Here is a 72,089-nt window from a genome sequence, read left to right as displayed (position 1 = left end):
AAGTGAAATCATTACCCACCCCCTACGTGGGACATGACATCCAGGGGTGAAAGTCTCCCTGGCAACGCGGGAGATGACTCCCAGGGATGAATCTGGCCTGGGGACATGGGATAAACAATACTATCCTGACCAAAAGGGGGAAAAGAAGTATAACTAATAAAATAGCAGTGTCAGAGAGAGTTCAAATAGAGTCAAGAGGCTACTCTGGAGGTTTCTATTATGCAAACTTCAGTTAGACCTTGCTACCTCTCATAACCTGTCAACCCCCAACCAGGTCCATTCCAGCCAATCCTAAAGAACACCTAGGGCAATATATAAGATTCCACAAGGGTTCCATGGAGTAGAGTAACTTTCCAGAAACCTACAACCTCCAGATGTTTCCTGGTCCAGATAAGTCCTGAAACCTAGCCCAGCCTCTCCAGAACATCAGATAGGTTCATCTCCTTACCCCCTATTAATGACAGAACCTTCCAGTATGAAAAATTTAGAATGGCCATAGCCCAAACATCCCTAAAGAGAGGGATGGGAAGATCAAAGGTATGGTGGAATTGTACAGAGAAGATAGGATTTAACACGTGAATATTAATGCTGAATCATTAAATCATATTTCTTTTTATTCCCAGCTCATTCTTTCGTTTATTCATGATGGCATTTTAATGGGCCCTAGGAAGGAGGGAGAGGTTCACCCACCTAGAACAGAGGGCCAGTATGGCGTCAGGGTCCATCCCCTCTCATTCACACATACGCCTGCCTGCTTCCCCGGGCATCCACAGCAGCCATCTGGTCGACCACCTGTGTGGGAGGTTGTGGGAAGGATCTGTATCACTGCTAGGGTTCCAGTTTGCCCTCAGGTCAGTCTTCTTTTTTTATTTGAATTTAAAATTTTTTTTAAAACCTAGCAACATACAAACATGAACATTCTTGCCATATGATCATTCCATTCTTGTTATATAATCAAAAATTCACAACATCATCACATAGTTGTATATTAATCACCATGATCATTTCTTAGAACATTTGCATTGATTCAGAAAAAGAAATAAAAAGAAAAAAAAACCTCATACCTACAATGCTCCTTACCTCTCCCTCTCATTGATTGCTAGTATTTCCATCTACCCAATATATTTTAGCCTTTCTTTCCCCTATTTTTTCTATACCCCTTATCACTTCATTTCATTGATCACTAGCATTTCAGTTTACTAAATTTATTTTAACATTTGTTCCCCCTATTGTTTATTTACTTTTAATCCATATGTTTTACTTATCTGCCCATATCATGGATAAAAGAAGCATCAGACACAAGGTTTTCACAATCACACAGTGACATTGCCTAAGCTATATCATTATACAATCATCTTCAAGAAACATAGCTACTGGATCACATGTCTACATTTTCAGATGCTTCCCTCCAGCCTCTCCAATATACCTTAACTAAAAAGGTGCTATCTGCATAATGCATAAGAATAACCTCCAGGATAGCCTCTTGCCTCTGTTTGAAATCTCTCAGCTATTGACACTTTGTCTCATTTCTCTCTTCCCCCTTTTGTTCAGGAAGATTTTTTCAATCCCTGGATGCTGAGTCCCAGCTCATTCTAGGATTTCTGTCCCACGTTGCCAGGAAGGTTTACACCCCTGGGAGTCATGTCCCACGTAGAGAAGAGGAGGGCAGTGAGTTTGCTTGTCATGTTGGCTGAAAGAGAGAGGCCACATCTGAGCAACAAAAGAGTTTCTCTTGGAGGGGGACTCTTAGGTCTAGTTTTAACTAGGCTTAGCCTATCCTTTGCAGTGATAACTTTCATATGAACAAACCCAAGACTGAGGGCTAGGCCTATTGCTTTGGTTGTTCCCCACTGCTTGTGAGATTATCAGGAATTCTCCACATGGGGAAGTTGAATTTTACCCCTTTCTCATCATTCCTCCAAGGGGACTTTACAAATACTTTTTTATTCACTATTCGAATCACTGTGGGATTTACCCCGGCATCACTCTGGACAAACCTACAGAATTTCATGCCCTACTCAAGGTTCCATGTATTTATGATGTTCAATTAAACTGTCCACATAAGTTATCTTAGGAAATTCACTAGTCAAATTATAAATTTTGTACCAAATAAACATTTTTTTGCTTTAGTCTTGCGCATAAATTAACATTTTAAAATAAGAATTACCATCTATTTTCAGCTCCCTGCAATATTGACATTTCTTTGTTCTTCCTCATGCAAAAACATTTTTGAATTTGTACATTTAGTCACTGTCATTGTACACTCTAGGCATTCCTAGATTATACCATCTCATTCTTTATCATCTATCTTTCTTTCTGATTTCATTTGTGCCCCAACCCTCCTACCTCTATCATTCTCGCGTTGAGCTTCATTCAGTGTACTAACATTATTGTATTACAATTAGGTAGCATTGTGCTATCTATTTCTGAATTTTTATAATCAGTCCTGTTGTGTAATCTCTATCCCTTCATCTACAATTGCCCAATATCTACCCTATTTCTATCTCTAATGGTCTCTGTTACCAACTGAAATTCTCCGAGTTTATTCAATAATGTCAGATCATATCAGTGAGACCATACAGTATTTGTCCTTTTATTTCTGGCTAATCTCACTCAGTGTAATGTCCTCACGGTCCATCCATGTTGTTACATACTTCATAACTTTATCTTGTCTTACAGCTGCATAATATTCCATCATATGTATATATCACAGCTGGTTTAGCCACTTGTCTGTTGATGGACATTTGGGCTGTTTCCATCTCTTGGCAACTGTGAATAATGCTGCTATAAACATTGTTGTGCAAATGCCCATTTATGTCCTTGCCCTCATATGCTCTGAGTATATACTAGCAATGGTATTGCCAGATCATATAGCAATTCTATACTTAGCTTCCTGAGGACCCGCCAAACTGCCTTCCACCGCTGTTGTACCATTTGACATTCTCACCAACATTGGATAATTGTGCCTTTCTCCACATCCTCTCCAGCACTTGTCATTATCTGTTTTATTGATAATGGCCATTCAGGTGGGTGTGAGATGAGATCACATTGTGGTTTTCATTTGCATTTCCCTAATAGCCAGGGAAGTTAAGCATCTTTTTTAAAAATTTTATTAATAAAAACAATCAACATACAATATGAACATTTTTTCTTTTTTATCACATAGTTGTATATTCATCATCCTGATCATTTCTCAGAACATTTGCATCAATTCAGAAAAAGAAATAAAAAGAAAACAGAAAAAAATTCTTACATACCATACCCCTTACCCCCCCTTTCATTGATCACTAGCATTTTAATCTATTAAATTTATTTTAACATTTGTTCCCCCTATTATTTATTTATTTTTAATCCATATGTTTTGCTCATCTGTCCATAAGGTAGATAAATGAAGCATCTGACACAAGGTTTTCACAATCACACAGTCACATTGTGAAAACTATATCACTACACAATCATCTTCAAGAAACATGGCTACTGAAACACAGCTCTACATTTTCAGGCAGTTCCCTCCAGCCTTTCTATTATACCTTAACTAAAAAGGTAATATCTATTTAATGCATAAGAATAACCTCCAGGATAACCTCTCGACTCTGGAATCTCTCAGCCATTACATTTTATTTTGTCCTATTTCTCTCTTCAACCTTTCAGTCGAGAAAGTTTTCTCAACCCATTGGTGCTGAGTCCCAGCTCATTCTAGGATTTCTGTCCCATGTTGCCAGGAAGGTCCACACCCCTGGGAGTCATGTCCCATACAGAGAGGGCAGTGGGTTTGCTTGTGATGTTGGCTGAGAAAGAAAGGCCACATCTGAGCAACAAAGGAGGTTCTCTTGGGGATGACTGTTAGGTCTAATTTTAATTAGGCTTAGCCTATCCTTTGTGGGGTTAAGTTTTATATGAATAAACCCCAAGTTTGGGGACTCAGCCTATTGCTTTGCTTGTCCCCACCGCTTGTTGGAATATCAAGAATTCTCCACTTGGGGAAGTTGAATTTCCCCCCTTTCTCATCATTCCCCCAAGGGGACTTTGCAAATACTTTTTTATTAACTGTTTAATCTTTCTGGGATTTATCAAGGTATAACTCTGGACAAACCTACAAAATCTCATGCCCTAAGTTGAGCATCTTTTCATGTGTCTTTCGCCCATTTGTATTTTCTCTTCTGAGAAGTGTCTGTTCATGTCTTTTGCACACTTTGTAACTGGGTTGTTGATCTTTTTGTTGTTTTTGAACAATCTCTTTATATATTCTGTATCTTAGACCTTTATCTGATATATCATTTCCCAATATTGTCTCCCATTGTGTAGGCTGTCTTTTTTTTCATGACAAAGTTCTTTGATGCAGAAAAGTGTTTAATTTTGAGGAGTTCCCATTTCTTTCTTTCTTTCTTCAATGCTCTTGCTTTGGGGGTAAGATCTAGGAAACCACCTCCTATAATAAGATTTATAAGATATTTCCCCACATTTTCTTCTAAAAGTTTTGTGGTCTTAGATCTAATGTTTAGAATCTTTGATTCTTTTTGAGTTAATTTTTGTATAGGGTGTGAGATAAGGATCCTCTTTCATTCTTTTGCATGTGGATATCCAGTTCTCTAAGCACTATTTATTGAAGAGACAGTTTTGTCCCAGGTGAGTTGGCTTGACTGCCTTATCAAAGACCAATTGTCCATAGATAAAATGGTCTGCATCTGAACAATCTATTTGATTCCATTGTTCAGTATATATATCTTTATGCCAGTGCCATGCTATTTTGACCACTGTAGCTTCATAATATGCCTTTAAGTCAGGTAGTGTGAGACCACCGACTTCATTTTTCTTTCTCAGGATAGTTTTAGCTATTCAGGACACCCTGACCTTCCAGACAAATTTGGTTATCGGTTTTCTATTTCTGAAAAGTAAGTTTTTTGGATTTTAATTGGTATTGCATTGAATCTATAAATCAGTTACGTAGAATTAAGATCTTAACTATATTTAGTCTTCCAATCCATGAATGCAGTATGTCTTTCCATTTACTTAGGTCTTCTGTGATTTCTTTTAGAAATTTCTTGTGGTTTTGTTTGTATATGTCTTTGGTATACTTAGTTAAATTTGTTCCTAAATATTTTATTCTTCCTGTTGCAATTGTAAACAGGATTTTCTTCTTGATTTCCCCCTCACATTGTTCATTGCTAGTGTACAGAAACACTACAGATTTTTGGGTGTTGATCTTGTGACCTGCCACTTTCCTGTACTCATTTATTAGCTCTAGTAGTTTTGGTGTGGTTTTTTGGGGGTTTTCAATATAGAGTATCATATCATCTGCAAACAGTGAGAGTTTTACTTCTTCCTTTCCAATTTTGATGTCTTGTATTTCTTTTTCTTGTCTAATTGCTCTGGCTAGAACTTCCAACACAATGTTGAATAAAAGTGATAGTGGGCATCCTTGTCTTGTTCTTGATCTTAGGGGGAAAGTTTTCATTTTTTCCCCATTGAGGATGATATTAGCTGTGGGTTTTTCATATATCCCCTTTATCATTTTAAGGAAGTTCCCTTCTATTCCTATCCTTTGAAGTGTTTTCAAGAGGAACGGATGTTGAACTTTGTCAAGTGCCTTTTCTGCATCAATCGAGATGATCGTGTGGTTTTTCTGCTTTGATTTGTTGATATGGTATATTACATTCATTGATTTTCTTATGTTGAACCATCCTTGCATACCTGGGGTGAATCCTACTTGGTCATGGTCCATAATTCTTTTAATGGGTTGCTGGATTAGATTTGCTAGAATTTTGTTGAGGATTTTTGTATCTATATTCATCAGAGATTGGTCTGTAGTTTTCCTTTTTTGTAATATCTTTGTCTGTCTTTGGTATGAGGGTGATTTCAGCTTTATGGAATGAGTTAGGTAGCTTTCCCTCCTCTTCAATTTTTTTGAAGAATTTGAGCAGGATTGGTACTAATTCTTTCTTGAATGTTTGGTAGAGTTCACCTGTGAAGCCATCTGGTCCTGGGCTTTTCTTTTTGGAGAGCTTCTTAACGACTGATTCAATTTCTTTACTTGTGATTGGTTTGTTGATTGATTGTCTCATTTTCATTTGCATCAAGATATTTACTGATTTCTCTTGTAATTTCTTTCTTGATCCCACTGGTTGTTTAAGAATGTGTTGTTTAGCCTCCATATATTTGTGTGTTTTTCAGCCTTCTGTCTGTTTTTGATTTCCAATTTCAGTTCAGTATGATCCAAGAAAGTATTTTGTGTAATTTCAAGCTTTTAAAAATTCATGAGACTTTGTGACCCAGCTTATGATCTATCCTTGAGAATGATCCATGACACCTGAGAAAAATACCTATCTTGATTTTGTCGGGTATAATGTCCTGTAAATATCTGTTATGTCTAGTTCATTTTTTGTATTATTAAAAAATCTCTGTTTTTGTACTGATCCTCTGTCCAGATGGCTATCCATTGAGAAGCACAGTTTATGGAAGTCCCCAACTATTGTAGAGATGTCTAGTTCTTCCTTCAATGTTCTCAGTGTTTACTTTATGTATTCTGGGTCACTCTGGCTTGGTGCATGACTATTTATTATTGTTGGGTCTTCTTGGTGAATTATTCATTTTATTAATGCATAGTGTCCTTCTTTGTCTCTTTTAATTGTTTTACATATGAAGTCTAATTTGTTGGATATGAGTATATCTACCCCAACTCTTTTCTGGTTGTGGTTTACATGAAATAGCATTTTCCAACCTTTCACTTTCCTTCTGTTTTTTCCCTCAGCTTTAAAGTGAGTCTCTTATTGACAGTATACAGATGGGTTTTATCCATTCTGCCAGCCCATGTCTTCTGATTGGGGTCTTTAATCCATTGACATTTAATGTTATTACTATAAAGGCAGTACTTTTGCCTACCACATCATCTTTGGATTTTATACAGCACATTAAAAAATATTTTTTACCTTTATTGATAGTCTTCATTTCTACACTCTTAACCAGTCCTCTCTCCTCTGTCTTGCTATCTGCTTGTCATGCTCCCTTTTCCGTAGAGCCAGTCTCTTAGTCACCAACTTTCTCAATGGCTGTCTGAAAATATTTTAAACTCCCCCTCATTTTTGAAGAACAGTTTTTCTGAGTATAGAATTCTTGGTTGGCAGTTTTTCTCTTTGAGAATCTTAAATATGTCATACTACAGTTTTCTCACCTTCATGGTTTCTGCTGAGAAATCCACACATTATCTTATTGAGCTTCCCTTGTACGCGATGAGTTTCTTTTATCTTGCTACTTTCAGAACTCTCTCTTCACGTTTGACGTTTGACAATCTGAATAGTAAGTGTCTTGGAGTAGGTATATTTGGATCTATTATGTTTGGGTTATGCTTTGCTTTTTGGATCTGTAATTTTATGTCTTTCACAAGGGATGGGAAATTTTCAGTGATTATTTTCTCCATTAGTTTTTCTGCCTCTTTTCCCTTCTCTTCTTCTGGGACACCCATAACATGTATATTCATATGCTTTATGTTGTCATTCAATTCACTGAAACCTTTTTTTTCTCATTCTTTTCCCGATCAGTTCTTTTTTGTGTGTAAGATTTCAGATGTCCTTATCTCTACTTCACTAATCCTTTCTTCTGCCTCTTCAAATCTATTCTTCTAGGTCTCCATTGTTTTTTCATCTCTTATATTTTGCCTTTCATTTGCATAAGTTCTGCCATTTGTTTTTTTAAACTTTTGAGTTCTTCTTCATGTTCACCCAATGTCTTCTTTATATCCTTCATCTCTTTTACCATATCTTCTCTCATCTCCTGGATTTGATTTTTGATAATGTTTGCATGTCTATTTGAACATCCTTAATTAGTCGTTTCAAGTCCTGTACTTCATCTGAAATGTTGGTTTGTTGTTTTGACTGTTCTATATCTTACTTTTTCCTAGTATGATTTTTTTTTGTTAGTGTGTAGGCATCTGATTTCCTTGATTAATTTATTCTAGAGGTCTTTTCACTCTTTTACCTGGGGTTTTCTTGTTAGTTGTCTTTGTCTCTATCTGTTCTTTGGCATATGGTTCCACTTATTCTAGACCTCTCACATAGTGTCTATTTATCTGATCAGAATTTTTCAACTCTTGTTTTTCTGGTTTATGTCCTGACCATATGGAAACTTTTTTGGAGGTGGATCTCCTTGGATATGATCAACCCCAGTCAGATTTTCTCAGACCAAACAGGACCATATCTCAGGAGGAGAGTGTAACCAGTATCAGGATTCCCTGAGGGTGAGACTCAGTAGGTTGTCAGACTTTCCTCTGCAGCCTCTGGACTCTGTGCTTTACCTATCTTGCCCAGCAGGTGGTTCTTGTCAGCCCACAGCTTCCCACCAGTGTAAAGTGGTCCAGTGCCTTTAATCCTCAGCAGCCTCTCACTGCCATGGGCATTTTTGTGACAGAGACTGAGGTAGAAGGTGGCCTTATGTTGCTTCTGTTTTCCAGATCCTGCAGCCTGAATTCTCTGAGAGAGGGATGTCACTTGAGCTGGGTCACCCGTTTTCTTTGGAAAGATTAATCTTTTAGGGAATTATCTCCCCTACGTGAGACAATACCTACTCTCTCAGAGTTATTTTAACTCAACCCTTGCTTGGGTCCCACTGGCAATTGAGAATACCTGGGGATTTCTCTAATGAGCTACTTGTAATAGTATACAATACAATAATATAAGAAATCTTTTTTCTGAGTAAGTCCCCTGCCCCCAAGTTTCCAGTACTCTGAGCTTGGCTGACTTCAAAATCTTCCATCTTTATTCTATTTTGCTTTATTTTTTTTCTCTAACGGACTTAATTCCTCTCTTTTGGGATTAAAAACGCAATTGGAGCTTGGCTGAGCTACCTTCCCTTGCTTCCTGTCAAAAGTACTTAAATATACACCCTTTAGGGAATTATCCGATTCACTTGACAAGTTACTTTGTCTCTCAGACATGCCTTAATTCTGTTGTTGCCTGAGGTAGTGCTGAAGTCTGAGAATGCCTGCAGTTGTTTCTAATGAGATTTTAAGCAGGAGAGAGAGAGAGAGAAAAAGGTCATACCCCAGCCCTCAGATTTACCAATCAATAGCTGAAGTTTGTACACGCTCTTTGTGCCTGTCCCCTTTACTTGGGGCCCAGCCCTTTCCCAGTATTTTGTGCTCATCTGACTCACAAAACCTCTGTTTCTTCCCCTGTGAGCCCCACCTCCCCCCCCCCCACCATGGTGAAAATTCCCAGTTCCTTTAGTGCTTACTCCAGGTTTATTTGTGCTTGGGGCTTGTTTTCAGCAGTCCAAATTTGTTAATTAACTCTGCAGTTAGAGCTTGGTTGAGCTACCTTCTTTGCTCCTGGTAGAGTCTGCTTCTTTTCCCCCCAGGGAGCCAACCTGCCACACCCATGGTGGAGAGGCACCAGCCTCCATATCTTGGGAGACTTAAAGTTCCATGTGGGATCTCAGCCATTCCACCCATTCCAGACTGGTGTATGATGTATGTCTTGTCACTGAAGTCCCCCAAACAATTGCTCCATACAGTTCCTGGCTATTTATTAGCTGTTCTAGAGGATGAAATAAATTCCACACCTCACTATGCTGCCATCTTGCCTCACGTCTCATATGACATTTTGTAAATGCTAATACTATAGTGACAGCTAATTTATCAGTGGCTATCCCCAGAGTTGAGAAGAAGGATGTGATCCAAAGGACAGTTTGAATGAATTTTGGGGGGTGTTGGGATTATTCTGTATCCTGATTGTGGTGATGGTTATGCATATCTACACAGTTGTCAAAGCTCAAAGAATTGTATAATGAAAGAATGTCAGCTTTTCTGTATGCTTAAAATATGAAATTGAAAACTCATTGAATTTATATTTAATATTTGTGCATTTCACTGAGTGCTAATTTTACCTAGAGGAAAACAGAAACTTAAATATTGAACTCTAGTAAATGATATACATACTGAAGTGCTTACAGAGTTAAATATATTGATGTTTGCAAAATAGTTTGAAATGTATAAAAAAGAAAATGGATGATGGATTAATATATAGATAGATAGATAAATTGATAAATATGTGATAAAGCAAAAACAGCAACCTGTGAATTGTAATCTAGGTGGTGTACCTATGGGTGTTTACTGTAACTATTCTTGCATCTTTTACTCTCCTATTCTTTCAACTTTTCTATATGCTTAGAAATTCTCATAGAAAAATACTGGGGAAAGTGTTATATCAGATAAGCATATATATGAAAGTGTACATTTAAAAAGCAATTGAAATATGATCCCTTTTCCTACAAAATTAGAATTAGGACACATGCCAAGTTTGTCAATGTTATATTAAACATTAAAAAGCTAATGTCAACTGTTGTACTGAAAATGACCATGGTTTGAAAGTGAATTGTATATATATATATATACAGTATTGTAAATTTTGTTGGATATATTTATAACCAAAAAAAAATATGGCAATTCCTCTTTGTGGGCTTGTCCATGTCCTTCCACATCCTTAATAGGAGAATTACTTTGGCGTTTTGTGGATTTCCTATTTTAAAATATGGGCATTCCAGTATCTTACAGCAGCTAGAAGCAAAAACCCAAAATTGTGGACTTGTAACCCATATCAAACTCTGAAATCTCTTCTAAAACTTATTGTGGTGCTGTGCTCTGAAATTTATAGCTTTTTTGTATATATGCTATTTTCACAAAAAAGAAAAATTATTGATTGTGCTGATAAAAAATATTTACGCCTTCTATATTCTGGAGCAGCTAGAAGGAAAAATCTGAGAGGATCGTATGGTAGCCCATGACAAACTCTGGGATCTATCCTGTAACTACTTGTTGAAGAGTGCTTTGAAAACTATTGCATTTTTTCTTTCTTTGCTTTGCATATATATTATATTATACATAAAAAATGTTTAAAAAAATAAAGGACATTATATACTTAATTTATACCAATCCCCTACCCTTGTTTATTAAACAAGGAACACACATTTATAGCCTGAAAGGGCACCCAGGTAACCTGAATACTGACTGCATCAATAATTACTCTATAACCTGATCTACTTTTGGCTCAAAAGGCAGGTAGTGTTGAGTTAGAAGTGCTTAGAAAGCTCAGGAATGTGGTGCACTGTGGAGGGTTAAGGAGTATGTTGGTTGAATCTGTTATATGCCTCATAAAAAGCCATGTTCTGTTTTTTTTGTGTGTGTGTATGTGTGTGCAAATAAAACTTTATTTATGACAACAGATATCAGGAGACCCCTCAAACAGGTTAATGAATAAACATCTATATGAAATTTCGTACATGGTAAGGTTGGCATTTCAAAGCAGTGGAGGGAGGCAAAGGTATGGATTGTTTAACAATCAGCATTTGGAAAATTCATTATTCATTTAGAAAAAGAGAGAATGTAAAATTAGATGAATGTTTCAATCTCCTTGCCCCTTCCCCAACAAAAATTTCAGATGAACTAACGATCTAATACTCCCACCTTAAAACAAAACAAAATACAAAGCCTATAAACTATTGGAAGAAAATACAGAATATTTTTATTGTACTGGCATAGGGAATATCTTCCTAAGCCAGACATTCCAACCCAACATCATAAGAAATTAAAAACAGTTTATTAATGGCAATCCCAGCATTGCAAAAGACACCATAAAGTTGAAATGATTTAAAAACAAACAATGTATAAACAAGTCTTACAAACTGACTTTCAACTCAGTAACACACTGTGAGGAAAGGACAGGGAGTATACAGAGAAATAAGCATTATGGCCAACAGACGCAGGAAAAGATATGCAAACTTAAAAAAAAAAATCCAGGAGCCGCAAACTAAAACGTCTGCCAGCTTGCTAAAATGTAAAGGCTGAGAACCCGAGTGATGGCAATAATGCAGAACATCGGCACTTGCATACACCCCTGGCTGGAATGGAGTTTGATAAAGCCTTTTTGGAGCTTCCTGTGACTTCAGCAGTCAGAATTCTGCGAGTTCATGCCCCACTTTGGAGAAACCAGGGCTCAGGGCAAGCAAAACTCGGTTGGAAGGGCACAGGGGTGACTGCAAGCATCTCCAGAGGGGCTCTCCCAAACTGACCAGCCCTGGAGACGGGAAGCTTCACAAAAGTACGGGGTTTCCACTGGAAGCATAGGAAAACTGGAGCCGTGTGGGCAACAGTTGGCCTTTGCATATCAGTGACCCTCCTTGTGAGGAGGAAGAAGAGCGGTCAGAATGCGGGGGCCACTGGGAACTGGGATGTTAGCATGCTCCTGGTTCCAAGACTGCCAGCTCATGCTGCAGAAGGCAGTGGTTTAATGAGAGAGGTAGGAGCAAGGGCCAGTGAGGGGTCTGCTGAAGAGGATGGGAAGCATAGCCAGCTACCAGCTTTTCATGTGAGTCTGATTACCAGAATTGCCCCGGGTATGGAAGATTCGGTAAATATGTATTTAATTGAACTCAGCACTAAGAGCTGCCCCAGAAACCACGAGGCTTTGGCTGCCAGCTCCAATGTTTCCATGAATACTTCCCAGCCACTCTGGGGCACACAACCCGGCTTTCCATGGAAGGCTTGGACTGTGTGGAGGTAGAGGTGGGAATGAGGTAACAGGAGCACCAATGTTTTCCAAAGGCTTAGTGTCTGCCAGGCACGAGGCAAAATGCTCCACAAGCATAATTTCTTTCAATCATCCATCGACATTTTTGAGGTAGATACTATTTTGTCTCCACTGTACAGACGAAGAAATGGAGGCTAGTTAACTAACTTGCTTGTTCAAGGTCATTCCACTATGACCTTGGAATCCAGGCCCTCTAGCTTTAGAGCCCACTCTTTATCTCAGAAGAATAGTTTGCATACTTATCAACCAGTCACTAAATCAGCACTTATGGAATCTCTTTGAAGATAGATGGGATATCCTATAAAGAGTTTATAATCTTTGGGGAGTGAGTTTTGCCTATAGATTCACTGGTTTTTAGGATCAACTAGTCTTAAGTTTTCTGTCATAGGCACAAAGTTACTTCAGACTATGCCTTCTGATGCTGAAGGAGGCCTAATTGCTGGTTGAAGACTTTTCCACATTTGTTGCATACATAGGGTTTCTCTCCAGTATGCATTCTCTGGTGTTAAATAAGGGATGAGCTCCTACTGAAGGCTTTTCTGCATTCACTATATTTATATGGCTTCTCCCCAGTGTGACTCCTCTGATGCTGGATTAGTGTTGAGCTGTGGCTGGAAACTACCACACATTCCATATGCTCATTAGTATTTTCCTAGTACGAATTCTCTGGTAATCTATAAATTGTGTGAGCTCTGGCTGAAGGGTTTTTGCCACATTCAGTACATTCATAAGGTTTCTCTTTAGTGTGAGTTTTGTGACGTTTGTGAGATTTAAACTTGGGCTAAAGGATTTCCCATATTCATGACACTCATAAAGCTTCTCACCAATGTGGATTCTCTGATGTAGATGAGGATTGAGCTGTGACTAAAGGCCTTCCCACAGGCACTTCATTCATATGGCTTCTTTCCTGTGTGAATGCTGTGATGTTTCATAAGTGTGGCATTTCTCCTAAAAGTCTTTTCACATTCAAGACATTTAAAAAGTTTCTATATAATACTTGCTTTCTGGACACCAAAAGGTTTGGATTATCAAAGAGTGATTCTCCCCAATTGGCTCTCAGAAATTTTTCTGATATATGGATTTTCTGATGTGGAGTCAAATCTGATTGAAGCTTTGGCTGCAATCACTACACTGATGAGGTCTTTCTCCCATTGGAACTCTCTGAAGAGAAGTAGAACTTGAGTCAAAATGAAGCTTTGCCCAAATTTATCACAAGCTTGGCTTTTTTTCTCCAGAGCAGTGTATTTCTTGGATGACTGTTTCTTGTCTTAAATTCTTCTCCTAGAAAACAGATTTTCTCAGCTTCTTGCCCTCACAGTTTTCCAGATGCCTCTATGAGCTGCATGTTTCTCCAAACTTACTCCTGATGAACTGCTTAAATGTTAACTCCTGTGATTCCAGATCTCCAAGTAATTTCCTCTTTGGGCATCAACAATTTGCTCCCAGGCCTGGTTTCACAATTTTGGGACTGGGAAGGAGAGAATGGTTGCAACACTTCTTGAACCAGCCTCTTCATTGCCACTTCCATCTTCTGAGAGAAATCCTACTGCTGCCTAAATCAGAGCTGTGCACAAGGCAATCTGGAGATGGGTTTACGCCAGCTGGCTCTGGGATCAAATCCACCAGGAATAGTGGACTCTGACCCACTCAGCCCCTGGCCGCTGGGCCCCCTCTGAGTTCTCCAGGTAGTTTATGTTCCTTCATCTCTAATTCCTTCACCATTTCCTCCTAGACAAGGAAGCCATAGTTTTTCATTCTCCACCATTCCCATACAAGCATAGTACCCATCAGGCCATGTTTTCTTAATCCATCCCTATGGGGGCAGACCTATTGTGGGTGGGGCCTTTTGGTTTGATTGTTTCCATGATGATGTGAAACAGCCCATTCAAGGTGGGCCTTGATCCCCTTGCTGGAGTCTGTTATGAGTGGATAAAAGACATATGAAACTGAGAGAGAGCTCAGAGAAAGAAAGAACCCCAGGAGAAGCAGGAAGGACCCACAGAAACTGAGACAGCCCCTCTGAAACTAGGGTCCAGGAGAGAAGGCCCAGCAGACTTCGCCATGTGCCTTCCCATGTGACAGAGGAACCCTAGATACCAGCAGCCTTTCCTCCAAGAAGGTATCTTCCTGGTCTTAGAAATGTACATTTTTAACCTAATAAATCCCCTTTGTAAAAGCCAATCCACTTCTGGTATATTGCATTCTAGCAGCTTTACCAAACCAAAACAAATTTTGGTGCCAGAGAAGTAGGGTGCTGTTACAATTTGCAAATACCAAAAATGCTGTAACAAAACTTTATAAATGGATAAGGGGAAGGTTCTGGATGAATTTTGAGGATCTTGATAGGCCAGGCCTAGATTGCTTTGAAGAGACTGTTGGTAGAAATATGGACTCTACAGATGCTTCTGATGAGGACTTAGACAGAAATGATGAATGTGTTAATGAAAACTGGAAGGAAGGTTATCCTTGTTTGAAAGTAGCAGAGAACTTAGCAAAATATGAGTCCTGGTATTGGATGGAAGATAGAATTTGAAAATGACAAACTTGGATATCTAGCTGAGGAAATTTCCAAACTTAATGTGGAAAATTCAGTCTGGCTTCATCTTGCAACTTATAGTAAAATGCAGGAGGAAAGGGATAAGCTGAGAGAATTGAACTCTTGAGTATAAACAAGTCAGAAATTGATGGCTTGGAAAATAGGCTTCCAGAAAGTGAGACCCCAGAGGTTAGTGCCCCATGTAAGGCTTTAACAGAACATGGAAGAACAAGTCAACCAGGTCAGTGGGAGTCAGGATTGGAAATGGAGCTATCCAGAAAGGATTTGTAGCAAGTCCTATTGTCTGACAGTTGGGACTCCTGTGTCCTAAATACTAAACTGACCATTTTTTTGCAGGACCTATATAAACAGAACCACTACCAGTCTGGACTAAAAGGGATAGGAAAGGGAGAGATTGAAGGAAAAACAACTTCAGAGGCAGAAACATGGAAGCAGAGGATTGGAACAAAGAAACCTTGGACCAGAAGAGTGGACCCACCCATATACATGAAGAATGTGAGTTTACCCTGGAGATTGCAGAGGGTGGGCCTTCCACCCTGTGCAGGAAATCATGCCACCTCAGGGCTCTCAGATGACTGAGGAATTGAGGGGAGGTTGGTGGCCCCATTGTTCAGGAAGAATGCAGCTGCCACAGGCCTCAGAGAGGGTGGAGCACATTCCCAAGGGATTGGGTAGAGCCTGACCACCACCCTACTGTTCTGAAGGGGTTGAATGTGTGCCCCAGAGATGGCAGAGAGTCCAGGTACCACCCAGATGTTTGAGGATGGTAGGGTTGAGAAAAAGATGGTCTTCCCAATGCTTGGAGATGCTAGAACCCTCACTATAGGGCTGGAAGAGAGTATGGCCACTGTGTAAGCCCTTGGAGAGGGTGGGAATGCTGCTATCTCAAGACCTGAGGATAAAACATCTTTCTGTAGATGACTCTCAGCTTTTGAAATGTAATGGAGTTTGCCCTGCAGGTTTTTGGAAATGTTGGGGAACTTTGACCCCTGTTTCCCTTCCAATTTCTCCTTATGGAAATGGTAATGTTTATCCTATGACTAGCCTTCCTTTATATATTAGAAGCAGATAACTTGTTCTTCATTTCACAGGTCCATAGCCTGAGGGGAATTTTGCGTTAAAACAAACCATGCTTGTAACTGATTTTGATAAGATTTTGTACTTATTTATTGTTTCTGAAATGATTTAAGCTTTTGTGACATACTAATGGAGTGAATGTATATTTTACTATGGAAAAAAGCATGTCTTTTGGGGGTTCAGGGGGTGGAGTATGCTGGGTTGAAGCAGTTGTGCACCCCAGAAAAGACCATGTTCTCTTAATCTTAATCCCTGTGGGGGAAGACCCATTATGGGTGGTGAGTAGGACCTTTTGATTCAATTGAGACGTGACCTAGCCCATTCAGGCTGAATCTTAATCCCTTCACTGGGGTCCTTTATGAGAATAAGAGAGAGAAAATGGTCAGAAACTTTTGGAGAGGGTCATTGAAACCATAACCAAGGAGAGAAGTACCAACAGATGTCACCATATTTCTTCCCATGTGTGCCAGTTTGAATCTATTATGTACCCCAGAAAAGCCATGTTTTAATCCTGACCCAATCTTGTAGGAGCAGCCATTTCTTGTAATCCTGATTCAATACAGTAGGTTGGAAAGTTTTGGTTACATTATCTCCACATTAATGTGACACACCCAGTTGTGGGTAGGACCTTTTGATTAGATGGAGATGTGACTCCACCCATTCCATGTGGGTCTTAATCAAGACTAATCAGTTTACTAGAGTCTTTAAAAGGGAATCATTTTGGAAAACCCTCAAAGAGCTGACAAAGACAGAGCTGACACAGATGCTGACACTTGGACAACAGAGATGCAGATGTTTGAAGATACTTGGAGCCCAGAAGACATTGCCATGAGATGTTGAGCAAGCCAGAAACCAGAGAGAGCCAAGGGAAGCCAAGAGATGAAACCTAGCCCTGGAGATGGAAAGTAAGGAACCCCCACAGGAACAGAAGCTGAAAGCAATGGAGCCCGAGAGTAAGGGACCAGCAGATGCCAGCCACATGACTACCCAGCTGACAAAGGTGTTCCTGATCCATCATCCTTCCTTGAATTAAGGTAATTTTGCATGGATGCTTTAGTTCAGCCATTTTTATAGACTACAGAACTGTAAACTTGTAACTTATTAAAATCCTTTTATAAAAGCCATTCCAATTCTGGTGTATCCCCTTCTAGCAGCTTGCAAACTAAAATACCATATGACAGAGGAGCAGTGGATGCCAGTAGCCTTTCTTTAGAGAAGGCATCTTCCTCTTGAGACCTTAATTTGGACATTTTCAAGGCCTTAGAGCTGTAAATTTGTAACCCAATAGATTCCGTTTGTAAAAGTCAATCCATTTCTGGTATATTACATTCTGGCAGTTTTAGCAAACCAAAACAGGGAGATAACTTAGTTTGGAGATTGATGTGGAAATAAAAATTATAAAAGCTTCAGGGCAATGAGAAAGGGGTGAGAGGAGGGCTATGCCAGGATAGGGGAACGGAAGGGAAAGAAGTGAAGGCAAAAAAGAAGAGATGGTAGGGAGGAGTTTCTCACTAATTCTTTGTGACTAGAGAGAAGGAAAACTCTCTTTTACCCTGGAAGGGTTTGTGTTTACACAGAGAAGTGGTCTACTTTGGAAGAGGCAAGTGCCAAAAAAGGTAAATATTCAAAGTGGGAAACTGACATGTGGAGTTCATAGGGCTTAAATGTTTTGTACTGGAGAAAGGGGGTTAAGCTGTTGTTAATGAATAAGAGTGCCCAGCAGGACCACTGGCTTCCAAAAAAAAATGGACGAGGCAGGGAGGAACAGCCAATTACATTGACCAGCACTTCAGAACTGTGCTAAATAACAGTGATGATAATAGGCATTCTTGCCTTATATCCTGGCTTTAACAGGAGTATCAATTATTCAATGAAGTATGATGCGGCTTTTGCTTTATGACAGATACTCTTCATTATGTTAAGTACATGGTGTTCTAGTCCTACTTATCATTATCAGGAATGAGAGTTGAATTTTCAGCATTGTTCTAGTTTGCTAGCTGCTGGAATGCAACACACAAGAGATGGATTGGCTTTTAATAAAAGGGGATTTATTTCATTAGTTCTTCAGAGGAAAGGCAGCTAACTTTTAGCTGAGGTTCTTTTTTACTTGGGAAGGCACAGGATGGTCTCTGTTGGCCTTCTCTTCAGGCCTCTGGGTTCCAACAGCTTTCCCCGGGGTGATCCCTTACTGCATTTCCAGAGGCCTGGGCTGAGCTGCGAATGATGAGATGAGGTGTGCCGAGCTGCTTGGGCTGTGCTACATTGTGCTCTCTCATTTAAGCACCAGCCAATTAAGTCAAACGTTATTCATTGCAGCAGGCACACCTCCTAGCTGGCTGCAGATGTAAATCAGCAACAGATGAGGTTCACGTACCATTAGTTCATGTCCACAGCAACAGAACTAGGTACCTTCACCTGGCCAAGTTGACAACTAAATCTAACTACCATAAGCATCAAGATAATCTATGTTTTTTCCTTTGACCTATTAAAATAATCAATTGTATCACTGCATTTCCTACTTCTGAACTGACTTTATATTTCTGAGAATAACTCTAATTGATTCTCTAATTATCAAATAACTTTGATTATTATTTTGTTATTTTGCAGATTTGATTTGCTTTAAAGTTTCAGATGTTTGTATCTGTATTAATAAATGATATTGATATATAGTTTTCTTTTTAAGTATTAACTTTGTCAGGTTTGGTACCATATTTACACCAGCCCCCTAGAATAATATTTTTTCTTCTAATAAATGTTTTATGGTCAATTATAATGCTTAGGTGAATTGAAACAATTCACCTTACATATCTAGATTTAATTTTTCAACTGAGCAATTGAATGAATACATAGTCACTAGTAGGAATATATTAAAATAACATAGCCTAATGAATTTTATAGAACTGAATAATTAACATGATAACCTAAACTTAATTAGATACTTGTATTAAATACTGGCAATAAGCAATTTTTTTTATATCTACTTTAAGTTCATGTTAAATATCTCAGCATGTTCCAGTAAGAATATATGCAGAGTCCATGATGTTTGAGGAAATTAGGCAGAATAAATGTCATACTTTTATTCCTATGCAGGGAGGCAACACAAACTTGATGCTTCCTTGTCTTAACATTATTATGCATAGTCCAATATTCTGAACCATAGAGTGAATCCTCCTAACCGAAGATGAGATCTTTTTTATAGTGTCGTTTTTAGAAGAGGAAGCTGCACTTGTCCTCTGGAAAAGGACTTGTAGAACATCAAGATACCATCTCAATAGCAAAGGCCAAAGTTTTCCTTGTTATAATTCAATCTACAGTTTTCTCTATTTTAACTCAGGTACATAGACAGTAAAATGGGAATATGCTACAGGAGATTCCCCTAAGTATTATCATAATATCCTTTCATATTTTAGCTCCTTGGACATCGCCACAAAAGTTCCCTCCTATTAAATGTCCTCTATTGCAAGGTTGGGAGCTGAAACACCTGGTTGTATAAAGGTACAGAAGGTCCTCTACCCTATTCAAAATAAATTATGTTTTCAAATCTGGTACAGCAGTCATGTAAACCATATTTACCTGAGTTCTTCTACTCTAAAGAAAGTGCCAAGAACTACAAACATCAGCCCCATTTCACTTTGTCCCATTGGAACAGATTGTTCACAACAGCAGAGAGGAAGCAAGGATTCACTATTTTACTGAAGGTCATCAACCAGGTTACTCAGCAATCTCACAGCAATTCATAGTTACCTTGAGCTGCACGGGCCAATACTAGGGCACAAGATGCCCAACCTCTACCCTTTACAATTCCTGGTTCTATTTCAGGCCAAGACCCAAAGGCCGGTGGTGGTGGAGGGGCCAGCAGTGACCACAAAGGTAGCCACTCTCATACATTTCCATCCTCCCTTCCTCACTCTCTCGTTAAATTCTAGCTAAATATATTCTTCCTGAAAGTCTTCACAATCAACCCTGCCTATTCTTGTTGCCTCATTCTCCTTGTCCTGCATGTCAGGCTTGCCCTTACTCAGGATATTTTAGGATATTTTGTGTTTTGATTATATCTTCCAATGAAAGATAACTTCCAGGGTACCTCTCTTTTTTTGTTTCCTAGTATATCCATCTTGTTTTTGCACAGTGCAGGCTCAGACAATGCTTGTCACTATTGGACTGTTTATTTGTATCAAGGGTTAAGTATATGTGTTTTGGTTTTGCATGGACCTTACCTCTTGCTAGGGTTGGAGACTAGGAAATGTTATTTGCTTTTTTAAAAGCATTTTTTATTGTGAAATACAACATATATACAAAAAAGCAATAAATTTCAAGGTACATTTTAACAAATAGTTATGAAACAGAAACTCAAAATTTGTAGGGGTTACAGTTCCACAATTTCAGATTGTAGGGGTTTATAGGGGTTACAGTTCCACAATTAGAGATTTCCTACTAGCTGCTCCAAGACACTGGAGTCTAAAAGAAATATCAACATAATAATTCAGCAGTTACACTTGTTAAATACTATCTTCTCTGTTATAAATCCTCCTTCTCTTTTGATACTTCTCCAAATCTTTAGGGATATCTGGGCTATGCCCATTCTAACCTTTTCATGTTGAAAAGGGTGTTGACAATATATGATGGGGGATGGAACTAGTTGATGTTCTTGAGGAGGCCATCCCCTCTGGGTTTTAGGCTTTATGTGGCTTAGGAAATGTCTGTAAGTTATAGGTTTGTGGAAAGTAAACTTAGTGCATGAAACTTTTGTAGAATCTCAGATAGAGCCCTAGGTGTTCTTTAGGGTTAACAGGAATGATGTTGGTTGGGGTTTGAACAACCAACCATGGCAGTTAGGAATATCTAGCTGAAGCTTGCATAACAGGAGCCTTCAGAATAGCATCTCATCTTTATTTGAACTCTCTTAGACACTGATACCTTATTTTGTTACATTTCTTTTCTCCCTTTTGGTCAGAAAGGCATTGTCAATCCCGTGGTGCCAGGGCCAGTCTCATCCCTGGGAGTCATGTCCTTGATTTTACTTGCAGAGTTGGGCTTAGAAGAGGAAAGACCACATCTGAGCAGGAAAAGAAGTTTCCTAGAAGTAACTCTTAGGGGTAATTATACACAGGCCTAGCTTTTCTGCTGTAGAAGTAAGTTTCTCAAGAGCAAGCCTCAAGATCAAGGGCTTGGCCTATTAACTTGGGAGTCTCTAGTGTTTGAGAGAGAATCAGGGGTTTTCAAGGTGGGAAAATGTAATATTTCCGTATTTTTTCTCCAGGCCCTTAAGGAACTTTCCCAATACTTTTAAATTATCTATCTAACATACTCTGGGATGTATCCAAGTATTACATTAAGCTATACAGAATTGCAAGCTCTCATTCCCATTCTGGGCTCCATGTGCTTGTGTGATTTAAATGAACTATCCAGGCAGGTTGAGTTATATTGTAGGCTATAGGAAAGTTAGGTTTTGGACAACATAAACTCCTCTTCCTTTGGTCTCATACAATTTGTCCTTTGGTTGCTGGGTTATTTTGCCCAACATAATATCCCCAGGTTCATTTACCTCATTGCATGCCTCACAATTTAGTTCTTTTCTGTAGCCACACAACATTCCATCACATATATTAACCCTAGAGTTTGCCTTCCTGCCTCTCAGTCAATATACACATCAGCCACCTCCATCCATTGGGCATCATAGATAATGTCCAAAATAAACAATCATGTCTCACAGTTACTTCACTTATTTGTACAATCAACACTCTCAATATTGGATAATTTTCTTTGCTCCAAAGATAAAAATAACAGATAAACACACTGTTTTAGTTTGTTAAAGTGGCCAGAATACAATATACTGGAAATAGAATGGCTTTTACAAAAGGAATTTATTAAAGATTAAAATTCTAAGGCCATAAAAACTTTCAAACTAAGACATCCAGAGAAAGATACCTTAACTCAAGAAAGGCCAACGTCTGTAACATGGGAAGGTATGGGGCTGGTGTCTGCTAGTCCTTGTTCCCGATTCCATTGCTTGTAGCTTCTGATGCCAGTGGTTTCCTCTCTAAGCATCTGTGGTCTTCACTTAGCTTCTCTGGGACATGACTCTGGGTTCTGGCTGTCTTAGCATCTCATGGGAAAGCACATGGTGATGTCTGCTGGGCTTTGCATCTCCAAACATCCTTATCTAGGGCTCTGCTCTCTCTGTTGGCACTCCAAGCATCTGCAAATGTCTGCATCTCTGTCAGCTCTGAAGCAACTGTGTTTTCTCCAAAATATCTCCTCTTTTAAAGGACTCCAGTAAACTAATCAAGAACCACCATGAATGGGCGAAGAATATCTCCACCTATTTAAAAGGCCATACCCAAAATTGGGTGTCACATCTCCATAGAAGTAAACTAATCAAAATGTCACACCCACAATTGAGTGGGTAAATCTCCATGGAAGCAATCTAATCTAAGGCTTCCACTGCACAAACAATGAATTAGGATTAAAGTACATGATTTTTCTGGAGCATACAACAGTTTCAAACCAGCACATGCACCCTCACCATTAGAAACTCTAAACCTCCCTTTAACTGTTGTTCCTCCCCACCAGTTATTTACCCCTGGTATTGCTGCAGTACTGTTTCTATCTTCCTGTTAACTACAGGCCATAGCATGAAATAGTATTCCCCCTGTACACCTCTATTATTAACTCTTTGTACAAGATTCATACCTTTGAAGTTGTTCATGCAAGTATTTATTTATATTTGTAGTGTTAATCAGTGGGGCACATGGCTATATACAACAACTTTCAATCATATCACCTTCAATATGGCAATATTACATATATTGCCACTAATAAACAGCCATCACTTCTATCCATTCCCTTACATTTAAGTTCAACCTCATTAGGTAACCATTCACCAATCCCTAGCTTCTGAGTATCTGTATGTCTCCTAAATTCTACATTATAAGCCTCTGAGTTTACCTTTACCAGGGTCATAATAGTGAAATCATACAGTATCTATCCTTTTGTATCTGGCTTGTTTCACTCCACATTATATCCCCAAGGTCCACCCATGTTCTCATATGCTTCAGGACCTCATTTTATCTTGCAGCTGCATAATATTCTATTGTGTGTATATACCACATTTTGTTTATCTCTTCTGTTGAAGGGCACTCAGATTGTTTCCATCTTTTGGCAATTGTGAATAGTGCTATGAACATTGGTGTGCAAATGTCTGTTCATGTCACTGCTTTCAGCTCTTCTGGGTATATACTGAGTAGTGGTATTCCTAAGTTGTAGGGCAACTCAATATTTAGTTTTCTGAGGAATGCCAAACTGTCTTCCACAGCAGCAGTACCATTATACATTCCCACCAGCAGTGAATAAATGTTCCAGTTTCTCCCCATCTTATCCATATTTGTAGTTTCCTGTTTGTTTAATTGCAGTCATTCTTATAGGTGTGAGATGATATCTCATTGATGTCTTGATTTCTATTTCCCTCATAGCTAAAGTAGATGAGCATCTCTTCATGTGCTTCTTACCCATTTGTATTTGCTCTTCAGAAAAAAGCAAATATCTATTCATAGCTTTTGCCCATTTTATAATTGGTTGTTCTTTTGTTGTTGAGTTTTATGATTTCTTTATGTATACAGGATAGCAAAGCTTTATCTGATACTTGATTTCCAAATATTTTCTATTGAGTTGGATACCTCTTCACTTTTTTGACAAAGTCTTTTGAGGCGCAGAAGTCTCTGATTTTGAGGAGTTACCATTTAACTGTTTTTTCTTTCATTGCTTGTGCTTTGGGTGTAGTTTTATGACTCTGGCTCTTATTTTTAGGTCTTTGATTGACTTTGTATTAATTTTCATATAGGGTGTATTTAGGGGTCCTCTTTCATTTTTTGGCCATTGATATCCAGTTCTCTCATAACCATTTATTGAAAAGACTATTCTGTCCCAGTTTGGTGGATTTGGGGGCCTTGTCAAAGATCAATTGCACGTAGATTTGGTGGTCTATCTCCACACTCTTGATTTGATTTTACTGGTCAATACTTCTATCTTTGTGCCAGTGCCATGCTCTTTTGACCACTGTGGCTTTATAATATACTTAAAAATCAGGAAGTGCTAGTCCTCCCACTTCTCTCTTCTTTTTACGATATTTTTAGTTATTTTAGGTCTCTTTCCTTTCCAAATATATTTGATAAGTAACTTTCCCAAGTCTTCAAAATGGGTTTTTGAAGTTTGATAGGTATTGTGTGGAATCTATCAATTTGGGCAGAATTGACATCTTAACTACATTTAATCTTCCTATCTCAGAACATGGAATGTTTTTCCACCTATTTAGATTTTTTTAAAAATTTCTTTCAACAATCTTTTGTAGTTCTCTGTGTACAAGTCCTTTACATCCCTGGTGTGCTGGTTTGAAAGGATGTATGTCCCCTAGAAAAGCCATGTTTTAATCAAAATCCCATTTCATAAAAGCAGAATAATCCCTGTTCAATACTGTATGTTTGAAACTGTGATCGGATCATCTCCCTGGATGATGTGATTTAGTCAACAGTGGTTGTTGAACTGGATTAGGTGACGACATGTCTCCACCCATTTGGGTGGGTCTTGATTGGTTTACTGGAGTCCTATAAAAGAGGAAACATTTTGGAGAATAAGAGATTCAGAGAGAGCAGAGAATGCTGCAGCACCACGAAGCAGAGAGTCCACCAGCCAGTGACCTTTGGAGATGAAGAAGGAAAACGCCTCCCGGTGAGCTTCATGAAATCAGAAGCCAGGAGAGAAAGCTAGCAGATGATGCCATGTTCGCCATGTGCCCTTCCAACTGAGAGAGAAGCCCTGACTGTGTTTACTATGTGCCTTCTCACTTGAGAGAGAAACCCCGAACTTCATTGGCCTTCTTCAATCAAGGTATCTTTTCCTGATGCCTTAGGTTGGACATTTCTATAGACTTGTTTTAATTGGAACATTTTCTCAGCCTTAGAACTGTAAACTTGCAACTTATTAAATTCCTCTTTTTAAAAGCTATTCCATTTCTGGTATATTACATTCCAGCAGCTAGTAAACTAGACCACCTGGTTAAGTTTATTCCTACATACTTGTTTCTTTTAGTTGCTATTTTGAATGGAATTTTTTCATCAATTTTCTCCTTAGTGAGGTCATTACTTGCACATAGAAACATGACTGTTTTTTTTTTTTTTTTTTTTTTTGGTTTAGCTGCAAATATTTATCAGCTCATAGTTTTGAAGCTAAAAGTAAAAAATCAAGGCATTGCCAAGGCAATGCTTTCCTCCCAAAATCTGTAGCATTCTGGTACAGGTTTGCCACAACTGCCCCCACATGACTGATTTTTGTACATGAATATTGTGTCCTGTCACTTTTCTGAATTTCTTTATTAATTCAAGTAGCTTTGTCACAGATTTCTCAGGATTTTCCAAGTGTAGGACCATGTCATCTGCAAATAATGAAAGTTTTACTTCCTCAATCCAATTTGGATGGCTTTTGTTTCCTTTTCCTGCCTGATTGCTCTTGCTAGAACTTCTAGTACAATGTTGAATAATAGTGGTAAGAATGTTCATCCTTGTCTCATTCCTGATCTTACAGGGAATACTTTCACCCTCTCATGGTAAGAATGGTGCTAGCTCTGGGTTTTTCTTATATACCCTTTATTATATTGAGGAAGTTTCCTTTTGAACTGTTTTTATCAGAAAGGAATACTGAATATTGTCAAATGTTTTTTCAGCATGTTAAGATGATCATCTGATTTTTTTCCTTTTGATTTGTTAATACTATATTACATTGATTGATTTTCTTGTGTTGAATCTCCCTTGCATGCCTGGTATAAACTCCATTTTGCCATTGTTTTAGCTTGTTAATGCTGCCAGAAATGTAATGTACCAGAAATTGGTTGGGTTTTATACAGGGAATTTATTCAGTTTCAAGTTTACAGTTCTAAGGCCATAAAAATGTCCAAACTAAGGCATTCAGACAAAGATTTCTTGGCTCAAGAAAGGCTGAACTGGTGAGTAAAAAAAAAGTAATAAATAAAAATAAATAATAGGGAGAGATAAAGGGTAAAAACTGGGTAGATTGAAGTACTGTGGGTCAATGAGAGGGAGGGGCAAGGGGTATGGGATGTGTGAATTTCTTTTTATTTCTTTTTCTGGAGTGATGCAAATGTTCTAAAAATGATCATGGTGAAGAATATACAATTATGTTATGATATTGTAAGCCATTGATTGTATAATGTTGTTGAACTCTATGTATGTGGATATTTCTCGATAAAAAAGAAAGGCTGATCCAGGAGGGCACATGGCTGGCATCTGCTGGTGCTTTGGCTTCTGGTTTCAAACAGCTTCTCTGGGGGTGTTTTCTTTCTGCATCTCCAAACATATCTGTGTCATCTCTGAAGCTTTTTCCAATCTGTTTCCCTCTTAAAGGACTCCAGTAATTGACCCACCTTGAATGGATGGAGACACCATCTCCCTGGAAACAAATTAATCAAAAAGATCCCACCCAACAATATTGAATCAGGATTAAAGAACATGGCTTTTCTGGGGTACACACAGTTTCAGCCCAGCAGATTCGTGGTGTATAATTCTTTTAATGTATTGATGTGCTAGTATTTTGTGGAGAATTTTTGCATCTATGTTCATTAAGGAGGTTGGTCTGTAGTTTTCCTTTCTTGTATCATCTTTATCCGGTTTTGGTATTACAGTGATGTTAGCTTCATAAAATGAGTTAGATAGTGTTCCTTTCTCTTCAATTTTTGTTTTTTTCGAAGAGTTTGAGCTGGATCAGTGTTAGTTATTTTTGGAATAGTTGATAAAATTCCCTTATGATGCCATCTGGCCCTGGGCTTTTCTTTGTAGGAAGATTTTTGATGACTGATTGATCTCTTTTTTGGTTGTGTTTTTTTTGGAGTTCTATATTTTCTTGAGTCAGTGTAGGTTGTTCATGTGTTTCTAGGAAGCTGTCTATTTCATCTATGTTGTCTAGTTTGTTGACATGTAGTTGGTTACAGTATCCTCTTGTGATTTTTTTTATTTCTTCAGGGTCCATGGTAATGACCTTCCTCTCATTTCTGATTTTGTTTATTTGCATCCTCTCTCTCTCTCTCTCTCTCTCTCTCTCTCTCTCTCTTTTTTTTGTCAGCCTAGCTAAGTGTCCACTGATTTTATCAATTTTCTGAAAGAATCAACTTTTGGTATTATTGGTTATTTCTATTGATTTTTTTTGTTCTTCAATACATTTCTGCTTCAATCTTTGTTATCTTCTATTTGCTTTGGGTTTAGTTTGCTCTTCTTTCCCTAGTTCCTCCAGGTGAGCAGTTACATCCTTGATTTTTGCTGCTCTTTTATATATATATATATATATATATATAGGCACATAGGGCTATAAATTTCCCTCTCAGTACTGCCTTTGGTGCATCCCACAAGTTCTGATATGTTGTATTCTCATTTTTATTCATCTCCAGATAGTTACTGATTTCTCTAGCATGTTCCTCTTTGACCCCCTGATTTTTAATGCTGTGTGATTTAATATTCATATATTTGTGAAAGTTTTGATTCTTTGGTGGTTATTGATTTCCAGCTTCATTCCACTGTGGCCAGAGAAAGTGCTTTGAATAATTTCACTCTTTTTAAATTTATAGAGACCTATTTTGTGCCCCAGCATATCCAGGAGAACATTCCATGAGCACTAGAGAAGAATGCATATCCTGGTGTTTTGGGGTGTAAGGATCTATATATGTCTATTAGGTCTAATTTACTTATCACATTGTTTAAGTTCTCTATTTCCTTATTGATCCTCTGTCTTGTTGTTCTATCTGCAGCGGAGACTGTTGTAGTGATATCTCCCACTGTTATTGTTGAAACATCTATTGCTCAATTCAGTTTTGCCAATATTTGCCTCATGTACTTTGGAGATCCTTGATTAGGAGCATAAATATTTATGATTGCTATTTCTTCTTGGTGAATTGTCCCTTTTATTAATATGTAGTGTCCTTCCTTGTCTCTTATGATCTCTTTGCAGTTAAATTTTTATTTTTTCTGATATTAGTATAGCTAGTCCTGCTTTCTTTTGGTTACAGCTTGTATGGAACATCTTTTTCCATCTTTTCACTTTCAATCGATTTGTATCCATAGATCTAAGCAGCATATTAGTGGATCATGTTTTAATCCACTCAGCCAATCTGTATCTTTTAAGTGGTGAGTTTTGTTATTAACATTCAAAGTTATTACATAAAGGCAGTTCTTGAATCTAACATCTTATCCTGTGGTTTTTATTTGTCAGATATATATATTCTTTTCCATCTCTCTCTTTTTATTCTTTAAGTTACTCTTACTGATACTCTTCAATTTTGCTCTCTACTCCATACCTCCCTCTCCTGTCTTTTTTTCGGTCAACAGAACTCCCTTTACTATTTCTTGTAAGATATGTCTCCTGTTGACAATACTCTCAGCCTTTGTTTGTGAAAATTTTAATCTCTCCCTCAATTTTGAAGGACAATTTAGCTGGACAAAGAATTTTTTCTGGAAGTCTTTATCTTTCAGGATCTTCAGTATATCATTCCACTGCCTTCTCACCTCCATGGTGCCTGAACTCAGTCTTATGTGGTTTCCCTTGTATGTGATGAATCACTTTTCTCTTTTTGCTTTCCAGACTTTCTGTTTTTCTTCAACCATTTGGTGGCCTGATTAGTATGTGTCTTGGGGTAGTCTTGTTTGGAGTTATTCTACTTGGGGTTTGTTGAGCTTCTTTGATTTGCATATTTATGTCCTTTCCAGGGTTTGGGTAGTTTTCTCCCATTATCTCTTCTTTTATAAAAAGTCGTTCCATTTCAGGTATATCACATTCCAGCAGCTTGCCAACTAACACGTCTCTTAAATACAGTTGAAGCAAAAACAAAACAAAAACAAGAACACACACAAAAAAGAATACATATCACTTAAGGACTTGCATTGTATTCTGGAGAGATTTAGTGCATTTCCAGCTGTACACAGGACAGTTGAGTATTGTTAGGCAAAACATATGTCTGTTATTGTGTTCTATTGATTAAGTATGGATTAAGGTGATGTGTAGAACTGCCAAGTTGACAAGGGGTGGACTGTGATTGTTGGGTTCTGGTGTCAGCTTCGCCAGGTTATGGTGCACAGTTGTCTGATCAGGTAAGCACTGGTCTAACCGTTTCTGCAAGGATATTTCATTGCTGGTTGATAAAATAGAAAGTTGGTTTATTAAACCTCCACTCAGATGATTGCATCTGTGACTGATAACATCTACAAATAACTAATGGTGTGTCTTCCACAAATGAGAGAATCCAAACAGTTGGATTTGAGCCAATCAGACGAAGGCTTTAAAGGGAGAAGAGAAATTTTCACTGCTTCTTCAGTCAGTGAGCCTCTCCTGTGGAGTTCTTGGGGATCCTTCATTGGAGTTGCCAGCCTTGCATCTTGTCCTGTGAATTTTGGACTCTTGTGTCCCCCTGTTTGCATGAGACAGTTTTATCAATCTCATATTCATACATATCGCCTGTTGGTTCTGTTTCTCTAGAGAACCCTGACTAATATAGTCATTTAATTAATAGTCCTTTCTTGAAGTACCGTTGCCAGTCCCTCAGCTTCTTCTCAAGAGGCAACCACTAGTATGAGTTTCTTGTATAATCTTCTGGACATGGTCTATGACTATACAAATATAGGGATATATATCCCCTCCCTCTGATTATTTTAATCAGATGGCAACATACTACATGAATTGTTCTGTACCCTGCTTTTTACATATCTTTAAAAAATTTCTTCCATTGCTTTTATTCTAGTTAAATTCCATAGTTCCTTCTAAGTCAATTTTGACCATTTTTCTGGAGAACTATTTCCTTTATATTTTTATAGAGTGGTACATTATGTTGAGATATAATTTGAAACAACCAACAGGTTTCTTTTACCTATTGGCCTGAATTTTAATCCCACTTCCACCACTTAGGAAGTGTCTAAGCAACTTTTGGCAAGTCATGTGAGTCTTGCTGTACTTAAAAGCCTATGTTTCAACAGAGAATATCAATATATTAAAGAATACTGAGTTAGTCTGGCAATTTTGCATGTTAAATTTGCAACTGAAAAATACAGTAATTCTGATTTTAGGAGTTTGTCCCTATGTTGTCCCTTTCCTCCATGTGAAACCCTCCTTCATGGGTTTCTTTCCTCAACGCATATTATTTAACACCTACTCCATATCCTATTAGTTAAGCGAGGAAAACTGGCACTGTTACTCTAAAAAAATAACAGGTATCATGAATACCAACTGCCTCAATAATTGTTTTATAATCTTTCTTCCACCCAACCCAGAGGCAAAGCAAGCTTGAAACAAGTGCTGCAGAAAAGGCCAAGGGATGAGGTTGTGGTAGAAGTTGGGCTTGTGGTTAGAGAAGAAGCACTAATTTTGAAGTTTGGTCACAAATTAGAAGATGTTATCAGCAGCCTCAGGGAAGTAGGAAGGGACTTGGTGATGGGATAATAAGTGTGGGAATCAGGGTGGGAGTAAGACTGGAACTGGAGAAGAGAAGGAGATAGAAGCAGAAAGAATTGGAGTAGGAGTCTACTACTCAGATTTTTTTTTTAATTTTTATTTTTTTATTAATTAAAAAAATTAACAAACAAAACATTTAGAAATCATTCCATTCTACATATATAATCAGTAATTCTTAATATCATCACATAGTTGCATATTCATCATTTCTTAGTACATTTGCATCGATTTAGAAAAAGAAATAAAAAGGCAACATAAAAAGAGATAAAATGATAATAGAGAAAAAAAAAACTATACGTACCATACCCCTTACCCCTCACTTTCATTTACCACTATTTCAAACTGAATTTATTTTAACATTTGTTCCCCCTTTTATTTATTTTTTATTCCATATGCTCTACTCTTCTGTTGATACAGTAGCTAAAAGGAGCATTAGACATAAGGTTTTCACATTCACAGGGTCTCATTGTGAAAGCTATATCATTGTTCAATCATCCTCAAGAAACATGGCTACCGGAACACAGCACTACATTTTCAGGCAATTCCCTCCAGCCTCTCCACTACATCTTGAACAACAAGGTGATATCTACTTAATGCATAAGAACAACCTCCAGGACAACCTCCTGACTCTGCTTGGAATCTCTCACCTATTGACACTTTGTCTCATTTTACTCTTCCCCCTTTTGGTCGAGAAGGTTCTCTCAATCCCTTGATGTTAATTCTCAGCTCATTCTAGGGTTTTTCTCAGTCCTTTGATGCTGAGTCTCAGCTCATTCCAGGATCTTTGTCCCACGTTGCCAGGAAGGTCCACACCCCTGGGAGTCATGTCCCACGCAGAGAGGGGAAGGGTGGTGAGACTGCTCATCATATTGGCTGGAGAGAGAGGCCACATCTGAGCAAAAAAAGAGGCTCTCTTGGGGGTGACTCTTAGGCCTAAATTTTAAGCAGGCTTGACCTATCTTTTGTGGGGTTAAGTTTCATATGAACAAACCCCAAGACTGGGGGCTCAGCCTATAGCTTTTGTTGTCCACACTGCTTGTGAGAATATCAAGAATTCAACTTGGGGAAGTTGAATTTCTCCCCACTGTCACCATTCTCCGAAGGGGGCTTGCAAATACTTTTCCAGTCACTGATCAAATCATTCTGGGATTCATCGGGGGATCACTCTGGACAAACCAACAAAATCTCATGTGCTACCTGAGATTCCAAGTACTTATGACATTCAATCAAACTATCTACATGAGTTATATTAGGAAATGCTCTGGTCAAAATCTAAATTTTGTAACAAATAAACATTTTTTGCTTTAGTCTTACATATAATGTGACATTTTGAAGTATTAGTTATCATCTATTTTCAGCACCCTGCAATAATGACAATCCTTTGTTCTTCCTCATGCAAAAACATTTTAAAAATTTGTACATTGTACATTTCACTATTATTATACACTCTAGGCATTCCTAGATTATACCATCTCAATCTTTAACATCTATCTTTCTTTATGATTTCATTTATGTCCCCAGCCCTCCTCCCTCTATCATTCTCACATGCAGTTTCATTCAGTGTTTTAACATAATTACATTACAGTTAGGTAGTATTGTGCTGTCCATTTCTGAGTTTTTGTATCCAGTCCTGTTGCACAGTCCGTATCCCTTCAGCTCCAATTACCCACTATCTAACCCTATTTCTATCTCCTGATGGTCTCTGTTACCAATGACATATTCCAAGTTTATTCACTAATGTTGGTTCATATCAGTGAGACCATACAGTATTTGTCCTTTAGTTTTTGGCTAGTCTCACTCAGCATAATGTTCTCTAGGTCCATCCATGTTGTTACATACTTCATAAGTTTATTCTGTCTTAGAGCTGCATAATATTCCATCGTATGTATATACCACAGTTTGGTTAGCCACTCATCTGTTGATGGATATTTTGGCTGTTTCCATCTCCTTGCAGTTGTAAATAATGCTGCTATAAACATTGGTGTGCAAATGTCCATTTGTGTCTTTGCCCTTAAGTCCTCTGACTACTCAGAATTTTGAGGGGACTAATTTTTTTCTGTGGCCTGAGAGAAGGAAAAGAAACAGTGTTTATATATAGTGCTCTTATAGCTCATGTTTCAATTTCTTGAATATTCTTCTAATCAGTTTTGTACTTCTGTTTCAGTTGAGTTTGATCATTTATATTTTCCTAGGAAACTATTAGTTTCCTTGATTTGTTTGGGTTTTTAAAAAAACTTTTTATTTAAAATACTTTCAAACTTACAGGACAGTTGCAAAAATGATATAAAACTCATAAAAAGAACTTCCACGACCCAAATACCCAGAGCCACCAACTTTAAAAATTTTGCCACAATTGTTACAGCATCGTATCTATCTATGTATCTATGTATCTGTGTATCTATCTATCTATCTATCTATCTATCTATTTATCTTCTAAATATTTGAGAATAGGTTGCCAGTATCATGCTCCTCTAACAACATATTCATGCGTATTTCCTATGGAACAAAACAACTCACTTATGTAACCACGTTAAGTGAAGTTACCAAGTTTAAGAAATTTAACATTGTTATTGAGAAGACAGTCTGCATTCCAATTTTTTAAGTTACTCAATAATGTCCTTTTGGGCATTTTTCTCCTCCATTATTAGATCCACTCCAGGATTACTTATTGCATTTCATTGTCATTGTTATTATAGTCTCCTTTTTTTTAAATTACAGAAACATATATACAACATAAACTTTGCTATCTCAACCACTCCCAAGAATACTATTCAGTGGGATTAATCATAGTTTTTTGCTACCCTTTCCACCACCCATTATCAGAACTTTCCCATCACCCCACATTGAAATCCTACAAGCATTATGTGTTAACCCCCTGTTCCCCCTCTCCCCTATCCTGTATTATAATTTTTGTTTCTTTTAAGTGGCATATGTAGCTATGCTATATAACTGGAATCATTCATGCCTGTCTTTTTTGTCTGATATTTCACTCAATATGATGTTTTCAAGGTTCATCCATGTGGTTGCACGCATCATAACTTCATTAAAAATATTTTTTTATTAGAGAAGGTGTAGGTTTACATAAAAATTGTTCAGAAAATACAGAGTTCCCATATACAACCCCCTCCATTATTACTTTTTTGGACATTTGTTTCTATACAGGCACACAATCATTATCAAAGATCAGGGCTACTGGATTACAGTTCAACTTCAGGTATTTCCTTCTGGCTGTTCTAAAAAAATTAGGCAGTAAAAAAAAATCTATATAATGAGTCAGTAGTCACAGTCATTTGTTAAATCCTAATTTCTCCTTCTTCTCATTTGATATTTCTCTCAATCTTCAGGGATATCTGGGCAAAGACCTTTTTAACTTCAAATTGGAAAGGGGTGTTGACTTTATGGGGTAGAGGAATGAAACTGGTTGATGTCCTTGGAGAGACTGGTACCTCTGAGTTCCAGAGCTTATCTGATATAGGATCAGTCTGCAGGCCTTGTTTCTGAAAAAATAAACTGACTAAGAAAATCTTTTATAGGGACTTAGATAGAGCCCTAACACTCCCTAGGGTTTTCAGGAAGACTTCTGGTTGGGGCTTGTGCTGGTTTGAAAGGATGTATGTACCATAGAAAAACCATGTTTTAATCCTAATCCCATTTGGTAAAGGTAGCCATTTCTTCTAATTCCTGTTTAGTACAGTATGTTGGAAACTTTAATTAGATTATCTCCATGGAGATCTGACTTACTCAAGAGTGGTGTTAAATTGGACTAGGTGGAGACACGTCTTCACCCATTCTAGGTGGGTCTTGATTGGTTTTACAGGAATCCTTCAAAAGAAGAAGCACTTTGGAAAAAGCTAGAGAACAACAAGAGAGAAAGCCAGGAGATTGAGAGAACAGAGAAGAATGACAGAGCTACAAGAAAGCCACAACAGAGAATGCCACAAAACCACAAAGCAGAGAGGTCACCAGCCAGTGACTTTAGGAGATGAAGAAAGAAAATGCCTCCCAGGGAGCTGGAGAGGATGCTAGCAGATGATGCTGTGTTCTCCATGAGCTCTTCCAGCTGAGAGAGAAACCCTGAACTTGTTCGCCATGTGCCATTCCACTTGAGAGAGAAACCCTGAATTTCATCAGCCTTCTGAATCAGGGTATCTTTCCTTGGATGCCTTAGATTGGATATTTCTATAGACTTGCTTTAATTGGGACATTTCAATGGCCTAAAAACTGTTAACTTGTAATTTATTAAATTCCCCTTTTTAAAAAGCCATTCCATTTCTGGTGTATTGCATTCTGGCAGCTAGCAAACAAGAACAGGGCTTGTGGCAGTCTGCAACATCTGACTAAAACTTGCATGAGAATGACTTCCAGAATGACCTCTCTTCTCTCTTTGAAATGTTATAGGCACTGAAACTTTGTTCCATTTTTTCCTTCCTTTTGGTCAAGAAGCCCTTCTCAATCCACAATACTAGGGCCAGACTCATCCCTGGGAGTCATGTCCCACATTTGGGGGGAAGGGGGGTGAGTTTATTTGCAGAGTTGGCTTAAAGAGAGAGACCACATCTGAGCACAAAAGAGGCTCTCTGTCCCCTCCATTATTAATGTTTTGCATTAGTGTAGTGCATTGGTTACAATTATTGAAAGAACGTTTTTATAAATCTACTGCTAACTGCAGACCACGGTTTATATTAAGTTTCATTGTCTGTGTAGTAAATCCTATGTTGTTGTTTCTAAAGTTTTATGCTAGTAACATATATACAACCTACAATTTCTCCCTTTACCATACTCAAATATATAATTGAGTGGTCTTACTTACATTCACAATGTTGTGCTACCATCACCATTATCCACCAAAAGTTTTCCTTCACTCCAAACAGAAATCCTGTACCAATTAAGCATTAACTTCTCTTTCCCTACATGCACCCCTCCCCTAGTAACCTGTATTCTAGTTTCTGGCTCTATGAATTTTCTTATTCTAGTTATTTCCTATCAGTGATCTCATATTCCATTTGGCTTTATGTCTGGCTTATTTTCCTCGATGTCTTCAAGGTTCATCTATGTTGTCTCATGTATCAGTACTTCATTTTCAGTGCTGATTAATATTCTATTGCATGTATATTCCACACATTTTATCTATCCATTCATCTACTGATGGACATTTGGGTTGCTTTACCTTTTGGCTAGTGTGAATAATGCTACTATGACTATTGGTGTACAAATTATTTGTTTGAGTCCCTGCTTTCAATTCTTTTGGGTATATGCCTAGAAGTGGAATTGCCAGATCTTATGTTAATTTTACACTTAGCTTTCTGAGGAACTGCTGCACCATTTTATATTCCCACCAACAATGAATGCATGCTCCTATTTTTCCACATCCCTGCCACTACATGCTTTTTTTAAACTTTATTTATTAATCAAAAAAATTAACAAACCAAATAAAACATTAACATATATAATCAGTAATTCACAATATCATCACTTAGTTGCATATTCATCATTTCTTAGAACATTTGCATTAATTCAGAAAAGGAAATAAAAAGACAATAGAAAAAGAAATAACATGAAAGCAGAAAAGAAAAAAAAGATTATACCTACCATACCCCCTACCCCTCACTTTCATTGATCACTAGCATTTCACGCTAAATTTATTTTAGCATTTGTTACTCCTATTATTTATTTTTATTCCATATGTTCTACTCATTTGTTGATCAGGTAGATAAGAGGAGCATCAGACACCAGGTTTTCATAATCACACAGTCACATTGTGAAAGCTATATCATTATTCAATCATCCTCAAGAAACATGGCTACTGGAACACAGCTCACTACGTTTTTTATCTGCTTTTCTTTTTTTAAAAAGAAATAACCTAGTAAGTGTGAAGTGGCATATCATAGTTTTGCTACGCATTTCTGTAATGGTTAATGAAGTTATGTTTTTATGTGTTCATTGACCATTTGTACATCTTCTTTGGAGAAATGTTTTGTTAACTCCTTTGCCCATTTTTCAATTGGGTTGTTTGTACTTTGAGTTTCATTGAAATTTCGAAGTTTATTTTCATAGAGTTGTAACTTGTATCCTCTTGCAGTTAAAAAAAAGCTTCCTATCTATTGGCCTAAATTTTAACCTCATTTCCACCAATATTTGTGCAAGTACTGAAAATGTGCTTCCTCTGATGAAGGAGAATTATTTTAAGAACATTTAAACAAAGCAAAACAATGACAACAACGAAAATTTGGCATTAGTTTGGGAATTTTTCCTGCTGTATTTAGAAAATTGTCCATGTCCCTCCACTTTCCACATTCTTCCTTCTTAAATGTACTATTTTAGTGATTTCCTGAATTGCCTATCCAAAATATAAAGCACTTTATTTCACATCCATCTATCTTGTTTGTTAAATGCGGATGCGGGGGTGGGGGGTTGGTATTCACACCCTGAGCACCCAGGTATCCCGAATACTGATTCCGTCAACTTGCTGTATTGCCTGACCACACCATAGCTCAGGGCCCCGTTAACTTTGAATGCGAAAGCCCAGGGATGAGGTAGGGAAAAAGAAATTGGGGCAGGCAGGTTTTTGTGGTTTCAAAATTTACTCTTACAAGTTACCCCTTTAAGGCCGTAGACATTTTAAGAAAGTGTCCCAAACTGTCTACCAACTTTGAACGTTCAAGTGGGATTAAAATTTTGGTCAGTCTACGGAGCTCCACGCACCCCCACCCCCACCCCCATGCGACTCCCCATCTCCCGTCCCAAGGAGATGAGGGAGGAAAATAGGAGGTCGGTATGGAGAAAACTTAGAGGTTTTTAATAGGTTTATCAAAGGGAAGCGACTGCGAAGCCGGATGAGAAGAGCAGGGAATCAGCGGGAGGGCAGGAGGCGGAGGGGAAGGGAGCTATTAGGGAGGGGTTATGCTTTTATTCAAGGGGCTCAGAAACTTGAAGTGTCTCTTCGGGGATGAGGGAGAGGAGGTGTACTCTCCCCGGGAGGGGGAAGGCTTTTTCGGAGAAGGGTTGTGCAGGAGGAGGGCACTTCAAGCAAGAGACAGGTGAAGTCGGCGAAGCAAAGGCAGAAAGGGTTTCCTAGACCTACGGAGGGACCAGAGGATCCGAGTTGAGTGTTAACGAAGGGGAGTGGTGGTGGTGCGTGTCTACAGGGACACCTGACCCCAAAGTGAAAGGCAGAGCGGACCTCCCTCCTTCCTCCTCCCTCCTCCCTCTTTCTCTCTTCCCCTGCTTAGGGCGGGGACCGCCAGCCCTTGCCAGGCGCCTTTTGGTGACGCGACCGCTGAGCTGTGATGCGCCGACCAGCCCGGGCCTCCACGTCTCAGGTTTCGCAAAGGCCTGTGGGAACGACCGGGCGGAAGGAGGACCAAGATGGCGGAAGTGGAGGAGTCTCCAGGGGATCTCGGAACAGCAAGGCCTAGGCCCCTGGTGAGCTTGGGATCTGCGACAAACGGGACTGAGGGTGAGGCGGAGTACCCCCTAAGAAAGTTGGTTGACGGACATGCTGCCTGAGAGAGCCTGAGCCCCTCCCTCCTGGCAGGCCTTTCAGGTACCCGATGTGAGGACGAGTTCTATGCACCTGTTCTCTGGGCTAACCGCGCCCTCCACCCAACCACACCCCCTGCCCTCCACGTTCCATCCACACCTTCTTAGGGATCTCTCATTCTCTCTCCTTTCCCATATTCTCAGCTCATCCTCGTCCCCTACGTTGTGTTCATTACTGAGCTTTAGGTGATTTCTTAAGTGTCTTTCTGTCCCCTCATTTTATCAAGACCTGCCACTAGTCCTTGTTGTTGTAGCAGCATTCTAGGAGTAATGAGAAATTGCTTTCTGTGGTATGTTAATGTTTTGTTGCTCGTACCTTGATTCTTGACTTGTTTAATGACTCCGGTAGGCTAATTTAATTCCTGCGCTCCCTGTCGCTGCTCCTTTCCACCCTCTTCTTGATGCTCTTTTGTTCATCTCTCCACAGGGGATAGGATTTCTGTTGCAAGTACGTGCCCAAAGCCTGGGCCAGTGGGAAGACCACATGCTTTGGAGTTAGACAGATTGGGCTGGAGTCAACTTGTCTGCCACTTGTGTGAATTTGGGCGAGTCGTTTCATGGAGGGTGTTTGTTTCTTCATCTGTAAAATGGAGAGAAAGATACCTGCCACAAAGAGAATTAGGAAGATCAAATGACAAACATGTGTAAAGTATCTAATACAATAATTGATACTGATGTGAAATGAACTGAGAGTATGATTCTGCCCCTGAGGACCCTCCTCCCCCACAATGGGGATAGTAACTCTTCACAGGAATTAGTGAGAGGACTAGTGAACTAATGCACACATAGTACCTGGCATGACATAGTTACACAGCTCTAGCTAATTTTATTTCCCAGTCTTTCGTCTAAACCACCCCATCGCTCTTCCATGGCGCTTTCCCCAATTAATTTCAGTGTTTTTAGTCACTCATTACTCAATATCCAATCCATTTCTACACAACTAAAGTTTATTGAAGTCCTGCAATGTGCTAGTTGCTTTGTTTAACACAGAGGAACTGCTCCTTTGATGCTTACAGTTTTATTGGTGGGGAAAGGACAAATATACATCACTAAGAGAAAGAGATATGTAAAAGGGGGAGCTGTCATGTCCAGTTGAGATGACCAAAAAGTAGAAGATATATTTGATAGAAGATATATTCGAGGGAATGGATAGCATTTGCAATATCAGGCAAATGTAATAGCTGTCAATTATTAAGCACCTACTGTGTGTTGGATACTGTGCTAGACATCCTCTGCATATTTTCTAAACTTCACAGCATCCTTTTCAGGTAGGTGGTTTTTAACTGTGTTTTACAGATGAGGAAATGAGACTTAAAGGTTTGTTGATTTCCTTAAGGTCTCACAACTGATTAGTGGCCATGCTTGAAATTTGAACCTAGGTCTTAAGCTGAAGCCCAGATGGTTTTCATTTATGCTACATAGCCTCTCATGGCAAAAGGCACAGAGGTTGAAAGGTACTAGTATATTTATAGAACAACAGATAGATCACTCTGGCTGAAGCATAGGGAAGTAATAGGTAAACCTTAAAAGGTAAAGAGGACTTTAGGGAGGCAGTATGGAACAGGGGTTAAGAATATGTGCTGTGGAGCCAGACTGCCTATATTTTACTCTAAGCTCTGCCACTTACTAGCTGTGAGGTATTGGAGAAATTACCAAACTACCCTATGCTTTGGTTTCCCCTAATGTACCGTCAAGATACAGCAATACTTAGGTTATAGGATTGTGAGGCAGATTAAACGAGTAAACAGATAAAGTGCTTAGAGGAATGTCTGGCACATAATAATCATGCAATTAATGTTATCTGTTATTATTTACTTCTAGGTTAGGAGGTTTAGTAGGCAGCAAGGAACCAGTGGGAATTTTTGAGAAGGGAAGAGTTGTCAATTGTGAATTTGGCCGCCTAATATAGGATGAGTTACAGTGGGTAATGTCTGGAATATCTAGGAGACCAGTGGAGCTGTGGCAGTAGCAGGGAAGAAGAGCTCAGATCTAAGATGAGTGCTGTGGCATGAGACATGACGATTTGAGAGACAAGGCAGAATCCTTCAGGGTTTTTAGCGCTAGGGAGCGTGTGTCTTCATCAGTGTTTTCAAACTTTAGTGTACATAGAAATCACCTGGGAAGTCTTATTAAAATGGTGATTCTGATTCAGTAAGTCTGGAGTGGGTCACAAGATTCTGCATTTCTAACAGGCTGCTAGGTGCTGCTGCTGCTGCCAATACCACACTTTTGAAAAGCAAGGCTCTAGACACCTGGGAGAATAGCAATGCCCTGAAAAGAAACAGGTAACATAGGAGGAGAGCTGACTGGATGAAGTCCCTAAAAGTTGATTCATTTGGTGTTGCACATGTTTTGTTTGAGATATGGTCAGGCCATCCAATGGATATTCGATGGGCAGTTGGAATTTCAAACCTAGACTTCTGGGCTTGGAGGTGGTCAGGACTAGATGTTGATTTTGGAGTCATCTGCATGGAGATAGGAATTGAAAAGACAGGATCTTGCGTAATTTCTATTTTTATTTATAGAGCAGGAGGAAGTATAATAGTGGCTACAGACCTTATTCTAATTTCAGCAGTTTTCCCGCCAATGAGCTTTTTTTTGTTTCAGGATCTTACCTGGGACCCCACATTGCATTAATGTTATTTCTCCTTAGTTTCCTCCAGTCTGTAACAGTTCCTTAGTCTTTCCTTGTCTTTCATGATCTTTTCTGAATATTTTAAAGCAGTCCCAGATAAATCACTTCACCCATAGATATTTTAGTATGTTTCTCTAACAGGTAAGGGCTTTTTCTTTGCTAATAATTACAAATACTGTTATCACATCTAATAAAATATTTAACATTTAATACCTGTCTGTTCAGTTTCCCCAAATTTTCTAAAAAAATGTGTTTTTACAGTTTGTTCATACCAGGTCCAAGCAAGGTTAACACATTACATTTGGTTAATAAGTCTCCTAAATCTCTTTTCATATGTGGTTGTTCTCGCCACTTTTTTTTTTTTTTGAGCAAGCAGGTAGGAAGTTTGAGTACATCGTCACTTTTTTTAATGCCATTTGCTTGTTTAAATTGAATCATACTGTACAATATCCCACTTTTTGTGTTTGGTTGACTGTATTCTTGTGGTACAGCTTAATATTTCCTCTGCCTACATATTTCCTAATAAACAGAACTTTTAGAGACTTGATTTTATTCAGGTTCAATTTCGGTGGTGGAGGGGGGCAGCAAGAATAAAAAAGAACTTAAATAGACAATAAGACTCTAATATCAATACCTAGTCATTATTCAAATTTCCAACTATCTATATTCTTATAGTTTTAAAGCTGGCTCACTGCCTGCTTTTGTAAATAATGTTTTATTCAAATACAACCATGTGCTCATTTATGTAGTGCTTGTGTTCACAGAGTTGAGTAATTGTGACAGAGACCATATGGCTCACAAAGCCTGAAATATTTGCTATCTGATCCTTTACAGAAAAATTTTGCTGACCCCTGCTTTAGACATTTATCTTATAGAATAATTAAAAATAAGAAAAATGTATTATGCTTACCTGCGTATCAGCCATATCTGGAGATTTTCATTTCTTTGTGTAGATACAGGTTTCCTTCTGGTATCATAGTCCTTCTTCCTAAAGAACTTCCTTTAACATTTCTCACAGTGTACATCTCAGCTTTTGCTTGTTTGAAAAGTCTTTATTTTGCCTTTTTTTTTTTTTCTGGCATGGGAAGCTCTGGGAATTGAACCTGGGTCTGTGGCATGGCAGGCGAGAATTCTGCCACTGAGCTGTCGTTGCACTGCCCTTGCCTTTGTTTTGTTTTTTTTTTTGCTTTAATTTTTTAATTAATTTTTAATTTTTTTAAAAAAATACTACGACAAACATTCTTAACATATGATCATTCTGTTCTACATATATAATTAGTAATTCACAATATCATCACATAGTTGCATATTCATCATCATGATTATTTCTTAAAACATTTGCATTAATTCAGAAAAAGACCTTGCCTTTGTTTTTTTTTTTTAATTTATTTTATTGCAATAACATACCAACATACAAACACTAACATTCTTACCAGATGATCATACCATTCCACATCTATAATCAGTAATTCACAATATCATGGCATAGTTGTATATTCATCATCATTATCATTTCTTAAAACATTTGTATCAATTCAGAAAAAGAAATAAAAAGTAAACAGAAAACAGTTCATACATGCTATACCCCTTATCCCTCCCTCTCATTAATCACTAGCATTTCAATCTACTAAATTTATCTTAACATACGTTCTCTCTATTTTTTATTTATTTTCAATCCATATGTTTTACTCATCTGTCAATAAGGTAGATAAAAGGAGCATCAGATGCAAGGTTTTCATAATCACACAGTGACATTGTGAAAGCTATATCATTATACAATCCTCTTCAAGAACATGGCTACTGGAACAAAGCTCTACATTTTCAGACAGTTCCCTCTAACCTCTCCATTGCATCTTCACTAAAAAGGTGATATCTATTAAATGCCTCCAGGATAACCTCTCGATTCTGTTTGGAATCTCTCAGTCATTGACACTTTATTTTGTCTCATTTCCCCCTTCCCCCTTTTGGTCAAGAAGATTTTCACAATCCCTTGATGCTGAATCCCAGCTCATTCTAGGATTTCTGTCCCACATTGCCAGGAAGGTTCACATCCCCTGGGAGTCATGTCCCATGTATTGCCTTTGTTTTTGAAAGCTGGTTTGTAAGGTATAGAATTCTGGGTTGACAGTTTTATTCTTTCAGCATTCCAAAGATGTCCCTCCATTTTCATCTGGCTTTTGTAATTTCTGGCAAGATGTCTAATTCTTAACTTTGTTCCTTTGAATATAGTGTCTATTTTGTCACCTTCAAGATTTTCTCTTCACTTTTGGTTTCAGTAGTTTGAATGTGTCTTGGTTTTTGGGGTTCTTTGGTTTGCTTGTTTTATTTCTTGGTATTTATCTTGATTGGGGTTCTCTGGGTTTGGATCTGTCATTTCATGCTTTCATTATTTTTTGAAAATTCTCAGCCATTATTTTTTCAAATATTTCTTCAGCCCCATTATTTCTCTCTTCTCCTTCTGGAATTCCTATTATATACTCATTCAACCATTTAATGTTGTCCTATAGCTCTTGGAATCTCTATTCTAGTTTTGTTCCTTTTTTTTTACTCTTTATGATTCAGTTTGGTTAATTTCAGCTGATCACTACTGAATCTTTCCTTGACTGGGTTGAGACTACTGATAAGGCTGCCTAAGACATGCTTCATCTGTTACCATGTTCTTTATTTCGAGCATTTTTGCTTGACTTTTAACAGTTTCCATCTTTGCAGAAATTCACCATCAGTCATACATGTGCCTTTTACACGAGAGCTTTTATAACATGTTCATCATAGTCATGTTAAATTTCTTTTCTGATGATTCCAATATCTGGATTCTCTCACATTCTGAATCTGTTGATTGCTTTGTCTTGTTTATAGTGGATTGTTTTTTCTGTTTTTTGCTTTTTCTTGTCACAGTGGATTGTGTGTGTGGTAATTTTTATTAAATGCTGGACAACATTTACAGAACAGTGGAGACCAAGGTAAACAATGTGTATGCCTGGAAATGGCACAGTTGAGCTGTGTTTGTATTTTTTTGTTGCTATGGTTACCTTCAGTGCATTCCCAACTTCAAATTTCTCTACTATTCTTCTGTGTATAGGTTGGGTGCTAGGTTGTTCAAGTATATTTCCCAGTGTTTCTGTTCCACCCTCAGCTTTCAGCATTCCCTTACACCTGCATATCAGAGTAGGTCTCTCTCTAAGCTCTAGCCCCCTCCCTGGCAGTAGACTGCTGTTACTTGTTACTCTGAGATTGCTTAGCCTGGTGGTGGGGTTAGGGGAGGGAGATTCTTTGTTTTCTTGGTCCAGTCTTTGTCTCAGGCAGGCCATTCGTCCCCAAGTCTCCGGAATGGGATTTTCTCCCTTCAGCTACAGGAGACTCTTAATGGTCTAGGCCCAGGTTGGTTTCCTGTTCCTCCCCCAGGAATAGAGGGATTTTTCTTTTCTTTTTCCTCATCCACAGTAGGTCTCTACCTGTAGCCAGAGGAACAGAGTTTGCTGCCTTTTCCTAGTAGCTTTAAGGCTCTTTTTCTATAGGATAGAAGGGTAGGCTGTGTGCTTTTTTCAGAAGTGGCAACTGCTCCCTTTCGTCTTGCCTGCCATACTGCCTGCCTCTAGTCTTTCTTGTGAGCACCCAGTGGAAGTCTATGGAGAAGAGCCTGCAAGTGAGTGGGAACTTCCCTTGTGTCTGTTGCTTCCAGGTATTCTGTACTCTCATATTAGTCTACACTTGGCCTTTAGCAAGTCATATAAAAATTTAGTTGCGTTCTTACCCCCATCTGTATGATGCCTGCTGCCTCTCCCTTTGGTGCTCTGCTACAGGTGAACCAGTGCTCAGGTCCTGAATCTTAGAGATGCATGTCTTACCTTCGATTTCAGGCTACTTGGTTGCCTTGCAACCTCAGTTCTCATCTGGTTTAAAGTTATGATTTTGTCGTTTATCTGGCTTTCTTTCATTGTTAAGGTGGAGGGATGCTCTTTCCTGCTTTCTGTATCCTAAGTGGCAGTCAAATTACAGTACTGTAAAATTACTTGAAATAGTTCCTCTTTGTATACTTGTATATTTGATCCACTATACAGTAGGCTCATTTGTTTCATTTTTCTTTAAATTCTTAGGAATTGCTTCTTTTAATTTTGTTTCATGATTATGTGGCTATGTGTATGGTTTTAGAACAAAGTATATTCAAAGAAATGTGGCTTCCCTCCCTTTCCCTCTGTTTCCTACATCCCATTCCCTCCTCTTTTTGAATTTGTATAGTTTATTTCTTACATTTGGAACATATATGCAGATATGTATACATCTCCTCGCTTTATTAGATGAATGATAGCATACCATGCAAACTTTTCTCCCCCTTGATTTTGTATTTAACACTCCATAATAATTGTTTAAAGATGTTCCCATTATTTCTTACAGCTGTGTAGTACTTCATTGTGTGGATGTACTGTAGCTTATTCACCTAGCCCTCTGTTCATAGGCATTTAGGTTATTCTCAAGTTTTTGCTTTTTCAAATAGTGTCACAGTGAAGACCCTTGTGTATATGTCTTGTGTATTTGTATTTTTGCCAGTTTATCTTTGGGATAGACTCTGAAAGGTGGCATTCCTGGGTCAAAGAGTGAACCATGTATAAATTTTCTGGCCAGATTCATCTCTAATAGGGCATTGTACCATTTTGTATTCCCACCAGTAATGGGAGTTTTTTTCCCCGCAGCTTCACCTGTAGAGTATATTGTTAAACCTTAGGATTTTTGCCAGTCCAGCAGGTATAAAATTATATTTCAAGTTGTTTTAATTTGCATTTCTCTTGGTTGAAAACTTGTTTTCCTTAAGTTCTTTTAGCAGCCTCATGCTTCCTGAAATTTTTATGTTTCATTTACCTACAGTTGCTGCCCACTAAGAATTGTGTCCTCTGAGCCAGAAATGATGTAAGAAGGGATTGATTGTTTTCTTAGGAATTCTCAGATTCCAGAGTTTCATTCATGATAATCACATTTTGGCAGTTAAAGATAGAGTTTAAAAGTTTGCATTCTTGTAATTTACTTTGAAAATGTTATTTGATCTGTGGTTGACAAGTAACCTGGTAAAAAAGGGTATAGATCAAGGTTGCCCTTATTTCCCTGTTCTTTTCCTTAGTTCCCTTCAGATTCCATGTTATACTCTCTTTTAGCCAACAGAGGCCACTAGAGCCTACTAAGAAGCAGAGTATTATAAGATGTGACCGCTAAAAGGTCACTTTTTAACAACTGTGTAGGTATTATTGACATTTCACTAGTTTTTAAGTGTCCTGTGAACATTTCATGTTTGAAAGAAACTAAATATTTGAGGATGCAAAAGTTTCTACAGCAGTTACTTTAGATTAGTTTTCCCATCATATTCCATCTTCAAATTAAAAGAACTAGGCATGTGAGTATTATAATTAACTGCATCACTTAATGTCTGTGTAGCTAACACATTAACTACTGTGTAAAACTCTACCAAAAGAAATTACTCCTATTGTCTAGGAAATGATGTTCTGGGGGACTGCAATTTATTATAGACTTTAAACTTTTTTCGACTTCTCCTCAGTTTGCAGGCCTTTCAGATATCTCCATCTCACAAGACATCCCCGTAGAAGGAGAAATCACAATTCCTGTGAGATCTCGCATACGGGAATTTGACAGCTCCACATTAAATGAATCTGTTCGGAATACTATTGTAAGTAGACTCATTCAGAGAACTTCTGTTCAATATTATGGGATAAATAAGTAATAGCACTTTACAATATTTTCATTTGGGTCACTGATTTTCAGTACATTGTGTTTTTTTTTTAACTTTTTTATTGTATAACATATATACAAAGCAAAGAAAGAAAACAGCGATAGTTTTCAAAGCATCGTTCAACAAATAATTATAGGACAGATCTCAGAATTTGTCGTGGGGTATGATATCATCTCAGATTTTTCCTTCTAGCAGCTCTGGAACCTTGGAGGCTAGAAGGAATAAATCTATTTTTCTTATCACAATTGACTCCCTCCCCCTCTTTTTTTTGAAAAATAACATATATACAAAAAAGCATTAAATCTCAAAGTTCAGCACAATAGTTAGTTATAGAACAGATTTCAGAGTTTGGTATGGATTACAATTTCATAATTTGGGGTTTTTACTTCTAGCTGCTCTAAGATACTGGAAACTGAAAGAAATATCAACATAATGATTCAGCAATCATATTTGTTTGTTAAACCCTACCTTCTCTATATAACTCCACCATCATCTTTGATCTTTCTGTCCCACTCTTTAGGAGTATTTGGGTTATGGACATTCTGCCTTTCATGTTGGAAGGGTCTGTCATTAATATGGGGTAGGGAAATGGAACTAGTTGATGTTCTGGAGAGGCTGGGCCCTCCAGATCTTTCTGTCCCACTCTTTGGGGCTATTTAGGCTATGGCCATTATAACTTTTTCATGTTGGAAGGGGCTGTCAGTAATATGGGTTAGGGAGATAGAGCTAGCTGATGTTCTGGAGTGGCTGGGCTCTCTAGGTTTCAGGACTTATTTGGTCCAGGACCCCATCTGGAGGTTGTAGTTTTCTATAAAGTTACTCCTGGTACATGGGGCCTTTGTAGAATCTTATATATTGCCCTAGGTGTTCTTTAGGATTAGCTGTATTGGTTTTGGTTGGGGTTTGGCAAGTTATGATAGGTAGCAATATCTAATTGAAGTTTGCATAAGAGTGACCTCTAGAGTATCCTCTTGACTCTATTTCAGCTCTCTCAGACACTGTTACTTTATTAGTTACACTTCTTTCCCCCCATTCGTCCGGATGGAATTGTTGATCCCACAGTGCCAGGGCCGGACTCATCCCTAGGAGTCATCTCCCATGCTGCCAGGGAGACTTTCACCCCTGGATGTCATGTCCCACGTAGGGGGGCAGGCAATGATTTCACTTACAGAGTTGGGCTTAGAGAGAGTGAGGGCACATCTGAGCAACAAAAGAGATCTTCCAAAAGTAACTCTAAGGCATACCTATAGGTAGGCTAAGCTTCTCTGCTACCTAATAAGCTTCACAAGAGTAAGCCTCAAGATAAAATGATCCTCTTTTTAAATAACAATTCTCCTACAAATAAAGTATAAGAAAAGTAAAAAAGATAAATATTAATAAGCAAAGCTGTTCATTACAGTGTTTTTAAAATAATAGATGAAAGTTGCAAACAAACAAAATGAACAAGAGAGGAGATATTAGTTAAGAAAGTTGTGTGGCAGAATACTAAACAACCATCAAAAAATCATGCTTACAGAGAAAGTTTGATGACATGGAGAATTTCTAGGTGAAAAAAGTGGGACAGAATTAATGCAGTTGTATTTTGAAAGGCTATATTTGTATTTCCATTCCCTTCCTCAAATGAACTGATCATTTTATCTGGCTTCTGGAATTCATTTACCAGTTAAATCAGGAATGCTGGAAATCAGTTTATCTTATATGTTGCAAAGGATGTGGTAGCTAGGCAACTAGCTAATTGGCCCTTGAGACCTTATCATATATGAATTGAATGTCGCAGATTGTGGTTTGCAGGGCAGCTTTTAGTAGTTATATTGTTTTAGTTTCTTTAAGTACCATATTAGGAGGGCTATGGTTCTCTCTTATGGGGTTTTCAAAATCCAAACAGACCTGGTAGATGTGGGAAAGTGTTAGATGTTGGCTTAAAGAGGTAATAGAAAAATCATACTCTACCTCTCTAGTTTGTCTATATAGTGAAGAAATTAAACTGGAATTATGGCTCCAGAACTCAATGAAGGAAGATTAAAATAAAAGAAATTTTAGCAAATTATGTGAAGGGGCTGCCTGGCAACCTTGATCATCATAATACAAAGAGTTGGTTATGTCTTTCAGATGCGTGACCTAAAAGCTGTTGGGAAAAAATTCATGCATGTTTTATACCCAAGGAAAAGTAATACTCTTTTGAGAGATTGTAAGTATATGAGGTTTTTGAGGATTTGCTTCTTCCTACTGTAACTTATCATAAGTACTTTATGAGGCAAAGGGTCTTTGTTAATAAATCTGACATTTTAAATGAAATTAAAAATTTAAGATGGAATTTCAGAGGTTGGAAGCTTTTGCTTAAGATAATGTCCTCATCAGTAAGTATGGACTGTACACGCTCAGCTGGAAAATGCTGTAATAGACTGCAAAAAATATTTCTGAAAGCTGCTAACACATAGGGACTTTGTTCCAGCAAAAAGTTACCACTATCCAGGGGGAGGACAAAATGTTTAAATTCACAGAGTAATAGCTACTACCCATTAACAAATTAACAGTACCTTTATTGGCATTTATTGGCATTTCTATTTTCAAAATGATCTTTTAGTCTGATAGCTCCTTTCTTTATTAAAGATTTCTGTCAAAACAGTGTTTTTGATAAATTGTGCTCTTATTTAGAATTTATTCTTAAAATCCTTAGGCCTTTTTTTTCTTTTCTTTTCAGGCAGTCTTGGTTTTCCTAGTAACCTATATCAGGAAAATTAAGTCAGTTTTTTGAGAATAGTGACAATGATGTCTTACATGGATATACCTTCTATTTTGATAACATTTCAGCTATAATACAAGAATGTTAACTATGTAGCAAGTGTGCACCCCCACCCCGTGGAGTCTTGATGCAGTGTCACAATCTTTCTCAATACAGTGCAATATTTGCTACCCCTGGTATTGTGGAAAGTACATGGACAAATCTGAGTTTGTATAGTGGTTCCATCCCTTACTACTTGTGTCATAATGGGTGAAACAGTTAATTTCTCTGAGGCTCAAGTTTCTTCATCTGTTAAAGTGGAGGTGATAACATGGCTTGTTGGTGAGGATTAGAGATGATATGCACATAAATCATCTAGGACGGCATGTGGCATTTAGTAGCCACTCCATTAATGGAAGCTGTTATATTAGTGCTTTTACTCCCACATGTCCTTATACAGCCTTGTGAAGTTGGAATTATTGTTGCTCAGAGAAGCTCAGTCTCTTGCCAAGAAAACGCAGGCAGAATTAGAACTCAGTTTTCAAATTCTGCAACCTTTCCATTTTACCATGCCTTCCCAGACATGAAGATATCTTTTCAGCTGCTGCTGTGGCTAATTCAAAGCAAAGTTGCTCCAGTTACAATGCAGAAATCAGCTATGATCTGCTCATGGCATCATGAAAATGCATGTGCCGTGGTTCCGGTATGTTAGTTTGTAGATTAAACAATGTCATATGTATGTTAAAGTCTATCCCTCATGTGAAGATAGATAAACAGGCTGGCATAAAGGGTGATCAGACCATAGCCACAGCTTTGCACTTCTGCCCTACTCTGTTATAATAGACCTTGGCAAAGTAGCAGGGAAAACATTCATGTCTTAAAAAATCATTCAAAAATATTAAGGAATTTTAATGGATTTTTAAATGTTCAGTACATTAAAAACCAGTTTTTTCATTTGATGAGTTAGAAAATGTAATAAGAATGACAATACTTTTATTAGAGTGGTAGGATTATGATTTTTTTACTGCTTTTCCTAACTTTCTGCAGTGGTGTCAAAAAGACTTATAAGGAAAAAAATTGTAAGTATATATGTATGCATTCTTCTCTTAATAAAGTTGTATACATATAAAATTAAGTGTGGGATGATATGTACCTCCATCAGATTGGTTGAGGAAAGTAATTGTGCTCTAGGCTGTGTGTTACTAAAATTTTGGCATACCAACTCAACTACTGTTGATTGTGGGGTACTGTGTGCTATACCTGATGTTGGCACATAGCTCTCATTCCTTATATGTTAACATTGGAACTTAAGAAATTATCAATATAGCACTTTTTTTAATCTATAAGAGTAGCAAATCCATATTGGTTCAGTGTAAAAATTATACAGTGAAAGCAGTGTGGCAGAGTAGAAATGGACTAGGTATCAGAACACCTATATTCTGGTTCCAGCTCCATCTTTACTTGTTTTATGTAACCTTGTCAAGTTATTTCCCTCTTGGTTTTGTTTTTCATATTCATGAAATGAGCATAATAATACTTGTCCTGTCTAATGTTATCTCGGACTGATAAAGTGACTTGGTTGTAGACATCTTTCTGAGGGTAGGCGATGGGACAGGTCTTCTGACTCCATGTCCATTGGTGTTTAACTACAGTGTGCTTGGTAGATAAGGAAAGAGGTGATCTGTGAGGTGGAAAGAGAACAAAGCTTAAAGGATACATGGAAGGGAAGAAATTCATTCAGAATTGGGAAACAGAGAGAACCAAGCAGAAGGACAGGAGAAGTAGGATGGTTTGGCCATACAGACAGACTCTTGATGTCTGAATTCCAAGAGTGGGAAAAGTAGATATTGGAATCAGGGTAGAAAATACTGTATTTTTGTTTTTTAGCAATATTCTGTCTTTTCTTGCCTCATAGGGGATTTATGGGGCCCTTTGATCCTTTGCGTGACACTTGCATTGTAAGTACTTGTATTTCCTTTCTTTGCCATTTGAAGTAGACTAGACTTCTGGAGTTTCGAAATCAGGGGAACTTTTGGCAGACTATTTCAGTTAGGATTCCTAGAATTTGTTATCCTCCTTATGTATTTAAAAGGTCAGGTAGCTTTTTAGATCACTTCAAAGGATGATGGAATTAAAGATGTGGAAATGAGGCTCCTTGCTGACCAGTGACTTCTTAGTCTGTTTTGACCATTTCTATTCAACAGTTATTTACTCACATCTACCTTGCCATGATTAAAATAACTGTATTAAATATTTATAGGTTGCAACACCATTTGCCCACAAACATAACTCTTTTTAAATCTTACTAAAAGTGTGAATGAGAATGAGAAATTAGAAGAACAGTAGAGTTAAATACAAATTCTCTTTCAAAGTGTTATGCTTTCCGTATGTATTATATGTAAAAGGGGAGGACAAAAGAAGGAGAACAAGGTTCCTTTGGAGTAGGGAATATAACCATTGGTAGAGTGGGAAAAATTTAGTTCTGGGTTCTCATTCTGACTGCTGTCAGCTGTCTATGTGACTTTGGGCATAACCAAAATTTGTGTGATGATTTTTCTCAGTTTACAGAGAACTTTTAAAACACCTTCTCTTCTTTGATCCTTATAATAAGAAGTTGACATTATTGTCCTTTTTTTTATTAATTAAAAAAAATTAACAAAACATTTAGAAATCATTCCATTATACATGTACAATCAGTAATTCTTAATATCATCACATAGTTGCATATTCATCATTTCTTAGTACATTTGCATCGATTTAGAAAAAGAAATAAAAAGACAACAGAATAAGAATTAAAACGATATTGTCCTTTTTTGACAAACAGACTCAGATTCAAAGAGATTGAGGACTTAACCAAGATCACATAATCAGTGGTGTACCTGAGATTCAACCTGAGGTTTCCTGACTGCCCATTCTAGACCTCTTATTATTTACACATCTCTTTCCACCTAAATCCTCTGGTTGCACTCTTCCATGTGCATGAAAGGAGATGGTTGAGGGACCTTTCCAGATCTAATCTTTTTATGATTCTAAATTCAACAAGTTTCTTATTGGCTTCTCTTAATAATTTTTTAATTTAATTGAGCATATGCTCATTTAGGTCATGGTATAAAGTGTTATAAATCCAGGGATTTTATATTAGAAGCTCTGAGTATATAATTCTTTAGTTCTGAAAGATTAAACTGTAAAGATTATAGAGTGCTGTCATTTTTTGGATCTGATTGTTAGGACTTGGAATGGAGTATACACAACCATAGAATACAAAAACTTGCACATACTCGTAAACAGCAAAGCAGAGTAAGATTTACTGCATGACTTCCTTATGCTACATAATGAGAAGAGGTTGTTAGCTCGATGTTAATTATTATTTTCCTGGACAAAAATAGCACTGACTCTACATGTCCTAAGTCCAAAATTCAAGACAGTTTATATTTATAATATTCTTAGAGAGAGGGTATTTAAATTACTGTTCAAATACCCAATTTCAAAGAAAATTCTCTTAGTAGTAACCTATATGTTTGATTTAAAACAACAATAATGGGTTTATAAACTGTTTCCTTTTTTAAATATCAGAACTAAAACCTTCACCTAAGGATTACAAATTCAAATGTGTACGCCAGATAAGTAACCTAAATTCATGAAGTAGGCTGGACAGTGAACTGGTGATTGTAAGTCCCTTGTGAAGGAACCTACTGCTATTTCAGCTGTACCTGATTATTCCCATGTAGGAATGCAAGCCTAGTGCTAGTGAATCATCTGATTATTCAAGAAAAGTTAGAGATACAGTACAGATTTTTATGTGAAACCTCTCAATTTTAAAATAATATCAACTTGAATAGAAAAATATCATTAAATACTGTATGGACCCAAAACCTCATGTCTGGGAGCCACATTTTGCCCTTCAGTTTATAACCTCTGCTTAAACAAACAAACAGAAAGGTCTTCAGTAATCCATTTAAACATTCCAATAAGGTCAAATGAAACGCCCCTTGTAGCCCGGGGGCATTTGGAATTTGAAGTAAGGGAGCCTTGCCAAATACTTACAGTAGTTTCCTTGCAGCAGCACCAACATATTATAGATCTTCAGTTGAGGAATAGAGCATGACTCAAAATTTGAGGGCCTATGCCTTAAATTTGTTGCTCTAAGTAAAATATTAGGCAATTCTTAAACACTATTTCCCTGTCTCAGAATGCTCCAAAGAGGCTCTGCTGATAGTGAAAAAGACGGAGGGCCCCAGTTTGCAGAAGTATTTGTCATTGTCTGGTTTGGTGCGGTTACAATCACCCTCAACTCAAAGCTTCTGGGAGGAAACATGTGAGTATCATTAAAATGCACCCTCTTTATCCCTTGCCAAATGACATATCTTAGATTTTTGGGAAGCCAGGCTAGAGGTCTCTAGGAGTTAGAGTAGATCATCTGGTATCCTAGATGGTTGATTCTTTTTTCCTTTTTAAAATATTTTTATTGATAAACAGCATACAAACACAAACATTCTTAACAAACAATCATTCTATATGTGGTGTACAATCAGTGGCTCACAATATCATCACATAGTTGTGTATTTATCACCATGATCATTTTTTAGAACATTTGTATCACCCCAGAAAAAGAAATAAAAAGAAAAAAGAAAAAACTCATACATATCATACCCCTTATACCTCCCTCTAATTGACCACAAGTATTTCCATCTACCCAATGTATTTTTAACCTTTGTTCCCCATATTATATGTTTTTTATAATCCATATTTTTTACTCATCTGTCCATACCCTAGATAAAGGGAGCATCAGACACAAGATTTTCACAATCACACAGTCACATTGTAATTGTTATGTCTTTATACAATCATCTTCAAGAAACAAGGCTACTGGAACACAGCTCTACAGTTTCAGGTACTTCTCTCTAGCCACTCAAATATACCATAAACTGAAAAGAGGATATCTATATAATGTGTAAGAATAACCTCCAAGAAAACCTCTCAACTCTGTTTGAAATCTCTCAGCCGCTGCCACTTTATTTTGTCTCATTTCTCTCTTCCCCTTTTTTGGTCAAGAAGGTTTTCTCAGTCCCTTGATATTGGGTCCAGCTCATCCTGGGATTTCTGTCCCTTGTTGCCAGGGAGATTTATACCTCCGGTAGTCATGTCTCATGTAATGGGGGAGGGCAGTGGGTTCACTTGCTGTGTCAGCTTAGAGAGAGAAACCACATCTGAGCAACCAAAGAAGTTCTCTGGGAGTGACTCTTAGGCTTAATTTTAAGTAGACTTAGCATATCCTTTGCAGAAATAAGTTTCATAGGGGCGAACCCCAAGATTGGGGGCTCGGCCTATTGATTTGGTTGACCCCATTGCTTGTAAGAGGATCAGAAATTCTCCAAATGGGGAATTTCTTTTTCCCTTTCTCCCCGTTCCCCTAAGGGGACTTTGCAAGTACTTCTTTATTCACTGTCCTGATCACTCTGGGAGTTATTGGGGTCTCACACTAACCTGGAATACCAACAAAATCTCGTGCCCTATTCAAGATTCCCTGTACTTACGGTGTTCAACTAAACTGACCATACCAGTTAAATTAGGAAATGCACTAACCAAAATATGAATTTTGCACCAACTAAACATCTGTCCCTTTAGTCTCACGTAGAGGTTGAAGTTTTAAGATATGGAGATGGTAGAGTCTTAAGGGGGGTTAGGATGAATGGAGTAAGAGTATGCGGAGAGAAAATTAGGGCATGTGCTTAATAGAGAGAAATAGCTTAATAAAATTAATGTTACAGCATAGGCATTATGTATCTGGAGGGAAGTAGCATCCATGATATATAGAAACCTATATAATAGGCTGTATCGTGATACAGATTAGCTGTGTTTATGATCTTTATGAATGCATGTTGTTTTTAGATCTTTTTTTCAGAGCCTCTGTGTGCTGGGTTACTGTATACTTCCTTTGACAGTAGCAATGCTCGTTTGCCGACTGGTACTTTTGGCTGAGCCAGGACCAATGAATTTCATGGTCCGGCTTTTCGTGGTGACCGTCATGTTTGCCTGGTCGATCATAGGTAAGAAAGTACTTTATGTGCAATGCCAGAGCCAACAAAAACATGGGTTAGAGTTGAAGATGAGTTGAGGAACATTGTAATTCCTAAGTCAAATGTGAGCAGTAAGATTCCTGTCAATGTCATATTGCTTTAAGTAGGCATTGATGAGGGGGTGGTGTCCATGTTTTTTGAGTTGGGTATCTTGCCTTTTAAGTTGTGGATAGTCACATGATTCTCCCCTTTCCCCCCTTAAATAATGGACACTGTTAGGAAAGGAGATTACACTAGATTTAGCTCAGTCCTGGTATGGAGGAGGCATAGGTGTTTTGTGAAATGACTTGAGCCTTTTCCTGGCAAACTAATCGTAATAAAAATAATAGCTAACAATTAATGATTGCTTATTATAGGGACTACACTCTTCTAAGTGCTTTTTATGTATTCTGTCATTTAACTCTCACAGCAACCCTAATTTATAAATAATACTATGAGGGGTCTAATTTTGCAGAGGAGGAACACAGAAAGGTTAAAATAACTTGCCCTAGGATACATCAGTGAATAGGAGTCAAGTTTCAAACTCAAGCTCATCACATACCCTTAAGAACTATACTATACTGCCTGCCAGCATAGGTTGTAATTATCATTATGTGTTACCTTTCTTCTTCAGTAGAAAATTCTGCTAAAAAGTAGAAAGAGCCTATAACAGTAGCAGTGAATGCTGTTTATATGATTAAGAACTAGATGCTCATTGTATTTATATTCTGAAAATTCTCTTATAATTCAAATCCATCTTAAACCAGAAGTGTTCGCTAGCTCCTGATTTAATGGGATAAATAGATTTCCTAATATATGTATATATGTATATTTTATGCTATGTGGTGGGGGTCACATTTCATTCTTTTTCCACGTGGCTATCCCGTCATTGCAGCACCATTTATTGATTTTTTTCTTTTTTCTTTTTTGGGAAGTACAGGGGCTGAGAATCAAACCCAGGTCTCCTGTGTGACAGGCGAGAATCTTACCATTGAACTACCTTTGCACCCCCAGATTGCCTAATATTTTAAGTACAGTAACATCTTATTGTTCTAGAACCCAATTGAAAGCTGAGAAGTAATCCAGAAAAGGTTTGAGAGAACCAGAGTTAATGTTCCGAAGACTGTTTATTAACAAACAAAGCTTGGGTGCTTTACCCATGGGAGTGCCTCTGCCTTCATTTAGAGCCTCATGATTTGCCATCCATATGGTTCTAACTAGTGTTATCTAATCATGCCCACACAGATAAGAAAGCAGCATCATAGAAGTTGGGATGAAGGCTGCTCTAAGTATTCATTCTTTAACTCAGCAAATGTTTATTAAGCACAAACTGTGTGTCAGACACTGTGCTACACAGTGAAAATGCACATGGTCTCTGTCCTCATGGTTCACAGTCTATTGGGGCAGACAGATATGTAAACACTCAAGAGCAGTAAAGTTCCAAGTAGGAGATGGAATTCCGTGCAGGGTATAATGGGAACACAGAAGTTGGGAGTGGGCCATTTTACCTGGGGTGGGATGATACCAAGTAGTGGTCAGAAAAGATTTCCTAGAAGGGCGATCCTTAATGAATGTATAGATGAATAGGTTTTTCCTGTATGGGCAAGAGGGATGGCCTTAAAAAGAACTGGTAGATTAATAATAAGAACATTTTATAAAAAAGCACACCACTTTTCAGAAAAAGGTTAAAATATAGTCTGCATATAACTTAAACTAGGGAAGTGTAAAATTTCTTTTAGAGAGGTTTATGACCAAGTGGTCGAAAAATTTTAAAGCTTTATTACTTGAAACAAGAAGCCCTTGACTCTTTGGAAAAATATGTTGCAAAATACCTTTTTCTTTGTGGATTATAAATGTAACTGAAATTTTACTTCCATATGCCTGACTATGCCAAGCACAGTCAAGTTTAATGTTAGTTGTAACATATTATATTAATTATTCCTTTTGTTTTGTTTTGTTTAGCCTCTACAGCTTTTCTTGCTGATAGTCAGCCTCCAAACCGCAAGGCCCTGGCTGTTTATCCTGTGTTCTTGTTCTATTTCGTCATCAGTTGGATGATTCTCACCTTTACTCCTCAGTAAACCAGGGAAAGGACATTAAAAACTAGTGAATTGACAGCTCATCTGAATGATGCAGTTAAGCATGGAGTTTTGCCTCTGGCCCTTTATTATCTAATTCTGATATTATTTGGTTACTGGGTAGGTGAGGAGATAAAAAGGGAACCATATGGTACCTTTGCCACTTATGAAAGGAATCCACGTTTGAAAGGCTGCCCTTTTTCTCATAATGTTATTTCTTTAAAATTCATGTGCAGAGTACAAACAGGATGCCTCCTTGGGGCATGTGGAGTCCCTGTGGTCCATTTGGGTGACAACCAATGACTGGGGAACATGAGTACATCCTGCAAGTTGAATAGAGTTGGTGACTATATTTCCAGTCTTGAGAATATCCGTTCAGGTGCAACTCTTAAACACATTGCCTTATGACTATTAGAAGATGCATGTCTTTTCATAAACAAGAATGGCTAGTCTTTATTTCCCTATATTTCTTTCTCAGACTTAAAGGCAATGGCAGAGGTTAGAGGAAGGTTCATAGATGTAGGAGGGAAAAGCGTGCATTAACCTAAATTAAGATTTTGATCAGAGAAAATTCCGTACTTGTTGCTCTTAAAAAAGTGTGCATTAACCTAAATTAAGATTTTGATCAGAGAAAATTCCGTACTTGTTGCTCTTAAAAAAAGAGAGAGCAAAGACATCCTGCCATGCTTAACAGTACCTTATTGGCACTCTGGTTTTATTTTTTTTTTTTGTGGGGGGTCATGGTCTGGGAATCAAACCCGGGGTCTCCTGCATGGAAGGCAGGCATTCTAACCACTGAACTACCTGTGCTCCTGGCACTCTGTTTTTTTATCTTGCTCCTCAGCTCTGAATATGCAGGCTAAGAGTAGTCAACATGCAATTTTCTTTTGACCAAAGTCTTTAGTAGGCCAATATTTGAGGTTACTCAAGTAGAAGACCTCAAAATTTTAGATTGGTAGGTGGCATAATGCCTATTTTGACATGGGTACCTTCTCTTAAGGGTGGAGTGAGGCAGTTTGGTTGCAGCATAGCTATTAAGAACTCTTCCTCATTCTGCATAGTGTGGCCTCTAACTGGAAAGTAAAGCTAACTCAGAAGACTGCATTTAACTGCGGGAACATGGAGGGATTTTGTGTTCTGATGGTCGATTGACCAAACAACTAAACACTTAGAGCATGACATGAATTGGATTTCAGCTGCCACTTTTACATAGTATACTTAGTAGTGTTTTCATTGGATGGGCTTTATTCAGGTTGGAGAATAACAGTTTATTTTCTTGGACGTTATTTGTAAAGCTACTTAGCTGTCCTTTAGATAAGTACTTTTTGCACACATGTGCACCTACTTGTACTCTCAGCTATTTATGCACACAAGTGTGACGGCTTTTCAGAGAGCAGAGCATCTGGGACAGTCTGATTCTGAGCTAAATAGGACTCCTTTAAGGTAAAAGGCAGTACTGTCTTTTATAAATTGCACATTGAAGAGCTCTTATAGACAATGATTAGGAGTCAGGCAGAAAATGTTCATGTAAATATAGTTACTTACAAAGGATTTTCTTAGTTCAGATTTTTTCTTTATCATTGAATTTGAATATTTATTTTTTTTCATATTTAAAGACTGCCTACAAATAGGTGTAATTTTAACAACATTCTCCATCTCTAGATTAACCAAGTGATCAATATTAGGACAAGTGGATCCATGGAATGATAATAAAAATGCTATAAAATTGGTCCCCTTTATCCCAGCCTTGTCCAGAGTTTTTGGTTATATATTTTTATTTATTGCATTTTACCCTTGAAATTTTAATGTAAACCCTTGTTGAGGACAAAGCAAATGTTTTATATTTTAATTGGCAAAGAAAATATTTTGAAACTGGCCCCAGTTTTGAAACTGGTACTAAATTATTCATTTCTATAACCTGGCATTTTCTAAATTCCCACTAAAAATACCTCTCTTCCAAAATTGTTTCATCTTCTGTCCCATTGATTATAATAGAAAATTAAAGAAGTGCTGGTCATTGCTTTCTCAAAAGGGAATTAAATCTGTACCAAATTTTACTAAGGCTAAACATTTAGTCAGAAGTTCCTAAGGCCACAACTTTGGGGGGTAGGGGTGTGTATGTATGTGTATGCTTTGCACTTAGTTGGCATTAAGGCAGCTTGTTCTTTGTATGTTGAGCTGTTGCTCTTGGATGACTTAGGAAATTGGTTTGTTTTATTTAAATGAAGATGGATAAACTAGAGTTTTAATTATCTTTTTGGAAGTGGTCAGTTTGAGAGTATAAATATTTTCTTAATATATGCAAAATTTTGTATTGCTTTTTATGAGAGAAGTTAAGACCTTTCTCAAAGATATAACCTTCAACACAGCTGTACCTGATTTGTTTCAAAGGCCCATGGCTGATTTTATTAATGAGGACTAGAAAGGAAGGGGACTGTACCAGCAATTTGGAAGTTTCATGCTTCAGATGAAATTCAACCTAGTGAGCATCATTGCAATATGTGGTGCATCACTGTCATCGTGGGTTATCACTTGGTGTTCCTACTTCTGAGACTCCATTGTCATATTCTTAGCAATAGGAAGGGTGAAGACTGGATTTAATTGTACAGATTATAAAAACTCAGTGGTTGCCAACATATTTGAATGTGCAGTATAGTCATAAAAGTCAACCATTAATTATCAAGTCCTTTTTCTATTAAGAAGTTTATGTCTGTTAAATTTGATCTTTCATTGTGGTATGTTTTTTCTGTTGTTGGGCAATGTGGGATCATGTGACTGGTAAACATTTTACAGTTCATTATATTTGTCTTTTTATAAATACTATCCAAAATATGATTAGAAAGCTAGCAAGCCTGTTTTTGGAGATTTTTTTTCAATCTGTAGAGATTAGATTACTTTATGTAATCTGATTACTTGTTGTATTTGGACTGCCTATTTATCTTATAGATGAAAATAAAAATCTCCTACCAATTTCAGTCTTTGGGTAACATCAAGTCATAGGAATTTACCTTAAACCTTTTATGACTTGATTGCATGTGACTATTTTTAGTCCAATGTAAAACACTGAATTTGTGATTCTTAATTAAACTGTCAGTTTCTGATACAGATTGGATGGGAAATAAATGTTTGAATGTTAATTCATGTAGGTGAATTAAAAACTTGTTTCTAGGTTCTATGGACTTTTATTAAATACAGAAGATATCTAAGGGTTTACTTAGGCCATCAGATGGCCAAATCATAATAATATTACTAGTAATAGTTAACATTTATTGGGCACTTCCTGTGTGGTGGGCATGATTTCTATTTAAAAAAATTTTTTTTAATTACAGCTTTGTTGAGATATACCATAAAATTCACCTTTTTAAAGTGTATATTTCAGTGGGTTCTAGTATATTCACATAGTTGTGTAACCATCACCACTAATCTTGGAATATTTTCATTACTCCACAAAGAAATCCCATATCCATTAGCTCTCACTTCCCATTCCCTCTTGCCCTATCTCAGCCTTTGGAAAACCTAAATCTATGTTCTATCTCTATGGATTTGGCCAGGCACTATTCTTATGTGCTTTTCATGCACCTTCTCTAATCCTGACAACATAGAGCACTACAATTTTTATCTTACAGTTAGGAAATTGAGGCACAGGAAGGTAAAGTAACTTGCCCAAGATCACACATTAAATTGGTTTAAAATAGGGATAACTTTTTATATGAGAGCATTTTGAATTGCACTGTTATGTACGCGAAATGAATGCACCCCCTCCCAGGTTATGTTCCCTGTTATTAGCCTTCATAGCCTAGAACTGACTGGAGGTAGATAACCTGTTCTTTTAGCTGAATAATGGAACACTATATTAGCAAAATCTGAGGAGAGCGCAGAGCAGTTATACATTGGGAGGAGTTAGGTTTGCTGCCCTCTTCCCTCCTTGAGTCTCTCTTCTCTCCCCTGAACTTTCATCACCACCACACAGTTACAGCCCCATTTTTTTTTTCAAAGTCTAAAGAATCAAATTCCTTCTGCCTCTTTTTTGTTCTTCCACAGGGATGGTTAATGCATCCAAATTTAACTGGTGTATTCAGGTGCTTATGGTCAAGAGATGTATTTTATAGAACCAGTTATATGTCTTTGATCCTGGGGATTAGTAAACTGAGAATGAAATGCTTTTTTATTTGGGTTAAACTAGGTGGGAGAAAGAAATAAGAATATAAGCTTTGCCTTAATGAAGTCAGTGTTCACACCTGGTAGGAAGTGGCCACATGCTGATCTTGTTCATTCTGTTCACTTTTCTTTTGAAGCCTTTATACTCTGTGCCATTACTACTGGTAGTTTCTTGGCTCTCTTCAATGTTCCATTTTAATCTCAATCTTTCCTATAAATAATAAACCTGTGAAAAGAAGAAATCTGTAAAATGACTTGTGAATGTCAAATGTTCAAATAAAAACACTGGAAAAAGAATTTGTGTGTTCACATCCTTGTACTGAAAGGCAGAGTATTCTGCATGCTGTTTCCAGATATACATTGCACAGTTTGCTGTTTTGAAATTATGTATCCCAGAAAAAGCCTTGTTCCTCTAATTCTGATTCAATATAGTAGGGTGGAATCTTTGATTAGGTAGCTTCCAGGGAGATGTGACACACCCAATTGTGGGTATGCCCTCTTGATTAGATTACTTCCATGGAGTGGTATTCTAGTTTGTAAACTGCCAGAATGTGAAATGCCAGAAACGGAATGGCTTTTAAAAAGGGGAGTTTGTTAAGTTGCGAGTTTGCAGTGCTAAGGCCATGAAAATATCCAAATTAAGGCAAGGCTATGAAACTGTCCAATCTAAGGCATCCAGGAAAAGATACCTTGGTTCAAGAAGGCCAATGATGTTTCAGGGTTTCTCTCAACCGTAAAGGCACATGATGAACATGGCGATGTCTGCTAGCTTTCTCTCCAGGCTTCTTGTTTCATGAAGCTCCCCCAGGAGCATTTTCCTTCTTCATCTCCAAAGTCTCTGGCTGTGTGGGCTCTAGAACTTTTTCCAAAATGGTTCCCTCTTAAAGGGCTCCAGTAAACAAACCCACCTTGAATGGGTGGGTCACATCTCCATGGAAACAAAAAAATTCCACCCAGCAATACTGAATAAAGATTAAAGGACATGGCTCTTCTGGGGTACACAACAGATTCAAACCAGCACAAGGGGTGAGTCCCAATTTGGGTGGGTGTGACCTTTTGATTAGATGGAGATGTGACCTTGCCCATTCAAGATGGATCTTGATTAGTTTACTGGACTCTTTAAGAGAGCCTATGGAAAGAAAGTCAGAGCCGACACAGAGACTTTTGCAGATGCAGAAAGAAAACACCCCTGGAGAAACTGAAACCAAAAGCTAAAAGACAAGCAAACACCAGCCATGTGCCTTCCCAGCTGACAGAGGTGTTCTGGATGCCATCAACCTTTCTTGAGTCAAGGTGTCTTTCTCTGGGTGTCTTATTTTGGACGTTTTTATGGCCTTAAGAACTGTAAACTTGTAACTTGATAAATTCCCTTTATGAAAGTCAACCCAGGGTGCACGGGTAGTTTAGTGGTTAGAATGCCTACTTTTCATGTGGGAGACCCGGGTTTGATTCCTGAACCATGCACCCCAAAAATAAAGTCAACCCCATTTCTGGTATATTGCATTTCTGGCAGCATTAACAAACTAAAACACACAGGGAGCAGGTTAGAAAGGGATGTCGCATTTATTGAGCAAATAGTATGTGCCAGGCACTGTGCTAGCTACTTTGTATTTGAGGTCAGTGATATTATCCTTAAAGATGAGGAACCTGGAGCTCAGAGAGGTTAAATTACCCAGGTATCCCAACCGTGGTCCTGGATCAGTCCACAACCAACTGCCCGCCAAAGCCAGAAGAGCTGCTCAGCTAAACCCAGCTTAAGTTGCCGACCACAGATTCAAGAACTAAATAAATGCTTATATTTTAAGCTACTAAACTTTGAAGTGATATGATATGCAGCATTATAGTGGCAATATAAAGCTGGTAAATTGGCTATTTTTTATTTTTCTAAAAGCAGGTTTTCAAAGGTGTTGGTGGGTAGGGGATGGAGGCACTGAATATGAGTTCCTTATTTGAAGAGTTAAATCAGGCCCAGAACAGTAGAGATGAAAGAAATTTTAGAGAAAATTGGTTTTAGTTTGCTCATTTTACAAATGGAAAGGCCTGAGTTCGAGAGGAAATGTTATTAAACCAACATTATTGGGAGGAAGCAGACCAAAACCTAATTTTCTTTATTTCTGATCTACTGCTCTGAGAGTAGAATAGCTTAAAAAGGCCATAACTGAATGCAAAAACAAAACAAACCAACAGAAACCTTTTTTATTTTAGTGGTGGATACATGCGTATTTGACACTGAGAAAGGAAGAAGCCCATGAGAAAGACTGATATGTTCTAAGAAAAAGTTTATTGAGGGAGCAATGTTTCAAAGGCGGTGAGAAAGGATGGGATTCAGAATACAGTTGGTAGATTTAGCTATACAGAAAGGAAAGAAACTTCCTGTGAGGCTGAAGGGAAGAATGAGTGGTTAGATGCAAGGATGATGATATGTTTGTTTATTTACCAAGCTGGTTGAACATTGCACTGTTCTAGATACTGAGGATTCAAAACTAGCTAAGACACTGATCTCTGCTATTAGTATTATCACCCAGTAGAATAGTTTTTACAGTACTAACCACATAGTATTCTGAGAATGAAGGGGAAATCAAGCCAGGGAATTGAGAATTAGTGGGAAGCTAACGGGCAGTGATGGTATCCCCAGGTGTGGGTAATTCTGTTGAGTGGTTGGAGTAGGCAAAAGATGGAAGAGGGATTGAAAATTGATCAAGAACTCAGCTAATCTAGTGGGAAGATGACATAGGAAGCTCGGGGAATCAGTCCCTCCACTAGAACAACTATTAATCAGACAAGGACTGTCTGAATCAACTGTATTGAAACTCTAGGGTCCAGTAGAACACTGTGCAGCATTCAAAAAAGAGCGGGAGGAAGAGGATGGATAAATCGTGGTAAATATTACAGAGAATACCACTCTTCCTGTGGTGGTGACCATCGCCCGTCTCCCATTTGCAGTTGGCAGCAATGAGGTACTCAAACCCCCAGGGTGGGACATAAAGACTTACTTCCAAAGGACATATGGGGTTTATGGTCCGATGGCTGATCGCTGCTTTTTATTAGCTACTATTTCAGGTCCCTGAGGACCGTGCTCTGAGGGTAGCCATAATTCCAACTAGCCCCTCGCATAGTAGCAGAGGAGACATACAAGATATTCACTTCCTCAGAACTGTGAAGGACCATTGAATGGCTGCATTTGCTGGGCACGTGCCAAGGACAGAAAGCACAGCTTTGGGGAGCCATGGGAGAGGCTCCCTATGCACTTCCTGGCGCCTGTCTCATCCCTTGGAGCTGACTGGTACTCCCTTTGTGGGTTCCTGACCATTTTCCAGCCTGGAAAGAATAACTTGGGAAACTCCTCTCCAGTGTGTCCCCCTCCCAGGACATGGCCTGCAGGCAAAAGCAGTTTGAGAAAGCCAAAGCAGAGTAGGAAACAATTGAGTTGAGTGGCCTGGGGCAAAGGCTTACCCTGCTTTAAGTCTTGCAGAGGAACACTCAGGAGAGGGAGAAGGTCTGTTTCTTGGGGAGGAGAGGGGAAATTCAAATTCCTGTAAACAAGAGGAACTCCTAAAGGCCACTAGCAAGCACAAGACCCATGACAAGACACAGGCCCAGAAAAGACAGGGAAGATCCTGCACTTTGATTCACTGTGGGCTGACTTCTTGATAGGAGAGATGAACTGTAATAAGAGAGCACAATCAATGCAAAGCCAATTTGCAAAGACTGTTGTAACTGAGAAATTTAAGGGATAATTTTGATTACTGAATCATTATATAGATATTCCTTTTTGCTTTCTGGTATATTGGAGTAGACAGAGGGAAATACCTAAAATCTCTGAATTGTAATCCAGCTCCCTTGATCTGTGATTACAATTGTATAGCCTTATGCCCCTATGATTGTAAAAACCTTGTGACTAACCTTCATTTGTACCGGTTTTTCTACTTTAGAGTCTTCTAATCACAAAAGACAGCCCCAAATGTCTATTGAGTCAGTCTAGAACTAACCTACCCCAATTACAAAGTTATCTTGATAATCGAGACTGGATCTAACTAAAATGGACCTGTCTGACATGCACAATAGCTTAGACTTTAACCTACAAATCAGTATTACTGAGGTATAATATTAAAAATCATACCCATCATCATATTAAGACCACCATTTTCTTACATACTTTATGTGACTAAGCATGTAATCAATCTGCTCATGCTCAATAATTAGATCACCTCTAATTTTATCATCTGGGGCCACTGTCCTCATTATCCTAAACCCTACCCATCTTTTTCTCTAATATAACTATCAGTATTACTGCAGTTCAGAGAGACAGACTTTGGAATGATAGACTGTCTGATCTCCTGCTACATGCCTAGTAATAAGCTTTTTCTCTGTTTGAAACCCAGGTGTCTTAGGAATTGGTCATTTGAGTGTGCATCAGGCAAAATAATCACTGGTAACACTGTGAAAGCTGTTTTTTTTGCTCAGGTTTGCTTGGTTTTGTTGGCTCCTAACACTGAAGAAAATCTATGTCATTTCACTAAGCTGGATATAAACTCAAGAAACAGGCATCTCAGGGAGTAAATCCCAGAGTTAACATTTTAAAATATTAAAATATACAAGTTGCAACAAAAGATTACAAGATAAACAAAGAAGCAGAAAATGATGGCCCATCCAAAGGAAGAGGATAAAAATTCAGAAAAAGAAAATGAAGGCCAGACTATAGACATACTGAAACAAAGACTTCTTTTTTTTTATTAACTGTTTTGATTGTATAGTATAACATGTATACAAAGCAAAGAAATAAAAAAGCATTAGTTTTTAAAGCACTGTTCAACAAGTAGCTACAGGACAGATCCCAGAGTTTGTCATGGGCTACTATTCAATCCTCTAAGATTTTTCCTTCTAGCTGCTCCAGAATATAGGGGGCTAGAAGGCTTAAATATTTTTTTATCACCTCAATCAACGTTTTTTCTTTTTTTTGTGAAAAATAGCATATATACAAAAAAGAAGCTAATTTCAAAGCACAGCACCACAATTCATTGTAGAACATATTTCAGAGTTTGACATGGGTTACAATTCCACAGTTTTAGGTTTTTACTTCTAGCTGCTCTAAGATACTGGAGAAATATCAATTTAATGATTCAGCAATCATAATCATTTGTTAAATCCTATCTTCTCTGTATAACTCCACCATCACCTTTGATCTTTCTACCCCTCTCTTTAGGGGTGTTTGGTATATGGCCATTCTAACCTTTTCATGTTGGATCTGTCACTAATATGGGGTAGGGAGATGGAACTATCTGATATTTTAGAGATATCAGATACCTATATCAGATACCCCTAGAGGGCTGGGCCCTCTAGGTTTCAGGACTTATCTGGTCCAGGGATGCAGCTGGAGGTTGTAGATTTCTGCAAAGTTACTCCAGTGCATGGAACCCTTGTGGAATCTTATATATTGCCCTAGATGTTTTTTTAGAATTGGCTGGAATGGTCCTGGTTGGGAATTGGCAGGTCATGATAGGTAGCTGGGTCTAACTGGACGTTGTGTAAGAGCTCTACATGAACTCTCTCTGCCACTGATACTTGATTAGTTACTCTTCTTTTACCCCTTTTTGTCAGGATGGAATTATTGATCCCACAGTGCCAGGGCCAGATTCATTCCTGGGAGTCATCTCCCATATCACCAGGGAGACTTTCACCTCTGGATGTCATGACCCATGTAGGGGGTGATGGCAATGATTTCACTTGCAGAGTTGGGCTTAAGAGAGTGTGAGGCCACATCTGAGCAACAAAAGAGATCCTCCAGAAGTAACTCTTAGGCATGCCTATAGGTAGTCTAAGCTTCTCTGCTACCTACATAAGCTTTCACAAGAGTAAGCCTCACGATCAAGGGCATGGCCTATTGATTTGGGTTTCCCTCAAGTCTGACACAGTATTGGGATTTCCTGATGGTAAAGTTTAATAGTTTCATAATTTTTCTCCCATCCCCCAAGGGACTTTGCCAATACTTTTTGATTATCTGCTTAATATATTCTAGGATGTATCCTGGTTTTACATTAAGCTATACAGGATTAAAGGACCTCTTTCTTATTCTGGGCTCCCTATGTTTCAGTTGTTCAAATGAGCGATACAGATAGGTTGAGTTAGATTATGTGCTACAGAGAATTTTGGTTCCAGACCAAATAAACTTTTCTTCCTTTGGTCTCAAAGAGTATGTGTGTTTCTAAAACATAGACATTGTCTTCCTTACCCATGTGTTCTGAATTACTTTAACCCCAACCTGATCGGCTTTGTTCTTGTCTCTAAATATCAGGTTATATAAATCTATTTATACAGAACAGCCTCTCGGAGACACCATGGACAGAGTGAAGGATGGAGGTGGTATCGTCTGCTGCAACGGTTGAGGCTGCTCATGAGAAGGTGACCGTGTAGGCATCAGGGCTGGGTGGAGGCCAGCGGCGGCCTGGCCATGGCAGGACATCCTCTCAATTGGGCTCCCTGAGGTGCGCTCCCTAAAGTCCCGGGGAGCTGTCGCCCATGGGCTCGCTGAGCAGCTGAGTGCTGCACCGCAGCAGGGGAGGCCGAGCCCAGCAGGAGCCGGTTCCAGGGCAGGGGATTAAGCCCAGAGGCCGGGGGCTGGCAGCGACGGGGCAGGCCACGGCTTCTGTTACTGCCCAGGCAGCCACATGCCCAAGTGGAGCCATCCCGATTCCGAGATGGAGGAAGATGAAGAGGAAGGGGATGGAGCAGCAGCGGCTCCTCAATACACTGCAAAGGAAGAAAAAAATAAAGAGTATATCCAAATATATTTATCAAACATTGTTTTTGAATGGTGAAAATAGTGACATTAAGATTTGTGCTCTAGGAGAAGAGTGGAGCTTACACAAAATATATTTATGTCAATCTGGCTACTTTTCTAGTGTGTTCAATGGTTCTTAGAAAGAATCCAGCATGAATATTATTGAACTGGAGATTCCTGACCAGAATATTGATATAGAAGTATTTCAGGTTGCATTTGGCTCAGTATATAGAGATGACATCTTAATAAATCCCAGTTGAGATAGTGCCATTTTGGTAGCATCATGTATGCTGCAGTTGCACATATTCAAAGTTTATTTTTCCCACGTGAAATGGGCCCTTCCAGTGCTTATTTATATTTACAGGATGGTTTAATACAGCAGTGTGGTGAGACAATGAAGGAAACAATTAATGTGAAAACTGTATGTGACTGTTATACCTCAGCAGGGACCTATGGATTAGATTCTGTAAAGAAAAAGTGCCTTGAATGGCTTCTAAACAATTTGATAACTTACCAGAATGTTGAACTTTTTAAAGAACTCAGTGTAAGTGTCATGAAACAGCTCATCAGTTCATCTACATTATTTGTGATGCAAGTGGAAATGGATTATGCACAGCTCTTAAAAGAAGCTCTTAAAAAAAAGCTCTTAAAAAGTTTCTTTAACTTGTGCCTTCCTGGAATGGACCTTTAAAACAGCTTTTGACTGAAACAGATGTGTGGTTTTCTAAGCAAAGAAAAGATTTTGAAGGTATGACCTTTCTTGAAACTGGTCAAGGGAAACCATTTGTGTCAATATTCAAACATTCAAGGTTACAGTATATTATCAGTGATCTGGCCTCTGCAAGAATTATTGAACAACATTTGCTAGTACCTTCAGAATGGCTATCATCCATGTATAAATAACAGAGGCTTGCTATGCTTTGGGCAGAACAAGACAGTGAGGTGGGGCCTCAAGAAATCAATAAAGAAGAACTAGAAGGAAATAGTATGAGGTATGGTAGAACACTTGCAAAAGATGATGAATACTGCTGGCAGTTGACAGGTTTTAACTTCAGCTTTGACCTCCTTGTAACTTATACCAATCGATAAATCATTTTCAAATGCAACACACTGAATCAGTTTACAACCTCAAAGGAGCATAACTTTTACACTACACTTGGTCTCTTTTGATAGTAGTGGGAAACTAATATGTAGTGGAACAACTGGATATCAAATATTCTTGAGAAGGATCATGAGCAAGTGGTGATAAACTTGGATAGCAGGTTTCTAATCTTCCCTTTATATATCTGTTGCAACTTCCTGTATATATCATCAGAAAAGAGAACTGAAAATCATCACCCAGAAAATCCAGAAAACTGAGAATCTCATCAAGTGGAAACAGTAGCACTTTGAAAACTTTTAGGGCTTCAGTTGAATGGCCATACTGATAATCACATCTAAGGTGACTAACAATGACAAAGGCTTTATGAATTATAGCAGATAATGCAGAAGACTATTATTATTGTCATTATATTTCTATGCATATATGAAAAAAAAGTCAAGAAAATATCTGTTAAACCACTTATGTTATAAAGATGTTGACTCATGCTTTTGATTTGGCATCAGTAGGACATTGCTGTAAGTAAATTCCACATTTCTCTGTAACCAAATAAATACAATTTCAATTTGTAGTCTAAACTTTTACCATATCTAAAGTTATTTAGAACCTCAGTTATCCCTTTGTAAAGTTATTATTTGAGAAAAAAATGCTAATGGAATAATTTGAATGGCCACCTCTAAATGTTCTTTGAGTTGTTGCATTTAAAGGCTGCCCTTTCAACTGAAGCTCTTGATTGGCAAACCTGAGGAATGGGGTCCTGCTCTGAAAAGAATTTTTCTTTTTCTCTTTTGTGACTGTGTTTCTATGGATTGATTACTCTTTGGATACAGCTGCAAGGCTTCTCGGGATCCACTGCCCCAGGCATAGGCAGAAACAGGCTTGTTTGAGAGCTTGTCTGGAGCCTGTGCCTTCCCCAGGAGAGGGGTGGTGCCCAGCTCAGGTGGAATCCCTCCCTCAAGGAATTCAGACCCAAGGGTATGGAAAAGGGAAGCGATTAAAGGCAGCCTACAATCTCTCCTCTGTCTTCACCACATCACCAGCAGGGAGGGTCTGCTGAAGTTAAAGGTATTGCATCACCTTATGCTGGTGGGACCTGCAGGCAGAAAAGTGCCACTTACTGGGCAGGATAGGAAAAACACAGAGTCCAGAGACTTCATAGGAAAGCCTTTTAATCTGCTGGGTCTCGCCATCAGGGAAAACTGACACAGTTGACTCTTTCCTCCTGAGAGGAGACCAATTTGGTCTGGGAAAATCTGACTGGGGTCTATAATACCTAAGTAGACCCTCCTAAGGGGTGGGGGAAAGGTGCCATAAGGCAGGGCAAGGAATGAAAAAACAAGAACTGAAAAATTCTGATCTATTAAACAAAACTTAAGCTAGAGGACTAGAATAAGCTGAACTAAATTTCAAAGAACAGATAGACCACAAAGTCATCCAACAAAAAAATACTCGGGAAAAAAAAGTGAAAATAATCTCCAGATTAAACTAATTAAGGTAATTAAGTGCTAGACGCCAGCAAAAAATAACAAATCACATTAGGAAAATTGAAGAAATGGCCCAGTCAAAGGAACAAACCAACAATTCAAATGAGATACAGGAATTGAAACAATTAACTCAGAATGTTCGAACAGACATGGAAAACCTCATCAAAAATCAAATCAATGAATTGAGGGAGGATATAAAGAAGGCAAGAAGTGACCAAAAAGAAGAAATTGAAAGTCTGAAAAAACAAATCATAGAACTTATGGGAATGTAAGGCATGGTAGAAGAGATGAAAAAACAACGGAAACCTACAAAGTCAGATTTCAAGAGGCAGAAGATAGGATTAGTGAACTGGAGGATGGAACATCTGAAATCCGACAAGCAAAAGAAAATATAGGGTAAAGAATGGAAAAATATGAGCAGGGACTCAGGGAATTGAATGACAACATGAAGCGCATGAATATATGTGTTGTGGGTGTCCCAGAAGGAGAAGAGAAGGGAAAAGGAGGAGAAAAACTAATGGAGGAAATTATCATTGAAAATTTCTCAACACTTACGAAAGACTTAAAACTACAGATCCAAGAAGTGCAGCATACTCCAAAGAGAATAGATCCAAGTAGACGTACTCCAAGACACTTACTAAACAGAATGTCAGATGTCAAAGAGAAAGAGAGCATCTTGAAAGTAGCAAGAGAAAAACAATCCATCAACATGCAAGGGAAGCCCAATAAGACTATGTGTAGATTTCTCAGCAGAAACCATGGAGGCAAGAAAACAGTGGGATGATATATTTAAGATACTAAATGAAAAAAAACTGCCAACCAAGAATTCTATATCCATCCAAATTTTCCTCCAGAAATGAGGGGGAAATTAAAACATTTTCAGACAAAAATTCACTGAGTGAATTTGTGACCAAAAGCTGTCTTTTAATTCTTTCAGTTGCTCATTATGATTCCTTATATTCTTAATATCATCTTCCCAATTGATACTTGTTTTCAATGGTTAAATACTTCTCATGGTGTTGGAAACTAAATTTTGAGGACCTTTTGTTTTAACTTAAACATTTCCATACTATTTTATTTTGTTTTTTCTTTACCTTTCCT

The 72,089-nt window shown here is 38.1% G+C and overlaps 1 protein-coding gene and 1 pseudogene across 1 annotated transcript; both read left to right on the top strand.

Annotated features, from left to right (window-relative positions):
* Positions 1–38,020: 38,020 nt before the first annotated feature.
* On the top strand, positions 38,021–61,924 carry YIPF6 (Yip1 domain family member 6). Its single transcript, XM_077145909.1, has 7 exons — positions 38,021–38,127; positions 46,422–46,550; positions 48,723–48,801; positions 51,251–51,293; positions 53,525–53,650; positions 55,225–55,382; positions 57,354–61,924. Exons 1-7 carry the CDS (start codon positions 38,071–38,073, stop codon positions 57,470–57,472), a joined length of 711 nt encoding a protein of 236 aa, XP_077002024.1. The 5' UTR covers positions 38,021–38,070; the 3' UTR covers positions 57,473–61,924.
* A 6,219-nt stretch (positions 61,925–68,143) lies between these two features.
* LOC143670733 (germ cell-less protein-like 1) lies at positions 68,144–70,083 on the top strand (annotated as a pseudogene).
* The last annotated feature ends 2,006 nt before the right edge of the window (positions 70,084–72,089 follow it).

The sequence above is a fragment of the Tamandua tetradactyla genome, chromosome X (genome assembly GCF_023851605.1).
Source record: "Tamandua tetradactyla isolate mTamTet1 chromosome X, mTamTet1.pri, whole genome shotgun sequence".
Taxonomy (NCBI): domain Eukaryota; kingdom Metazoa; phylum Chordata; class Mammalia; order Pilosa; family Myrmecophagidae; genus Tamandua; species Tamandua tetradactyla.
Note: the sequence above shows the minus strand (reverse complement) of the source record. Positions and strands in the feature narration are given on the sequence as shown.

Excerpts from the sequence above, each read along its gene's own strand:
- YIPF6 (XM_077145909.1), top strand. The coding sequence starts at position 38,071 with ATGGCGGAAGTGGAGGAGTCTCCAGGGGATCTCGGAACAGCAAGGCCT. Across the intron at positions 38,128-46,421 it reads CAGCAAGGCCTAGGCCCCTG|TTTGCAGGCCTTTCAGATAT; the intron begins GTGAGCTTGGGA and ends ACTTCTCCTCAG. Across the intron at positions 53,651-55,224 it reads AAGCTTCTGGGAGGAAACAT|ATCTTTTTTTCAGAGCCTCT; the intron begins GTGAGTATCATT and ends TGTTGTTTTTAG.